The sequence below is a fragment of the Limanda limanda genome, chromosome 14, assembly GCF_963576545.1.
Source record: "Limanda limanda chromosome 14, fLimLim1.1, whole genome shotgun sequence".
Taxonomy (NCBI): domain Eukaryota; kingdom Metazoa; phylum Chordata; class Actinopteri; order Pleuronectiformes; family Pleuronectidae; genus Limanda; species Limanda limanda.
Genome location: NC_083649.1, coordinates 12,526,727 through 12,587,496, shown reverse-complemented (window position 1 = coordinate 12,587,496; position 60,770 = coordinate 12,526,727). Strand labels below are relative to the sequence as shown.

Sequence of the window (60,770 nt, the reverse complement as noted above, 5' to 3'; positions counted from 1 at the left end):
TATCCTGTTTCATGTTAAGTGACCTGCATGTTAAAGCCTTTTTTTCCAAGGTTTTCCAAGTATTGGTGAGCATGTAATAATAGCTGAGTAAGTTGTCCAGGCTATTACTATTATTACTGAGCATCACAAATGTGTTGAACCAACCAAAAACATAGATAATGAGCAGCAAGTCCTTTAACAGCAGTGCACGTTGTGAAAGCATATAGTATAAGTATTTATTTAGGAGAGCAATGAACAGGTTACAGCAGAGCAATGGGCTTCCAGTTCATTAGTTGTATCAGAGCGCCCTGAACATCCGACACCTGTCTATTTTATAACAGTAGATCTTCGTTCCTCCCTCCTCGGAAGTGCGCACGCGCAGGCCATCCTCCTGGCATTTGAATACGGAAGTAGACAGGGAGACACTCCCAATGACGTTATAGTTGCTTGGCAACCTGTTTACTTCATAAATGGCCTTGAACCAGCAGATGCAATGTGGGGCAAAACTGTTGTCCAGCGAAGCAAAGATGTTATTATGTTTCAGCTATATCAAAACAAACCTCTGTCACTCTGTCTGACCTCCTATCAAGACAGCTGTGAGACTGACCATCAATGTGACGCACACACATTTGTAGCTAGTTTCATGATTGAACATTCTGAGAATCAAAAGGTTATTGCTAATATTCTGTATGAAGACCTAATATCTAGCTAAAACTACTTCTATCTTTATTGTTAAGAGTACAAATATAATTTGAAATGCTTCTATCTTTATTTGTTAAGAGTTCAGTCAGACACAGACTATAGTTAAAAATTAGAAATCCCAACAACATCACATCCTCTCTTCATAACTTCACATAAAGGTTGAGGGAGATGAGGGAGGCTCTCAGAGCATGGAGGAAAGCACGTTCCAGGGGTCGTCCATGGTAGGTTCCGACAACAAAGTTATGTATTGTGGCATATCGTCTAAATCGTCGTCTGTGAAACAAACAGGAAACACAAGGTCAGTGTGTTGAAGGAGAATACCAGCTGAAGCTATTAGCAGCCATTAGGAGAAGTGTTCTAACGCAGAGGACCGAGGTTTGTGGGTTACGATGGGAAATGTAGGATCCAGTGTTTATGACCCTTAAAACCCTTATTCATTATGGAAAGTTCATGGCCTGGGCACGCAGGGGCTCATGAGCGGGCGTTTATGTTCCGGAGTCAACGCAATGACGTTATCCAAGACATGATCTGTGATATCTGTTCTCAGCAGAACAGTCACAGATATTGCAGTATGAGACATTCGGTGTTAGAATAAAGTCTTGAGTTAGTATAAGATCACTTACAGTATTTGTTGTTGTATTATCCGTAAGAGGGAATGCGCAAAAGCTATTGTCCGGTTGGAGTAAGTTTTCTCCAGAGTATCTTCCCTTCTTCTCTTGATCTTGTCTTTGTGTTTTCCTCTTGCAGACTATTCCTGGTGAGAAGTGAATACAAGCTGTTGATAACGGCGCCTTCTCAGTATTTATACACACCGAGAGCTGCAGCGGGTTTTCCCCTGTGCACACTGCAAAAAGTGTCCTCACCCGTCGCCTAAAAATCTAATTTCTTTCACGGATCCTAGAGGAAAATTCATATTTTTTTCACACGACAGCAGCTCAAGTTATCACTGCTACAAGTATATTCATGATAGGCTCATTCCTTTCGTAAATAAAGACTGTGTTCATGCAGTGAGGCAGAAAAGGTATAACTGGAAATCATTTTTTCTAGTGGAATGGCGCAGGCCATAACCAAGAGGTGCCGGATCCTGTTCCGCAAAACAAGTAGGGGAGGGTGAGACAGATGGAGAGAGAGAAGCTGCCGGGCCACATTAGCAGTGTTGCCACAGTTACTTTGAAAAAGTAACTTAGTTACTTTACAGACTACTTGATTTTAAAAGTAGTTTAGTTACTTTACAGACTACTTGATTTTAAAAGTAACTAAGTTAGATTACTAGTTACTTTCTTAGTTACATTCCGCAGCTGCCGACAACACCCCCGCCGGCTCAACATAAAAATGACAACCGGTTTTGCCAACACTCACTTTATTAGTGGATTTTTAACAGTAATGTACACAACAACAATGTACAATGTAACTTAAAAACTAATTCTTGAAAAAATACATGTTTTTATAAAAACAAAAGTCTTCCTTGAATTAACTTAACTTAAATACTTCTTTTTTTTTATAAAACAATAAAAAATAAAATAAAGACAGTCTTTCTTGACTTCACTTGACATAAATACTTGTTTTTCTAAAATAAAATTAAGACAGTCTTTCTTGACCTGACATATTTAACTGTTAACACTGTAATGGCAAAACTTACTATTTATACATTGGTTATAAATGTAACTATTAAATTCTTTTCAACATGTTTTATGAACATTGTACCTGTTGTTCACAGCATTAGGGAAGCAAGGAGTGGTTTTACAAAACAAAACAAGAGTATAACACCACATGTAGGCTGATATCATGTCAACATGTGTAACTTTGGACTAATCTTATGTAGTAATCGCATGTAATGAGTGAAACAGTGGAGTGGGGCGAGTGGTCCGCACCAGGTCTCAGTCAGCTGCTAGGCGCCGGCCGAGGTGCACCGCCGGGGGGGGCGAACGTAGCGGGCGACGTAGCTGAGGTGATCCGCGAGAAGGGCCCGGCACGCGGCCAGACACAACCCCTCGGTCCAAGAGAAAGGAAGCCCCCGCACCAGAGACGCCGTGAGGAGCCGCGGACGAGGACCCCCCCCCCCCAAAATACGTCGCGCCGAACACCGAGCCTCCGGCTGCGTGGAGCGGAGGGCGGCAGCTCCCCCATCCGCGGCACGAAATCAAATATATATTTTACTATTAATGACAAAATAGTAACGCACAGTGACTTGGACAAGTAACTTTAATCAGATTACTGGTTTGGAAATAGTAACGCGTTACATTACTCGTTACTGAAAAAAGTAGTCAGATTAGAGTAACGCGTTACTAAGTAGCGCGTTACCGGCATCACTGCACATTAGTCTGTAAAAGTAGTAGAGTTCAGGCCAATGCCAACATCAACAAGCGGGTAAAGAAGATGTTCATCATCTGTCATTACTGCCGCGGTTTCTGCATTGTTGGTTTAAGCCTTTTGGCATTGATGGGGATTTTCCATGTCGATGAGGTTTACACTTAATGAGGGCCCTCATTCAAAAATAAGTTTATAGACAAAGTCAAAACACAATAAGGCAGTGCATTTTAAAACGGTAGTATTTCTCAAAAATGAATTATTTTGTTATTATTGAATGTATATAATAGGACTTTATCATAATTAATAATGAAAAATAACCCCCATTATCTTGTAAAAGTAATAACAAATGTTGAATAGGTCATGTCATTTACTTGTTTACAAAATATTTGTTTTCGAAAATAAAAATAATTAATAATTATAGGGTTTATTTATTTGCTACACACTATTTCCTCAAACAGTTACTGATTAAAAATGTAATGTCTGCCCTGAACATTTTTAAAAGATAATTCAGTTGGAAACACACAAAAAAATAGCTTTCTTAGATTAAAGTTAAAAAAAAAACTTATTTTAAGTGTGTTTACCAATATAAGTAAATTTGTTGGTAAATAACTTTATTTTTTTCGGAATATATCTAAATACAAAATGTTTGTCACAATAGTTTGATCTCAGTTTGGTGAAAAGAGATCCACATTAGTTTTGCACTGAGAAGATGTATAAGACTATGGATTGGTGAAGGGACCAGTTTTAGAACGACTTGTCAATGTGAACACAGGATACACGAGAACTTGATAATTCTAACATGGCGTCCTGTCCGTTCCAGTGACAGTTGTTTGCCTCCACAATTTAAAAAAAAAAATACTTCTAGAGAACAACTGTAACATGACATCACAGCTCAGTGCTCTTCCTCAGGGACTCATGAACATGCCAACACCTGCTCAGTTACATTAGTTTCCACTCTATTGGCAGAACTGAAGTGACTGTTTGTTTTGTATTAAAAGGCTCAGTAAGAAAACCACAGTGAAAACTTCATCGCTTTTTAATTACATCCACTCTCCTGAGAACAGGGTGATGAGTCAGGACTTTAGTAGATGTGTAATTGTCCTCTTAAGCCACATAATTGCTTAAAAATAACCACGCAAAAAGTAAATTATTTCTCTCTTCATCATCTTCATTTACTGCAGATGTTTCAACAACTGCACAAAACACGAGACTTTAAAATCTGTTGCCTACACGTGATTTCAAACAATGTTTTATACAACACTTAAAACTAAATGAACTAACATTCCTCAGATACAGTGGCAGGAGTAAGTGGCATTCGTTTTTTATGATCCTTTGATATAATCTTTGATCTTCACGTTCACATATTTTTAGGGAGGAAAGACAGCTGAACCAAAAATGACACAGACACGATACTTGTTGTCTGACCACATATCAGAAAAGAACCACTAACACGAATGGCAGCTGGTATGTGCCCCTGCCTGTGTGCCACTTACAGCAGGTTCAGTAATTTAGGACAATTAGATAACACTTACCATTTAAATTCAGGCTAGCATTGCCCCCTACTGCTCAGTTCTCATATTGCATGAGATATCTGGATCTATGGGGAAACGTATCTTACTTCTCTTCTCTCTTTTCTTTGAGTTTTTCCTATCCTGTCTAACTCTTTTTTCTCTGTCTGACCAACAGGTCACGTCGGAGCTCCGCTGCCATGTAACATCATCAAACTGGTGGACGTTCCTGATAAGAACTACTTTGCCTCTAAGGGAGAGGGAGAGGTGAGCAGCATGATTTTGAAAGACAGAAATGTACATATTGCACATCAGCTGTATAATGAGGGTATATGTGTGTGTTCAGTGAGAGTTTAAGATCATGTGATCATTGGAAATTTGACAATGCCCCTTTGATTGGAAGACACAAGGCCAGACACAAGATGTGGAGCTGAAGGGAAAATCACGATAAACACAAATTAGAAAACCTAACCTCAAATAAGAAAAGATGATAACACATAAGAAAACACAACATCAAATCACTATGACAGCATTTTCGTCAGTATTAAAAAGACGAACAGTGCGTCCGTCCAATCAGCAATTTTAATGTGTTTCGTCCTTTGTTGTTTGTGATTTGACGTTAAGATTTGCACTTCAGGGCCACAATCAAGATGTGAATTTTTGGGGGAAAATATTACCAGAGCAGAAAGAATTAAAAAAGATATGATATGTAACCTTTTCTAATCTTCCATCTAGGTTTGTGTAAAGGGACCAAACGTGTTTAAGGGCTACCTCAAAGACCCAGAGAGGTCGGCCGAGACGCTAGACACAGACGGCTGGCTCCACACCGGAGACATCGGCAAATGGTTACCTGTAAGAACCCGCGGATTACATTGGACTTCAATATTTACTTATTATAGTCAAATATGTTGCACCTTGCATTTGTTGGAGGAATTTTCACCCTGTTCTCAACCTCATGTCTCGTTTAGAACGGCACGCTGAAGATCATCGACAGGAAGAAGCATATCTTCAAGTTGGCGCAAGGCGAGTACATCTCCCCGGAGAAGATCGAGAACATCTACATTAGGGGTGAACCTGTGGCGCAGCTGTATGTTCATGGAGACAGTCTGCAGGTAAGGACAAAATCAGACTCACACACACACAGACAAACACATGCACAGTATCCTAATGTTCTATTGACCTTAACATTGGCTCTTAGTTGTTTTTACACCATATCTTCATGGGTAAAATCTTTTGACCTTTTCTCCTTGTGGTCATTTGCCCTTTGCAGTCCTGTTTGGTGGGGATTGTGGTTCCTGACCCTGAAGTAATGCCTGGGTGGGCCAAGAAGAAAGGCATGCTGGGTACCTACAAAGACCTCTGTAAAAACACGGTAGGTGACACATGGTTCAGACTTTTGTGAGATACGATCAAGCTTCAGATAAAGTTGTTAATGACAGATGCTGAGAAAATGAAGTTTAAGAAAGAAAACTTTCCTTTTTTTTGGCAACAGGAGCTAAAGAAGGCAATCCTTGAAGATTTAGTGCGTTTGGGCAAAGCCAGCGGCCTCCACTCGTTTGAGCAGGTAAGCAGGGAAAAATTGTTTGTTTTCTGCATCATTTTATTCGTGACTTGAAGCTATCAGATGATTTATGAATACATCTTTGTAGGGTCAGAGTTTTCACAAATTGCTCCAGTGGAGTTACAGTGGTCTAACCAAAGCCTGTGTATAAAGATGGTTGCAGTGTAGGTCATGAACGCTGCTTCCTCTATGTTAGTAGATGGGGAAATGGACCAAATTAAAAAGTCAAAGTACTCAACAAATACATTTTTTCTCAAAGATCGTTTCTGGCAGGTCGTTCTTGTCACACTGGAGTTTGTTCAAGTGTTAATTTTCCTGGTTAGTTCAGTTTTTGAGACTGACTCATAGTTGGTGGAGCACATGTCTCGACAGGACCTCGATACCGCAGCTCTGTATCTGAGATATTAAATTCCTCAATAGTGGGAGGACTTGGAGATACGTCTTTATATAAATGTCTTGGTAAATAACAGAAAAATATTTACTCTGAAGCAAATTTGTATTTATACTGTTCAATTTATTCTTAAATCTTTATAAATATTACAGACTGTATTTTTGAAAAATGTATAAGTATAACAAATTCAGTCAGGGCAAGTTACTAACTTTATGTTTATTTCCTTGGATAATTCCATGTTTTAAGCTAATGCCTCACAATATCACCTGAAGTTACACAAACAGTCACCATCTTTTTTTATTTCCTGTATTCAGGTGAAGAACATCTACATCCACAACCAGATGTTCTCCATCGAGAACGGCCTCCTGACTCCGACGCTCAAGGCCAAGAGATCCGAGCTGAAGGAGTTCTTCAAGGGGAAGATCGACCAGCTCTACAACAGCATCTCCATGTGAAGGACTGTGGAGACCACGTTTTTTCCCTCGAGCATCTTAACACTAAGATCTGCTTTGACCGTCGACGTGCCAGCGGTCAGAGATGCTTCACCTTGGGTTTAACCTGCTTCGGGAAAGCAAGTGAAACGTGGCTCTGCTTTGTAAGATTTAACAGCAGCTAAATAAAAACAAATCAAACAAAGAAATAAAGTGAAAGGTAGTGCACAACGTTGTGTGCATGTCCTTGTTATGTATATGCATTTACTGTGTCATAATTAAATGGAACGACAGGTTTTTAAAAAAGACAGTTATTTAGCTTTTAGAATCAATAATGGAATTTATTGCTTTTCATTATGACATGAATTTTTGAAGTCAAATTTAAAAACAGAACAAAAACCCTGATGGGCTGAATGTGAGACCACAGTATGGACACATGTTGCAGTGTATCTTGTTACGACTTTTGTTCTACCAACAGAAAAGGAAATTACTGTACTTTAGAAATTTATAGTGAGCGACCTTTCGTACCATGAAGATATTCTATCTTCTGTCGATGTAGTAATTATATATACTGCAAGATTCATCCATCCTTGAGTCTCATGCCAGCAATAATTGGCTTATTGTCCCTGTGCTGACCTGTGATTGAGGATTTTGGCACAAACAGAGTAATGACAGTGCTTTGTTTGCACTGTTGTGTAATACACCTCTTAACTTAGCTTCCTGTGTATTTGTTTTTAATGCGGCCTGGAAAATTGATGTCACGTAATGAATTGTGTTATTGTCCATTAAATATAAAGTTCTCAATTTCGTTATGACACAGTGTAAACACCGAACACACATATATAAATGTGTATCGTTTTTCTTCGTTTGACTTGTTCTAATTTTTGCCACGATTGAATCTTCCATACACCGCTACCTGCGATCCACCCCAACAAACCATCAAATGCTCCGTCCCCAGCAGCACACACTCATCAGCACTTTTACGTTGAGAAGTCCAACTCCTGTTTCCGGCTAACTCTGCTCCTCCATCAGTTTCAACCCACCAGCCTGAACAGTCAACCAAAATCCACTGCTGGGCTTTGACAGCTGTGTCCAGTGTAGCCAGAGGAGAGGTGTAGATGTGAGGGAATACTGACACCCTGTGCAACCGGGGTGAACTGCATCCCCAGTGGGGAACAGTTCACCTGATCAGCTTAAGCAACATCTGAAGTTATATTGAACCCCCTCCGATTGTTGCACAATTAGACCAAAATCCACCTGTTCGAGAGCAGGATTACGATTGTAAGGAATCACTGTTGTCGACACTGTTCCACTGTGGAGCATCACAGTTTGTGTCGTGTCTCCACTCGTCTGTCATCCGCAGTTTGGCATGCATGCTCCTCGTTTATATGAAGGACTTGCCCCACTGTAACGACCATCAAAGTTCACGCTGCACACTCGACACATTCGAATCTTTCAGTTTTTGTCCCGTCCATCTTTTGCACAGAGAGTATGAATGACAGGTAAAAGGAAAACAAACAAAAAAACAGAACACGATGCAAAAAGCAGAGCTCGGGGCAATGCACGCAGTTTGCCCTGCAGTGCTGGGACCGATAGCATTTGACTTGAAAAATGGGCAACTTATTCTTTGTGGCCATTAATAGCAGGTTTGTATACAGCTGCCCCACAGCCACCGCTGCTAGTGCAAGGCTTTGTAACGTAGGCAAAGCCGATGAATTCCACTCACCGAAAGCGAACAGAACATACATTAACTTTTAAAACAAGTAAAGAAATGATTTTTCTCTGAAGGGGTTTACACATAGAAATAATGTATAGGCTTTTTAAGTTGATTACCGTCCCAAAGCATAAACAATGTGGATGTACATAAATGAGGACAGCTAGATGTAAGCATATTTATTAAATCAATGGTTTGAATGGATTTTTTTTTTCTCTTTTTGCGTGTAACGAGATGAATTGTAATTATTTATTTATCTATTCTGCTGTAAAATGGAATCAGCACCATATCCTTGTAATGATTGAGTGCAGCAATAGGGATGAGGGAGGGCGGGGACTAGGAAAAAAGGGCAATGAAATAAAAGATATTCTGGAATGATTTTAAACCGGTGTCTGATTTCTTTCTTCCTGGTTTATTCAAAGCTTTTTACACACAGCTTTTGTTTTTAACGTTTCATACAACTAGTATATATTTATCTACCTTTTATAAAAAAGTATGCAATTTAATTCATCTTAAAATGATTTAAAATTGCAGTGAAATATCAGCTAAATGAAAACATAAATAATTTTTAAATGGCTTCTATTCCTGTACTTTTACTTAAGGTGCTTAAAGTAAATTAATGTTTTTACACTTTCTGCAACTTTGAATTCAGGAGTAAGGACAAAGTTTTTTATACCATGGTATTTTATTCAGGTACAAGGTCTTGGTACATCTTACATCCCAAGTTATACCATGTATCTTAGACGTGTATTAAGGATCAAAAGCCCAGAATCATTAGAACCATATTCTGTCAGATGGTTAAGATATTTTGAAATTAATAGGTGGTTGAAGTCCTGCAAATTTTTAGGGTTCAGTATCTTGCCAAGGACACTTAGGCATGCAGATAGGGTACAGTGGGGATTGAACCCAACCTTCTTGTTGGAGAACGACCAGTCTACCCCCTAGGCCACACTGCCTGCTCATTCCCAAGAGAAACTAAGCACAACAAGAAGATGGACAAATTATTGTGTGTGTGTGTCTGTGTCATTATATGCTGCTTTTGTAACACATTTCAGAGAAAACCATTGTATTTTCTACTTTACTACATATATTTGACAGCCTTACTTAAAAGTTACTTTTATATTTTTGGATTTTAGACACTGGATGATTTAACATGCTTTTAAAACCTATTGTTAGAGAATAACCCAGTAGTTTCCAACCTTGGCTTCTGCGACTTACAAGAATCACAGTGTGGGATATATTTAATTTAATATAATTCTGAAAAATCATGCAAAAGCTTCTAGTTTATATTCGGTGATCATATAAATTACATATTGTTCCCATCAACTAGCACAAGGAGTAAGGGTCACTCATTACTCATTAATCAAACCTTCGGCCTATTGAACTTTTACTTTGAAGGTGAGCTGTCTCTCTGTCCCCCTCTGGATGTCCTCGTTCAAGTTTAGCTTCTCAGGTTGACTTCCACTTCATGCACAGACCAGGTGAGGCCTCACTTCTGCACAAAACTACAACAACAAATCCCTGGATCTTTGCTGCTTTATTTCCTAGCAGTCTGCTGCTGCTTGTTTCCATGTGATGTTCTGAGGCTGCCCCCTGCTGGCTGCTGGGTTCCTCTGCTGCTCTTGTTGGGTTTGTGCAGCATGTGATTAACTAAAGTTGTCCATAAAAGAAAATCTTAATTATCCTTCAAGGGCAATTTGATGTAAAACCAGCAATCAGTGCACGACAAAAATAATTTTCGTTTATTGTAGTTGTGACCACTAGATGACAGTGGATACCGGAATTAGCGAAGAAATACTATTTGTAAATCAGATTTAGATGAGCAGCACTTCCGGTAAGGACTATTTCCCCCCTCATCACATCGACAGGTGTGCTCGGGTGGTAGGATCCGTCTCAGAGACCGGAAACGAGAAGCTTACTTTACTTTTACCGATAATATCTGGGTCAAAGTGTTCGTGACGTCATCTCTACCGTTAGCTGGCCGTTAGTCCGGTGGCACCGCGTCACGTTTAGCTCGGTCTGCCGGTTGGTTAGTGGGGGGGAAATGGGGCCAAAGAAACGTGGAGCTGGTCACGTGGACAGAGGATTACCAGGCACACCAGCGATGAGAAGACGATACAGTGAGAAGACACACACACACACAAAACACACACACACACACACACACAAAACACACACACACACACACACACAAAACACACACACACACACACACACACACACACACACACACACACACACACACACACACACACACACACACACACACAAAACACTCACTCACACACAAAACACTCACTCACTCACTCACTCACACACACACACACACACACACACAAAAAAACACACACCACTCACTCACTCACACACACACCTACACCTACACAAAACACACACACACACAAAACTCACTCACTCCCCCCCTCTCTCGCTCTCTCTCGCTCTCTCTGTTTTTCCATCTCTCTTTCTGTTTCTCCATCTCTCTCTTTTTCTGTTTCTCCACCTCTCTCTCTCTCTCTCTCTCTCTCTCTCTCTCTCTTTCTGTTTCTCCATCTCTCTCTCTTTTTTTTTCTGTTTCTCCATCTCTCTCTCTCTCTGTTTTTCCATCTCTCTTTCTGTTTCTCCATCTCTCCCTCTCCATCTCTCTCTCTCGCTTTTTCTGTCTCTCCATCTCTCTCTCTCTCTCTCGCTCTCTTTCTGTTTCTCCATCTCTCTCTCTCCATCTCTCTCTCTTTTTTTTCTGTTTCTCCATCTCTCTCTCTCTCTCTCTCTCTCTGTTTTTCCATCTCTCTTTCTGTTTCTCCATCTCTCTCTCTCTTTTTCTGTTTCTCCATCTCTCTCTCTCTTTTTCTGTTTCTCCATCTCTCTCTCTCTCTTTTTCTGTTTCTCCATCTCTCTCTCTCTTTTTCTGTTTCTCCATCTCTCTCTCTCCATCTCTCTCTCTCTCTTTCTGTTTCTCCATCTCTCTCTCTCTCTCCACCAGTTTTTGAGCATCTGTGTTCATTTGCCTTTAAATCCACAAATAACTATAGGATACCTGACATAAACCATTGACTTTATAAAATGTATTTATACTAAATCTGCTGTACTGGAGTCAGTGCTAAAGGCTGAACATATGGATTAAAGTCATAAATACTCATTTCCTGTTGGATCTCACTACGCCCAGAGCCCAGGAGACTTCTGACCAACAGGCATCATGAGGCGTTTCCAGAGGAGGCTGAAGAGCAGGAGGTGATCGACCACCCGGTCAAACCATCCGATCCAGTGAGGGTAGGGTTGCAAAATTCCGGGAATATTCAAAGTTGGAAACTTTCCATGGGAATTAACGGGTATATGGGCCATTCTACGAATTGATTCAAAGTATGGTCCCCCAACAAGAAAAGCTATTTACAAAACAATTAAGTATTCATGACATAGATTTTTACTAAGAATGTGTTAAGGTCTATTTAAACCCAAGACATTAAATGAGATAGGGATAAGCTAAATATATACAAAATCATCATTTATAGGGTACTTTCTATTGCGAAGTAGCTGTCCCCAACCCTGACATCTAAATTTCAATTTCTGAAAATAACACCTTATCAATTTTTTAGATTTTTTTCAGTGATCTTATTTCAAAGATCTTTATGATTTAGTTCAAACAGAACTTGGAAGATTTAGATTTATTGTAGGTTTAATTTTTAAATTAAAAAACTATAGTCAAAAAATCATGTCCCCAGTTTTCATGTCACTACCGAAACACAAGAGTTTTAGTCCATTGGCTAAGCCCGGTTTTTAGCCACACCCCTGCATTTTTGAGCAGGCAGTGACACTGCATCCCTGTCCCTCCTGGCTCAATGGTATTTAGCTAAAACCCATACTTTTGATGTAAATGTGTTCCAAAGTCTGAAAATCAGCGTGTAACCTTAAGAATTGTCACTACCGTAACACATATTATCTTCAATTAAGTAAACTTTTTGGGGTTTTATGCAAAGTATTGTGTTTTTATGTGTGTACACCTCTTCAAAGATGTGTATGCTAGCCATGTGCTAACTAGCATTCTTTAGCTATGCTCAAAATTAGCTAGTATTGTCACTACCGAAACAGTCACTACCGAAACAAATGGTAACGTTTCGGTAGTGACATGATCGTTTCGGTAGTGACATAATGGAATGGTAAGTAGTTCAATCCCATCAGTCACTACCGAAACACTGGATGTTTTGTAAAAAATTAAGTATATTGAGTTATCCACTAAAATGTTATGATACTGATTGGTTTAATGTATGTTCAATTTCATCAATCATCAACTCTGGAATCAATATGAGCAGTATTATGCATTTTAAAAAGAAATATTGCATTTAGATTTTGACGAATTGTATAAATTGAGCTTTGAAATTTGGGAAAAATTCATTTTTATTGATTTAATTGTGAAAACCTTCAAGAAATATTTTTAAAAATACTCTTCAGAGAAAGGAAGGAAACACAATCTTAACAGGTTAATAATTATACTTTTTTTTCTAGTTTATTGCTATGTTTCGGTAGTGACAATTTTTGGGAGAGGAAAAACATTCCAACACAGTCTGAAAATACAACATAAAAATTGACGGTTCTTTTACTAGATATGTGTACTTTAGATATGGTACAATATATATACGGAAAAAGTTTTGGGAATAAAACATACAAAATTTCAAAATATTTCCAACCTGACTTTGCACCAATTCGGTAGAATGGCCCATATACGGGAATATACAGGAATTAACTGGAATATACGGGAATTAACAGGAATAAACTAGAAATGTTGTGGGTAATTTATACTAACTGTATTTAACTTGTCATATACAGACATAAATATAAACATTTTGTTTTGTCATAGGCTGATTTGAGCCCTGAGGAAACTTTGGGCACTTGACTATACGCTTCTGCATTGTTGTGTCATTCTTAACATAGGTCTTTGCACAGTATTTGCAAATGTACACAGCCTTTCCTTCTACATTGGATGGGGTTTCGATGTCTCATCACGAGATAGTGCACATGGCATTGTTCTGTAGAATAAGATGAGAAAAAAGTTTGTAAAAAAACACTAATGCAATGCCAGAGATATAAATAGTTAGCCAAACAATTGGAATCGTCTGTAAAAAATCAATAGATAAATGTATGGAAATAAGCCATATTTATGATCTGTGACTAAAATAAATAGCTGTTGAGTCCCTATCAAATTCCACATTCTAATTTCTGTGGACACAAGTGATACAGAGTCAACCTTGGGATGTTGTGGCCCCTGGGGGTCAGCCTTTATAAGTGCAGCCTATGGTCACTGAGTGTTAATGCAGCCAAACACTCACAAATATTATATGGGAGGATTTGCAAATTACTACATTTTTAATTTCAAAGGATTTACTAATGTTTCTTATACTTTTTGTGAGTGTTTGAGTTTGTATCTCCTTCTTCCCCCAACACTCATCCTCTACACACAGACCAGCACCAAGCCTGTCCAGTGCAAATTTGTGTTTTCCTCAAGCCGCCCTGCATATACTGGAAACATGACCCCTGACCCAGAGCCTGTTGAACGCGTTGGAAGTGGAGTTAAAGAAGAGGAGCAGAACTTGGCAGTGACCCCCGAAAGCGTCACGTCTTCCAGCTCGGGGACAGATGCAACCTTCAGCTTTGATGAGGATGATGAGGAAGACTGTTACTCCTCTTCCTCATTATCCTCCAGCAGCCTTCCCTCACCAGAGATCTTCAGGAGAGAAAACTATGGTTTGTGTGTGTGTTTGTGACTTTTTATTGATGCCATTCCCAAATTTGCAAGTTTATTCTGTACTAATGTTTTTCTTTTTTCTCGTCTTGTCTTCTTTTCTCTTCACAGTGGAAGCTTTGACTTTCCCTATGAAGGAGGAGACACTGGATCTCCATCCTGACATAAAAAACTCCACCTTGCTGGATGTGAGCCACGCCCAGAACATCAACATGCACGACCTCTCCAACATTTCTACCATCAGTGGTGAGCGAGAGAAAAACCCCCCACACGTTATTTCACATAATCTAGTTCATTTTGTGGAATATGCAAGAAGGATTGGAAATGGTTAATTTTATTTCAGGAGAAACCGAAGGTGTTTTTTCACAAGTCACTCTAATTTTGAAAATTTAGCATATTTATGTAATCACCCTTCCCTTTGGATTTGTTTATTTTTTTGTTAGCAGGATTACATAAAAACTACAGTACGGATTACCAGGAAATTATGCAGTATATGAGTCAGGGGGGAACACATAACATTTTGTTACAGATGCAGATCCTTCCATCATATTTATTTTCACTTTTTTTAATATTGCGATTCCCCCCCCAGCTTGATTTAATTTAGGGGGGCTATTGGCAGAGGTATGTGATCTTCTGAGCGCTATTCTGAGAATGTAAAGTAATCTTTTAAAATGGAAAGCTTCATGAGGCTTAGACCTATTACAGGGTTAATAACCTCTATAACAATCTTTAGGAAAAACTATAATTTTGCAAGTGGAAATTAGTTTGTCAGCTCATGACAGAAAATGTGAATATGACCAAACTTGAGTGTGTTGGTATGTCCCTAAAACAGTCTTCTATTGTCTGATGAGGATTAAACCTCTGTTTGCAGATGCCTCCACTATTCGTGTGCAGAAGAATCTTAAGATCAGGTAAGTTTGTCAGATCATTTTATTTTCTGGAAAAGTCCCTGAGTGCTGACGAGGTTGATTTACATGATCAGTACTGTTTTTTTGTAACCACAGAGGCCCTGAAGCTGCGACCCAAATACAAACAGACTCATTTAAATCAGGTAATGTGTCTCATTTCCTGCACAAGGTTTACTGTTTGTTCACCAATCACAACACTCTCATAATGAGCCACATAATCTCAATGTGAGTCATGCATCAATGTAAATTAAATCTTGTGTCTGTCAGTCCTCGATCGGGCAGAAACATTCAAGCGGAAAACTCCAGTGAAAGTAAGAAAGTCTCCTTCAGAAGTAATTTGAAATGTGATCACTTTTGCTCATATCAAAAGTAACATGGATTGTGGTAAAGGTGACACATAGTTTTGCTTCCTCAGCTCAGCAGACCTATTCTGTGCAAGAAGAAGGTGTCGTTCAAAACCCCTGTCGGACGAGAAGTGAAACGCATCCCAGTGGCCAGAACAACCTTTCCAAATACCAGTGAGTCAGCTGGAAGGCCCAGCGAGGCCGAGCAGGTGAAGCCCCACGCAGAGGTGCCCCGAGTGGGTGAGATGAACTATGAAGACGGCATGCCACAGCGGAGGGAGACGCTGGAAAGGCCCATGAAGGGGATCCCGGAGACAGCCAGGTTCTTTATCTTTGACAGTGACGCTGACAGGGATCTGTACTTTCAGAGGATGAGAGAGAGGTGTGCCAAACTCAAGAGTTTTACTTTGTATGCCCCTCTCGGCTGCTAAGAACATAGACACAAAATACTGAATGAAAACACGTCACCTGCCTGTGAGTGAAGTTTCCTCGAGAAGAACGAGTTTCAAAACAGCGTGTATGAGACTTAATGTATAAAATGTAATTAGAAAATCTGTATTATTCAAATGTGTTATTTAAAGAGCTGCTTTGTGTCTGCGCACCATACAAGCTGTGCCCCCATGTGCCTTTCTTTTTAGGACCAAGAATATGAATACATTACCAGATATTATATTTATATCTGTTTATGAAAATGCACTTCTTTTTCCCACACAACCACTTTTTCAACCCTTCCTATATGCTATGTGGTGCCATATGACCACTAGATGTCAGACCTGTATCTTGTTAAATAACCATCTTTCTCTATTGTTCTGACAGCTTTAGTTTTATACATGTGATGGGAAAATATACGTTGTTTGCAATCTTTAAATGTATCTGGATTTATTATTTTGACTGTGTGCACAAGGCTTTTTTTGAACGGTTAATTTAAGGTGAATAAAGTTTAATGTGAGTTTATTCTAGGTTATGATATTCTGGATTTGTTAGTCCTGTATCTCTTTATGCAAGTTTACTCTTGGGCGTCAGAAAAAAAGTATTTAAGATGTGTTAAATGTAAATAAACAATGGATCCTGCTGTATTTTCTTTGTTGGCTGGTTCTTTATGAATGAACTCTCTATTCTGGATTTGTTAATCGTACATCTTTTTATACAAGTTTACTCTTGGGCGTCAGAAAAAGGTATTTAAGATGTGTTAAACGTAAATAAACATTGGATCCTCCTGTATTTCCTTGTTTGGCTGCTTCTTTATGAATGAACTCTCTCCCGATGTGGGTCTTTCTTGGATCTTTGCAGCAGCACTTGTCTGATTTTCTGGAAACAAATTTCACGCCGTCACGATCCCCGACAAAACATCAACACAAGCGAATCCACGCACCACGTGGTTAAAGCGGCCAAAAATACCGACCAATCCGCTATTTTGTAGTAAGGTCACGTCAGCCAATGAGAAAAAAGGGAAGCTGGTTACCAAGCAGCCCTGTGACTAATGCCTGTCATATGACTGTGACATCCATGGAGGCAGTTTCAGGGAGCGAGCTCTGCTCTCGGGTTTGAAGAGAGAGAGAGAGAGGCTTCCTGCGCCGGGTGGTCTTGTTTTTAAAAAGACAAAATGCCCCCGACTCTCTTCCAGAAACTTTTCAACAAGAGGAACGCGTTTTCGTCGCCGCCGCCGCGATGCAGCAGAGAGGACCCCGCGTTCAGGTCAGCCACGTCCCGCTCAGCCTTCCACTGACACGTTCGCCATCATGTGTGTGTGTGTGTGTGTGTGTGTGTGTGTGTGTGTGTGTGTTGTGTGTCCTCGCTGACACGTTTAGTGTACAGGTGAAACGCTGCGGGGCTTCACGAGGCAACGTGCGGGAAGACGTGTTGTGTACTGTCGGTGGGGGGGTTAGCTAGCATGCTAATGCTAAGCACCAGACGGTAGCGGGGCAGCTGCAGCACGCCGCCGCCTCCTGGTGCGACTCGCCCGGCCGACCCTGTGTTTTTATCCACCGCTGATAATGTAGTGTTGAGAATAAAACCAGAGATAGGTTGATAATAAACGTGTTTTTCTCCCAGTGGAACCACAGCTGAGGGGGTGTTATGGTTCAGAAGTTGGAGAAGCAAGTGTTGTTGTCTTCCTCCTTTGTGCCCCCCCATCCCTCCTGTCCCCGGATCAGCTGAAGCTAACGAGATCAAGTCAGGCCCCCCCCCCTTCATCCCTTGCTAACTTGGTCCAAGTGGCGCTTCCATCCCGGCGGTGGTGTTGCCCCGCTGGGGGGACACTGTGTGCTCGGGTGTAGCCGCACATGTGATCGCTTCGGTCGGTCACTGATGACAGACGAGGTCCCCGGGGGTCCTCCTCCAGGCCCGCTACACACGCTGCAGACCGGGGCTGCACAATGCAGAGACACCGGTGGTTGTTGCGCATAAAGCGACGGATGTGGGTGTTTGTGTGTGCATGTGTAGTTTCCACCAGTGATGCACGAACCAAACGTGTGCTATGTGAGACTGCTGCATTGGTGCAGACCAGACACACAGAGCCACGCTGGCTGCAGGATTTAGGCAATATTTTAAAAGTCATATCTCTGCCTATAGATATGATAATTATGTGTTATTGTCAGTTTAAAGACAGATTTCTGCTCCAGATTGAAGGTTGTGGCTTTAAACGTTATGGGCAGATAACAACACAAAATTGAGGTGGATCAATTATGTGTTAAACCTGCTCTCTTTGGATTATATTGATATATATGAACCTTTGTTATATTGCTTTTAATGAAAGTTGTTCTGTAAAAACTATTGAAAACACACAACATATTAGGTCTCTGCACTAATGTCCAGTTCAAACTCTTTTAGTGGATGAGAGACACAAGAAGATGCGCTATTTTCTATCATGTTACAAAATACATTGTATTGTTGCATTAGGTCAATTTTTCATAATAATCTCTGTAGCACTGTTATGATGTTAAGCAGCTTTTGCAAAATATTGTGCATCCATAACAGAGGGTGCTACATGTATAACAAACAGATGATGTCAAAACTTGTCTTGAACTGCATTTGATTTGAGATAGAAAGTAAATCCATGCAGTTGAAGCATGACACAGTGTCATCAGGAGCAGTTTAAGTGCTTGTTATTGAAATACCCTAGGGTTAAATTCAACCTGACTGAGCAATGCATCACTGAGCTGGCTTGGAGGATACTCTATACTCCCAGAGATGATTTGCAGTTTCCCTGTGTATGTTCCGACACATATATAGGGGGTAAGGTTCAGGTCAGGGGAAAAGTTCTCCTATTAGTTTTAAACACCCTTGCATCGGAAAATGTCGCCAACCACAGTGAATATACGCACTAGTACTGTACTGAAACCTCAGCTCCTAATGGTGCCACTTGCACTTTGGCCCGTGTCGGTGCCAGAGCACGTTCCCTAACCTTAAAGATGCCCTGTGCCCACTGCCCAGTGATATAAATGTGTGTGTGGCTAGCTGGCTTCAAGCCTAGAGCAGACAGGCAGACAGCAGGCGTTTCGGTTAACTCAGTGGTCAGCTGCGCTCCTCATACCTCTGGCATGAGCTCCCCATTCATCAGGCATGAAGTGCTCTGGAGAGGGCAGGAGTGCGAGTGGACAAAGACAAGGGGAAGGAGAGACTGATGGAGAGGACACTTTCTCGTAGCAGGGAAAGGCTAAAACACAGATTTTGAGATGGTTTGGTATTGAGAATGAGGGAGAATAGCTGAAGAAGAGTTGCTTGTTTAAAAGACAAGGGGAAAACATTCAATATATTTTGGAAAATTAAGGATGAGAGAGGAAGAGTGGAGAAAGGAATTATGGATATTGAGAGGGAAGTAAATTAAATAATCATAGGGCAGCATTTTGATTGTCAAGAACCGAGCAGATAAACTTAGAGGATGGATAGAAAAGAGGATAAGTTGCGATTGAAGACAATTGACAGAGAGGGGGAGATGAACACATTCACAATATTCTCTAATCTTCATGTGAGAAGTAATGTGTTAAACCTGCAGCTTGACCTCCTGTTTTTGTATTTGTTTTCGCTCTGGAATGCTGATGTAAGAGAGGAGGTATTTTGAATGGATTGGCTTGGTATGTTGTTGCAGTCCTTAGAAGTAAAACTTTAAAGACACTCACTTTAACACCTTTGACAGGTTGATAAAAATAGAAAAGTAGCTGCGCAATGTTATCAGAACTCCCTTAAGCGTTTATTATAGTTTCTTTTATATATGACAAAATGTAAGAAATAAAAAATAGTTGTTTCTTAACATCCAAATATAGAGTTTTATCTCATACTGTATACAACTCTCATTTATCTGACTATCTTACTTATCAAAAGCCTTGCAGAAGACTAATTGAAATATAAAAAATAACTTTTTGTTGTTCTGCAACTCGATCACCCTGTGCCCGAAGCCCTGTCACAGTGCCCTCCAGAATACCGGGGAGGGCAGCAGGTTGGCTGACCCTAGCAGGAAAGCCCAAAAAGCCTCTCCTGTTTCCCTGGCTGTGGCACCTGACTTGGGAACAGCATACTGTACATTACACTGAGAGCTCCTGGCTCATCCTGTGGCCAGTCAGAGGACTGATCCTCAGCCAATAGCTTTGTTCTGCTCACCCACTCTCAGACTGTTGACCTCTCACTGCTGCCGGCTGAGGAAACTTCCTTCTTGACCTCGATCACGTTCAGCCCAGAGTGCTGAGGTGTACAATAATTTAATTTTTGAACCATGACTGCCGGAATCAAACTACAACCTTGTGTGAAATTTGAAATATAATATAAATTTTCCCAGAATCCTCCTATATTTTATGTTGCAAAAAAACATGTTACACCAGCAGATGTATTTATTCCCAGGGAGGCTTCTTTCCTTGGTAGTCTGCAGAAGAAGTGGCTTCTCAGGTTTACTGATTGGCGTACAGTGTACTTTCAGAACTCAGCGTGTCAGGTGAGGCTTTCATCAATCTCGCGCTGTCATGTTTGGAGATTGATCACATGACAGGGAGAGGGGTGTGTGTGTGTTTGCCTCACGCTCGTTTTAAATACATGATATATGCACAGCAATTTGGCATCAAAAATGTATATATATTTTATCGCTTTGCATTGCAAAGCTGCTTTTTTCCATGTGTGTTTGTGAGCGACAGGCCTGCCAGGGTTTCGTAAAGACAGCGGCTGTCACCAGGTTCCTATCAGGACTATTTAAAGTGGCCACGCTCAGGCTTCTCAGAACTGCAACTTAACTACGTAAAAGCCACGTACACATCTGACACACACACCAGCATTTTGGTGAGTGCTAGTATTCCTGCTTAACATCTAGTTAGGTCTCTGTGTCCTCATAACCTTGGGGGGACATCTGTAAAAAGGCTGAACTAATTACACACACTGTTTTGTTTTTTTAGGTAAATTAGATGATGGATTATTGGTTCGTAGGCCTTTCTTGATTTATAGTAAACTGATATATGACCTAACTGACCAATGACAATACTGGCAATGAAATCAAGTTAAATGTCAATTCTGTAGTTTAGTGACTTTTTGGAGCAGTTTTTATTGGTTTTGTTTGTGATAAGTTTCCTCTCTCTCAGCTAATATGCTGATACGTGATACAAGGGCGGAGGTGCCTCATAAACAATTCAAAGATCCAGAGCAACACGGACAGCAAACTGTGTTGCTACTCTACAAGTGATGTGGACATTTAATTTCTGTCATTTTCAAATAGTTTTCAGGGGAATAGATACAATATACTGTAAATTCAACTTCCAGTGGATATTTTGTTCCCCTTCCTACTGCGTTCAGTGTTTGTCTTGATAATAGTGTTTACTCTAGGTCATACTGCATTGGTGTACTGCTCTTAAAAACAAATAGATCAATACATGATGTACTTGACTTTTAATATTTTCTTTCCTTTCAACTATTTACCTGAGATTGAGACCTAGATTGTGTTTCTTTTTCATGCTGATCTATTGATATCTTTCATGATGAGTTGTTGCTTCATCAAGTGATGTTCATGGGTTACCCTGACTTCTGCAGTGACATGTATACACACCGGGGTTTTTGGAACATTTAGAAGACACATGCAAGGCAAATCTTTCTAGATGGGCATTTTTATTTTACATGACATTTTTTTTTTTTTTTTTATAGAAATTGCTTTATTGTAGAGCATTGCACCTTCCTACAATAATCTTACTAGTGAGGATAATGCCTGATTTCAGATTTAGTTTTGGCCCCAATGGAATTGAACACTCACAGATGACATTGTGATTAATACATCTGCTGTGATCCTGAAAGTAAAACCAAAAAGTTCAGACTGTCCAATCACCTTATTAGCCCATGTTCAGTCTCTAAATGAGACGGGGAGAAATGACAGGGATGGGAGTGGGGGTGTTTTAAAACGGAGGCAGTTCGTGCTGCTGACAGTTTAATCACTTTGTGTCAAAGCTGGGCAATTAATCACGGATGTCACATGACACTTCTTAGCCCTCTAATTACTAAACGGAACCAAGAAAAATGTTCTTGTTTAATACTTGTTGCTCTAATTACATTAAGGGAAATTTGCTTTTCACCCCAAAAGCTAAATTGACCATAGACCCTGACTTCCACTTGGCTTCCACCCCTCCCTCCTGTTTAACTTGATGACTCTTTCATGTGATTCTGTGCGACAGAGTCATGCACTCATTACTCTTATCACTCCCTTTGTGATCCTCCCTGTGTTGTAACACAGCACAGGAACCAGTGTGCACATAGTCACAAGGTGACATACACAAACACACACAGGCGCGAACACAGTGTAAAAATCAAAATAAAGATGCAATTATGGGTTTTGTCTGTCATCTACAACCACAAAGATTCCCTTTGACTCTAAAAATGATGATTGATTCCAGCCGAGTCGTCGGAGCCGACCAGCCGAACAGATTGTAGCTCTGGGTGCAGTCATGTCCATTGCCGGGTCCTCACCCCAGTCAGCATCATGTGACTGCTGGAATGCAGAAGTCCTTTTTAATGCAACACGACCAGCATCGAAACTAGCAGCTATGCAGGTAGTCAGGTGCTTCCAGGCCATGTGGGCCTGCTCCTCGAGAGAGTCTCTCCCTTCTAGAGTGTAGCCATAGCTGAACAATTGTTAGTTCAAGGCGCAGCACTTGTGTTAACGTCACAAGACTGCATTGAGTCTCACCTTTCAATAAGTGGCCTCTCCAGTATCAAAGGTGTGGTCAATCTGTTGGGTGTTAATTTCCAGCACATGGTATAACACAGATACCCCAATCTCTAGTAGAAGTATTAAGGTGCTCATCTCAAGATAACAATCTGCACGTACAGTCTTTGATAATGTCAAAGTCATCTAAAAGATTACGTGTAAGTACTGAGAGACTGTTTCCCTCCAGTGATACATATCTAGTCATAGTTGTCTTACTCTGATTCATGGGAAAATAGCATCACAGCACAGACTGAGCAACAGATTCCAATAACATCATTCCCCATACATGTTAAAGCTCCATCACCAGCAACCCGATCAAAGCCTTTTTGGCCCCGATCCAGTGAAGCACTACAGATGTGTCACTCCGTTGGATTTGTCGGAGCTGCAGAGACACTCACACGGCATCGACAGCCGTGTGCACACAAACTGACAACAGCCAAGTTTAATTTAGGCCTGCTATCAAGTTAATTAGTTACAGCTGATACGCGGAACTACCAAGGTGTTTGTTGGTTTTACCGAGCAGAGCAAAGCTCGGTACCAGATAGACCTGGGAACCTGCAGCTGGAACTACTTGTTGGTTACATATGGTTTTTGTTACTGATCATTAGTGTCGGAGCTTAGTTAACATGTACTGCTCCCAGTAGATCTAGATTGTTGAGTGGTAACAGATTTCATATCTGTCTGTCTCCAACACATCGATGTGTTCACAGGCCGTTAGTGAAGTCCTTACTACCCTAAGTATCTTCAAGCCTTTACAAGTTAAATGTTTGAGTGTATATAACCTATATAAACTTTGATGTACTTGTTATCAGCTAAAATCTGCTTCGTGGCAGCATTGAACATCAGGTGTTGTCTGTGGCAGAAAGGCCGCTGAAACGTTTGTTAAAAAAATAGTGTCCTAGTTGTAAGGCCAAGGTTCCCGAGCTAATGGAGACTTCTGTCACTCACAGCCGGAAGAACGTCACACAGCATGGGGATATTTATATAACTGTCTGTCAGCCTCCAACAAATACTAACATACACACACACACACACACACACATGTTGTCCAGTAGCAGTGGGGAGAGTACCAGATGTCCTTGAGGTCAGTAAGTAGGCCGATGTCAGTGTAGTCGCTGTAGTCGAGGAAATCTGACTGCTTTGTTGTGACCTTTTATAAGTATTCAATTTGAATGGCTATGACTCTCTGCTTCATTCAAGTTTGTACAGTTTGTATAACCGTCAGAAAAAATTATATATTATCATCTAATTATTAACTCTTATCCAAGATATGTAGCCCCCATTAGTATGGAGTTGGTATTCCCATTAACCAATTTGTGGGGTTTAATTCCAACTTTTTTTGAATGTCCACTTTCTAAGATAAATCAGTGAATGTAATTAAGGTGTTGTTTTGTGGTGACAATACTTTCAGTTCTCTCCACTAACCCACAGGTTACTTCTCTCCCTTCTACAGACTTCCATAACAAATCCAACCACTCTCCCTTTTTCTGTAAAGCAAGATTTAAAGAATAATAAAAGTCTGGGAAGTTTTCACTCAGAATAGTCTGACTTCTTTGAGCTATTTGTTTTCCTGCTCCTTCTTCAAAAAATGTCTTTGTTAAGTGCCATGAATTGTACATTTGCACCTACACTTTGTGTTTGAATGTATTGAGGAAAGAAGGACCGAAGGAAGGACAAGAGGGACAACAAGGGAGAGCGGGACAAAAGAGCAGGATTTAGAAAAACAAACCACAAACAAATCCCCACTGTCACTCTCTCTCATCACAGCGCTCTCTGGCAGTCCAGGCTCGCTGCTGTCGCTGCCTCTGCACTGTCCGGCACACACAGCAGTGCTCCTGCGATCACCTGACAGTCTCATGTTGTTGTGTGAATTTAGTTCACTGCTATTCTTAGACCCTGCTTTGGCTAAGGGAGGAGAGGAGGGAGAGGAATAGGAAGAGAGAAAGAGGGAGAGGAGAGAGAGAGAGAGAGAGAGAGGAACAGAGAGGGCTGGGGAAAGACTGGCAGACTCGCAATGATGCCCAGGTAGGAACTGGTCATGTACCAGGCTTACATGCATCCAAGTGAGCATAGTGCTGCTAGCTGAAAGGAGGTTTGAGAACAATGTGGGTGTTGTTGGTTCCTTTTTAATTTGGGCTAATTGTTGGCAACCTGCAGCAGTCTCCAGCTGGACGATGTGGCAGCTTGAAGTATGTGCGTTGATGACCGAGATAGATTTTTGTCATTTGTGGGAGTTATGTTATGCAATGTGGATTAATAGATTCTGTGGTGAAGCATGCCTTTTTTGTGTTTGGACAAAAAAAAAAGAAACTGTTTGGCAAATGCATGACATGTTTGGGTGGAGTTTTAGGTCAAAGAGATTTGCCGTTTGAAAAATCCTTAATCTCCGATCAGATATCGTTTGTTAAGTGATTCATTTCAGAAGACTTTAGACTGGGCTTGTTGTCGTCTCTGAATTCACACGTGTGACCGAAACAAAACATCAGCTGATGCTTTCTGATTTGAGATCAACAGGCTGTCCGAGGGAATGAATACCTGCCTTGTGTGTGTGCATGTGAGAATTTTTGAGTCACTTTTGGTTAAGACAATCGAGGTCAAAGCAGTACAAGTATGTAACAGTCATGGAGTCATGTGCTGCTTTTATGAATGACTCCCCTCTCTCCTGTGTCAACACTGTGACTGTCACAAGCTCACTGATGGGACACTTCCTCCTTCGCTCTCACTCCGCCTCGTCTATTCTCTCAGATGCTTTTCTCTCTTTGTCAGATGCTTTCTGCCTGAGTTTCTGTTTTCTGCGACCTTTACTCTAATTATCTATGCTTGGCGTGGTTTTTGTCTCCATCCTCCAAGCCGTCCTCAGCCGCCTTTTCTCATTCATCATACTTATTTTCTTGCATCGCACAAAGCTTTGGTTGTCTGTTATTTCATTCCCGCTGTTCTTGCGAGGCCCATCTGTTTTGGCTCATTAGACATATCTTTGGTGCTTATAAATGGTCCTTGTATTTTATTTCACTTCTTCCTTTCCTGTGGTTATTCCTTGCATTTCTGTTATGTTTAACATAAAGGAAGCAGTGAGCTTGGTGTCAAATTATACAGATTGCCTCTGGGCTGATCAACAACACCCATACTTTGCCAGAAAGTGAACAGGATTTTGTTCATTACATTTATATTAGAAGGGCAGACACTGTAAACACTTTAAATCTTTAAAGCTAGCAAAGGTTAACTCAATACAATACTGAAAGGCAGTTGGTCCAATTGAAAGGAGGGATGTGTAATCTTGTGCACAAGTGAATATTGAGCCATTCCCACACAATGCGATTTGAGCTCATTATGAAGGCCAGGCAGGCACTACGTCAACCATATAGCACACGGCTGGGTAAGAGGCTGGGTCTTCCCTCCAGAAAGCAGCCAGGAAGAAAGTCTCAAGATATTTTTTCCTTTTTCTAAAGCAATTGAACATGAACTTCCATTACAGCTCAGTCTAGGGGCAGGAAATCTGACGTAGAGATTATGACATATCATGACTCAGTCTAAGCTAGTAACGTGATACCAAGCTTTGTTCACTCCCCCACTCATCTGTATTTCACAAGGTCCAGCAACATAAACAGTTATCATTGACAGACGAATTACAGCCATAAATACGTGTAAGTGCGGTAACATAAATGTTCAGATTAGGATTGCAAACCCAGGTGGGATGATACATGTAAGTTGCACATTCCAGCAGCAACATGTTTTGCATCGCCAGAACCATCTCAGACAATATAGGGGTATGATGGCCCTCCTCTTACAGTAGGTACACTTAATTTAAGTAAGACTATAATTAAGATTTTGCATTGACTACACTGACGGAAATTGAGAACATAAAACAGGAGCTACAGTACACACACGCAAACACACACAGCCGTGTGGAAAAACTGTGCAGCAGCATGCATGCAGTAAAATGTGGCTCCTCCTGCTGACTGCCCACTAAACCTAATTTAAATTCAGATGGTGGTTTTGGTCCATATTGGTCGGTAGAATCTCTGGCAAGTAGAAAGAAACTGTCCTAAAGGAGTGAAAGCAGGAGATGTTTCTATGCAGAAATGTTGAGGCAACTTGTATGAGCCCCACCAAGTTCTTGTATTTCCTCCTCTTACAGCCCTGTTTGAAAAACAATCTTAGTTTGACAAGTTAACACTGTAGCTCATGCACATGATTCCCCCATCTCCTCCCCCCTCCCTCCTCTCTTGCAAGACTGCATTGTCTTGTCTACAAGAATGCTAGTCATATTTTGACACCTGTTTCTTGTAAATAGTAGCTTGGATACTTGGGACTAGACCTTCTTTCTCTATGTTGTTTTCCCTGATTTATCAAGGCCCACTGACCAACAGCTGAAACGCTTCCTTTAAATGCCCTTCTGTTTGAATGTAAAAAGGATGTAACTGTTCCTTTTCCACTCATTTCAACCAACACACTTCCTATAAATTCTTGTGCCCAGGCATCTATCGGTCGGATCAGACAGAAATCCTCGACCATCCTATCTGTGGATAGGGTTGGGTACCGAGAACCGGTTCTGGTTTTGTTAACAGTTCATATATTATTCATAGTTTTAAGTTAAAAAGTGTTTTGTATTTATTTGTATTTATTATCCACTTTAAACAGTTCATATATTTGGCAATAAAAAAAAACTTTCTTAAATGTCGTCAAGCGTCGTTTTGTGCACTTTAAAAAAAAAAAGTATCTGTTCAGGCACCTTTTAGGCACCGGTATCGTTTTAAAAGTATCGGTTAGGAACCGGTATCGGATAAAAACCAAACGATACCCATCTCTATCTGTGGGTCCAGTCCCCTGTCATCTCCTCCTACCTCAACCAGGGAGGGGACTGGGTTTCTCGTAAACCACAGGGGACTGCCAGAGTCCTGTGGTGACCTGCAAGTACACACAGGGAGTTGGATGCAGGGGAAGTTTCCAACCAGTTCATTCACAATATTACTCGAGAGGAATAAGATGAGCTGTATGAAACCACAGGTTACCTAGCAACAAGCATAATGCGGAGGCTGGCAGTGAAAATGGCTTAACTCTTCCTTAACTGTAGTCTAGTATTTTGCTGCTACAGACAATCAGAATCAGAATCAGAATTAAGAATGTATTGCCACGTACATTTGCATATATTGGAAATTGCCATGGTGTGATTGGTGCACTGTACATAAAAACAAAACAACAATATATACAATAAGACAATATATACATTTAGAAACAATACGTTATGGAGATGAATGTACCACTGTGAGAGTCTATGATGCTTTAATATCCTAAATCTCCAAGAATTGGAATAAATTTGATCTCTTATTGTTTAAGGACTTGCGTCTTACTGTCAATAAATAGGAATATCATTATCAAGTCATAATCGAGTCAAATCGATTCACTCCAGTAGTAGTGGCAGAAAGGAAAGTATGACTGGCGAGTCTGCGGTTATTTTTCCTTTTGTAGAGCTGCAGACTGGTTTTACTGGGTCACTGTCACATGTGTAACAGTGTGAATGTAAAGCACGGAGGAGTAAAACAAATTATATATTAAGCACCAAAAAACAATTCCCTTATATTGATAAAGAAAAGGTCTAAATAGCAGGATGATTGTCTGCAGTGGCTACATGTTATGTGGGTGAACTGTAAATCAGAACTTGACCTTTTCCTGGCTGCTTAGTGCCAGTTTCCTTCTCGTACGGCTTTCGGACCTATACTATCGAATGAAATGTCCTAAATCACAAGCAGTTTTAATTTACAGTTATTAATTGTGATGGAGTATTTTCCCCATAACAAATCCTATGCAGGGTTTATTGAATAACTATAGTTTCATATATTGACTCTAATAAATTGTTTTTCTCTCCCACCTTCCACCCTCTCTCCCTCCTTGTATCCCTCTGTCTGCTATCTATTCTTCCTCCAATCTAGCTGGCCACTTCCCCAGCTGGAGCCCAGTCAGATCAGGTTAATAGTGTACCAGGACTGTGAGAGGCGTGGCAGAAATGTCATCTTCGACTCCAACGCCAAAAAGAAGAGCACGGAGGAAACTCCCATCACCGTAAGTCACATGTCTGCTGAGTGTGTGTCTGTGTGTTGTTTCTCTAGAATAGATTTACTCTATACTACGTGGCTCCAGGTGTTGTTTATTATTCCAAGTGTCAGGTTATTGCTTTAGGTATACCAAGTGTCCTTAATAGTACATACAATGTCAAATGTATTGCAGAACATGGTAAGTTGATACAATTCCTTTTCCTATTTTAATTTCAAATTTTCAATGCTATTATTAAAAAAAAAGATTTCTGTCAATTCTTTCTCAGGTAGCATTTGAAAGGTGTGGAAGTCATTAATTTAATGTCCTCTGCCGAACCATTGACTTTCAGTCAGTCAGAACAGATGAGCTAAGATAAGAGCAGGGAGACCGAGGCGAGCACAAGCGGAGAGATAGTCACACAGGCATGAGGTCCAACTGCAGTCATGTGACTGTCATGTTGTTCAGAGGACACAAGTTACACCTTATCCTGCAGGACGCCACATGGCACATTTCACTGAAGTGTTTGACCTAGGAATCAAAAGTGGAGGGCAGGGAATGTCCATGCACCAATCCTGTTTGTTGGCTCGATATTTTTGTTAATGAAATAGACTTTTGTTTTGGTGTTTACTTTCCTAATTTATAAATGGAAGGTAGTATATGGCAGAAGGGTGCAGGTCTTTTCATTTAGATAAACATTTATGACATTTAGTACGTCAAACAGTCATGTGATTTTGTGAGTGTCGGGTCTCCTTGGAAGCTTTGATAAATTGCTAACACACCCAGTGACACGTGAGGATAAAAACACAGTTTACCACAGTGTTGCAGTCTAATCAGGGTGTGTACAACAATAGCCATCAAACATGAGGTGTGTGTGTGTGTGTACGTGTGTATGATGTGTACGTGTGTGTGACTGTGTGTGTCCTCCATACAGCACCTGCCGGCTGACATTTCCACCAAACGATGATACATGGTCACCACTTGTCTTCTTTTACATTTTTGAATAATAATACACCTGATAATTTCATTCCACTCATGGGTGTTCCTCTCTAGCCCTGGGCGGTTTGTTCTGGTGCTCTTATCTCCAATAATAATAGCCTCAGCTGACAGCCCATGTGTAAGCAGCATTCTTTCATCCTCACATGACGGCAGCGTCACTCGCTGACTGTCTGCCTTTTTGCCTCTCTCTCATCTGTCTTCATCCTACTCTGGCATTGTCTGAATGTTTCCTCTCATTCTCTATCTACCATTCAAAAATTTGCCCTTTTGTCTTTCTGTCTCCTAAATATGCCCATCGCTAATGTCCTGAGTACTGTCCTCTGTCTCTATACATTTATCTGACGATCTTGCTCTCTATAACATTACCTCTTATCTTCTATAAATCACTCTCGACCTTTCTGTCTCTAAACCTGCCTGACTTTCAGTCCACCTACACACACAAGCCCACCATGCTGACAAACTGAATGTGACCCTGACATTGGAAATCCGGTGGTCTGCTTGCACAACTTTCTCATCTCATACACATGGATTTACTTAAGCGTTACTTTTAGAAAGGACCGATGCCAGATATAGAACTGCAAAAGGAGAGTTATGCAGTTTGTGGGGGTGTTTGTGTGTGTGTGTGTCTGCACAGCGACATTTGTGAGCTCCCAAAATGCAGTAAGAGGGATGAGAGGAGTTAATGCTGCGTGTGTGTGTGTGTGTGTGTGTGTGTGTGTGTGTGCGCATGTGTGTGTCTGTGTTTCCTAGTCCGATGCCAATATTCTTGGTGCATTCTGCATTGTTAGGTCTTTGCCAGCTACCGTGTGACTTCTATCACATGATGGCTGTTTTTTTTTTTTGTTTAGTTTGTTTATATTTTGTCAAGTCAGAGGAATTTATTTTGGAGAGATCACCAGCAGATACAAGAGAAGCACAGAGGGTCAGAGAGAAGGCGGTATAGCGTTACAAGGTTCGTGGAGTTCGAGCTTAGAGTGAAGAAACACAGAGAAAAGAATGAAACATAGAGAAAGAGAGCTAGAAAAATTATCTGCAGAAAGAAAAACAGCTGCAGGAATTAGAGGGATGAAGTTCTACTGGTGGAGAGAGGGAGGGAGGGAGGAAGAGAGAGGGAGGGAGGGAGGGAGGGAGGGAGGGAGGGAGGGAGGGAGGGAGGGAGGGAGGGAGGGAGGGAGGGAGGGAGGGAGGGAGGGAGGAAATGATTGCAGTGCTGCTCGCTCACGAGTTCCAGAAAGAGTCATATGACTGGCAGTCACATGCTGCTGGCTCCTGTGTACACACTTCATGCTGCACTGCAGCGGACACACACACACACCCATGTACACAGTTGAGCACAAGCTCACTCTGAATCAGTGTGGCTTTATTACCATGTGGGTTTATTAAGAAATCAGTCATGATATTGATAAGAGGGAACAGAAAATGTACATATCTGCAGTTTAATAAAAAAATAATATGTTTACATACAGCAATGAAGCAGAACGATAGCCTTTCCACCTCTTTTCCTGTTTTCCCTCCCTCCCCATCTCATTCTTTGTTTTTCTTTGCCGTCCTCTCATTTTCCCCTCTCTCTCTCTATCCTTTCATTTCTCTTAACATTATCAGAAACAGTGAATTCAAGTGAGCCATTACCAGAGTCCAGCTAAACAACACGCACACGCAAACTGAGACTCACACCCTCCCCCTTCCCTTCCCACAGTCCCAAATGCATTCCTCTTCAATAGGCTGCCAAGTTAAGAAGGCACATGACACAGGCTGATTGAGCTCACAATTTAGTTTGCTGTTTACACAAGTGCCCCTGGATTATGCTTCTGTGTTTTTTTTACTTGATCAAATGATGAGTTCAATTCAGTTTATGATTTCCAAAAGTTAACTTTATAATTGGGAGATCATTTTTATTTTGGGACTGCCTACAATGTCAGAGCATCAAGGGAAATGTACATACAAATTGTATTTTAATGATGTTTACGTATGTGTATAGGACACAGTAACGTGCATCTATCCTAATAATGTCATGTAAAAGAGCTGCAGCTTACTTGTACATTTTTAAAACAATAGAAGTTAATACCAACCAAAAAGCAACTTGAAAGGTTAAGAGCTTGCTGCAGAATGAAATTGATCAAAAGAAAGAATGTTAAACTCACTAACAAAGTGTGGCCTTTGTCCTCCACAGACCACTGAGGCCCAGGTCAAGATGTTCGGGAAATGCTGCCAGCTCCGACCCACAGGTGGCAGCAGCAGTTCCTTGGACAGCTCCTCCTCGTGCACCTCTGAAACAAAAGACACCAAAGAGCACGGTCTCCGCTTCCAGGTAACACACAGGCCCTGTTACCTTAACGTGCGCCTCGGGTGAACTGAAAAGTTCAGATCTCATGGACAAAGCCAGTTTATACAATTTGCGAATTGGAACATCAGTTGAGTAGGCGGCACCTCATTTTTGCCAAGGACACATCTTTATACACACTGCTAAAAGAAAGTGCCTAAACTTGGGACACATTCAACCTCTGAATGTTGCCCTTAGTTAGTCTCATGTGAATTCAGTGCTTAGAGATTCACACTTAAGGTGTTATACACTCATAAAGTTTATGCATGCAAATTCCTATGTGTACATAGGAATATCCAGGTCCTGCAGGATTCACTTTGTCAGTCTGTTCACTCTGGAGTTCATTGATCTTTAAGATGAACAATATACTGTACATTGAAAGGTGACACCCTATAGCTCACCTGGTTGTTTGGCTGGTTGCTACATGTCTTCCATTCTCCCTCTCTCCATCTCTCACACTTAATACCCCAACGTATCTAAAATGTCTACTTCTTTCTCTCCTCCAGGGTTCGAGGTGTTCGTCCGATGTGGTGATGTTGGGGGAAATGATGTTCGGCTCTGTTGCCATGAGTTACAAAGGCTCCACACTAAAAATCCACCAGATCAGGTAAGAAGAACAGGGAAGCTGGCTTTTCATCTTGTAGCTGATAAGGAACTACAATGGAAACACATCCTCGGTTTATTTTGCCATTTAGTATGAAGGTCTGTTGTGGAGTATCAAAGTATCAATTTCTTAATTCACATTACTGTACAAAAGAAGTAAGGACAAAACTATTCAAGAGTAAAATGAAAGAGACTAATTTTGATATATAAGGCACACAAATGTGTACAAGCAGAAGTAGTAAGCTCACATATGCAGATGACCGTTGTCCCTGTGCTATCATCATATCAGATCACCACCTCAGCTGATGCTGAGTAAGGTCTTCACCGCCAGGACTGGAGGCAGTGTGTACGGCAGCCTCAACACGTAAGCACAGACACACACACACACACACACACACACACACACACACACACACACACACACACACACACACACACACACACACACACACACACACACACACACACACACACACACACACACACACACACACACACACACACACACACACACACACACACACACACACACACACACACACACACCAGGTCCCCTGTGTTTAAATCAGACATCAATACTGTCTGTGTTTCTTACCGTCTTTGACTGTCTGTAATCTGTCCTTCTGTATGTAGTTTACCTCTTTGCTCTACTGTTGCATAACTTTTTTTTACGTTATAATTGAAGTCACCTTTTTTTGTCGAATGTTGTAATTGTATATGTGCAGTACAAAAGTGTTGTTGGTACATACTAACTTTTATCCCCTGTTTCCTGGTTAAATCTTGTGCAGGTTACAGGACAGCCTGGAATTCATTGGACAGGATGGCAACACCTTAAGGCCTGATCAAAACACGGGGCCCAACAGTCTATTAGGAAACATAGGTAACAGTCACCCAGTGCTGCACCGAAGTCCTCCTCTTTCCTTTCAAGTTAACGGATGAAATGAAAGTAGAGAGGAGGTGAAATGTTTTTCTTTAAAAGACAGCCTCAACTCTCAGTTGAGTTAAAGTCTGATACACATCTGATTGAAGCAAAGATCATTTTATTTTGAATAATTGAATGTTAAGCTGATTCAGTTTCATTCATCACATCACTTTGAGAATGAAAAAAACTACTTCAAGAATAATTTACTGTAAGAGCAACTTGAATTTCACATGCGTTTTGCAGTTGGAGTGTCGTTCTACAACTGTGAGGAGGCAGAAGATTTAGTTATTCTTTCCTACCCTTTAACATTCTTATTTGAATACAAACCAGACTGGAAAAACTGCCAACAAGTCTCTGGTACTGCTTCCCTTCATTAAGCTCTTCAGAGGCTCCAAAAACCCTCAAACTGGCCGTGCAAGAAGTTTCTCGGAAAAGCGATCCTTGACTGGTTCACAGTATGAAATGTATAAATAACAGCTTGAACTGCAAAATCTATGCTTTTGTTATGCCTTTTTCTCTGTCATCCTCACAGAAAAGACAAAAATGTATAGTCCTTAATTTACTGTTTGGTTACCTGTGTTTTCTGTGAGTGATAGCAGCCTTCCTGTTTGTCTGTTGAACCCGCTGACTGACCTGATGGGTATTATTTCATTCCAGACTAAAGATCCCCCATAACTACGTACCGTAAAGATAACAGGAGGTTGCTAGTCTTCCTCCTCACTTATTCACTAACCATGGTTCATGTTTTTTTTTTTTGTCTTTCCCCCCCCTCTTCCTTCTCTTCTTTTCCATGTTTTTGTTTGTGCTGCACAGGACTTTCGCAGCTCTGCAGCCCTCGCCGGGCCTTCTCTGAACAGGGCCCTCTGCGCCTCATCAAGAGCGCGTCTTTCTTTTCAGGTTGGCGCTTAAAAACCGGCCACGACTTATGTGTGCTGGTTACGTGTATGTGTGTAGGCTGTAGCTGCAGAAGTAGTGGCTGTGCAGGCCTAGATTCTCAGCGGCTGCATGGCTGTGTGGTGATTTTTGCACTAGTAGCAATAGTCGAAGCATGCGGCGCAACTGCACACTTGCAAATACCTTGGGTCAGATAATAGCTGCAGCAATTATGTTTGGTTTTTCATTTGGGCATTCGATAATAAATTCAGGTGATGGCAGATAATTATAAAAATTCACTTTTTGTATTGTTTTGAACAGCCTCATTTTCTATGTTTTGCTAGTGGCTGCGTCATTACACATCCTTATCAGCAATAAAGAGTTCGCAAATAAATCATTAATATCTCTGCCACTGTTATCTGACCCAGGCCTGTAGGTGTTACACACGCAGAAATGATGTGCATGGGTGCTCACTGGTGTCAGTAGCTGTAGTTTTCACAGTTCCTTTCTTCATGTGTTCTTCACTCACATACTTAAACTATCCTTTTGTCTCTGATAGTGACTGTGATACGTGGGCAACTGTTCTCGGCTTTACGATATTCAACTGTAGTGGATTTAAAGTCAAAAGTAAATTAAATAGCTCAATCGCAGACTTCTGGAGATGCATGCATTTTTACGCATCCACTGAAGTTAAACAGCTCTGTAACACAGTTATACAGTTTGCCACAAAGAGGTTGTTGGACACTGAGGAGCTCCACCGGACCAGCTGATGGTGAAATGACCTGCCCAAGGGCGCCTCTGCAGTAGTTACCTAATACTTACTATTCTGTTTTCTATAAACCAATTATATTCCAGTTATATTCAGTAAGATTTATAAAATTTGTATGGTAAGGTGTAGCCTGCATCTGTCTCTGCCAGTGACTGTGAAACAACTTTTGAAATAGAGGTACTTGTTTTTTTACAGAACACAATTTGCGTTTGTTTTCAAACTAATAATTGAACACTTACTGCATTGCTTTTGCAAACAATATTATTTCAAACCTTGCCCACGCATCATTGCTGTAAAGAAATCGACTGAATTTTTTCCCAGTGATTTAAAAACGAATTGGTTTGGTGTTTTCGAGCAACAGGAAGTAGCAATGATTCAAATAAATTACAAATAGTCAGTGTTTATTCCTCTCTCCCTGTCACTGGGGTAAACCCTCTGCCCTCACTCTAGTGAAAGGTGCTTTTATAAAAAGATCCTCTTCCCCACACCACCTACGTACTATTCATTTTAGCACAACCATAGTGTGGCATGTTCTTCTCTTAGTTATGTAATCTTTGTATAGCACAGTGTGCAATCAGTCCCCTTCGAATGCTGCATTTTTGTTTTTCACATCTCTGCTGAGACAATGGTTGCCATTTTTCCTATTTTAGTCCAAAAAGTTTACGAGAAGGACATTTGAGAATATGGAAACAGACTCAGTGACTCCATATTGTAGTGCTTGTTGTAGAAAGTTGCATTACAGCAGTTGCTGTAGAAACTGAGCAACAGCAGATTACAACAGTAGTGGGTTTTGCATTATCTTTCTATTTGTGACACTTCCTGTGTTTTGGTCTGACTAAACAAAGGGTGCACCAAAAGCATGAGAACTGCCGGCAACAGTCATTTCCCTGTAGAATCTCGTCCAACATCTTTATGTGTGGAGCCTTCGTTGTGTGGACCTCACATAGTAGTTGTGTGATTCATAGTCAAATAGTGTTACAACTATTTAGAATAGGCTGTAAGGCCGTGGGAATTTTATTTTTCGTGCTACAATGTGTCCTCAATAAGCAGTCAGACATGATGAAGTTGTCAGCGGCCACTTCTCTGTTTATTTCTGCTGTCAATGCTACTCTGGACTTTTTCGATATCCTAAAAATTTGAATTTTTCCAATCCCTGCTGGCTGTGTTTTAGTTTGAGAATTCCTGTGCCGCGGTTTAGTATTGACGGGCACTCGCTTCCTGATTGGAACTGGTTCTCATCAGTCATGATTGACTACCAGTGATGTGTGGTAAACACTGCTTCACTTCATCATCAGTCCAAAAAAAAGAAATCCCTGCTCTTACTTTTCACCAAGCCTGTTTCTCGTTCAGTGTATTTTCTTCAAGTAAGGAACCAACTCCAGCGTAGACGGTCTGATTCCTTTTTACACCGGCAGGATACACGATAGCTAAGATGCATGTGACATAGATTGTTTTTAGTTTAAAACGCTGTTTTAAAACAAACAACGTGTTAGTATGGCTGTAGACTTAGCCTCTGTATCTGTTAGTGCTTGTGGTGATAAGAGTATCCTCAGCATGTCGCGTGCTCCATTGTGCTGATCACATTGGTCTGTTTCTCACAGTTTTTTTTATTTGTCTCCTTTTTTCATCCCTCTCATTTCCTCCTTGTTCAATTCTCCTACCTTCCCTTCACCGAACCTATTTCCCTTTCTCTCTCTCTCTCTCTTTCTGTCTCTTCCTCCTCCCTTTCTCTAGGCCACAGTCACCCCATGGACATGCCTGGCCGAGGGCTGTACGACGAGAGGGACAGCGGCATCGCCCGGTCAGGTAGGTTAATTAGACTAGGAGCCAAAGCCTGGATTGACCTACACACAGCTGTCTGTCGTCCTGTCGATCATTGAATGGGGTTTACATTTATTCCTGTAGAGAAGATCAAGTGTGCGCCAGGAAACTATTGAACTCTTGCACTTGAGAAAGTATGTGCTTAAACGTCACCGCCGAAGGTCACGAGTGTGGAGAGTTGCACAACACTGGTTACTTTAACCGGTAGTGACTTCCCTAATGTGGTATGCAAGAGTCAGATGCACATGCACTCAGTTTTCCATTCATTAAAAAAGACTCACAGGTGGACACTCAGACATGACTCAGAGGGAGAAAGGGGAGGAATGAGAGAAGACGGAGAAACACAACTGTCAATCCTACAATTCTAAAGTATTTAAACCAAAAACCCTGAGAGAAAGAAGAGGATGCAGGGGTGAGAGACAGTGTGGGTGTGTTTACATTGCCTGTATGGTCCAGAATACCTTGTGCAATGGAAACTGAACCCTTAACCTCTGCTCTGCTCACTTTCCCCCGCTCCACAAACACCACCACTGTCACGAGCGGAATGATGTTTCTCTATCCCAGGTCACATGCAGAGAGTTAATTATAGTGGCTTTAGAAAACCTGTTACTCTTAAACAAGCTTCTAATTCAAGCCTCGTCCTCGCATCTCCTCCTCCTCCCTCCTCTCTGCGGTTGGGCTGGAGAGCTCTTTATTTATCTCTGATACACACACACGTACGCACATGTCCCCCGTAAAACACGCCTCTCTTCCCGCCTCTCTCCTTCTCCTCTTACAACAGTCCTCTCGCTACGTCTTCAACTTGTTAGCACAGTTTTTGTTTTTTTCACACACGTACGCATCCACTCGCCCTCAGGACGTTATCTCTTCACACATGTACACACACAACACCACATTCTGTCTTAATGGTTCATGTGACCATTGGCCAGAGCCTATGGGCTGTAAATAACTCTGATCTGTCTGTTTGGGTGTGTGTGTGTGTGTCTGTGTGTGTCTGTGTGTGTGTGTGTGTGTGTGTGTGTGTGTGTGTGTGTGTGTGTGTGTGTGTGTGTGTGTGTGTGTGTGTGTGTGTGTGTCTGTGTGGGTGTGTTTGTGTGTGTGGGTTGTCACTACCTTGCCAGGTTGGTGTAAAGCCAGCTTGTCCAATAACTGCAGCATGTGACTCTGTGACACACCAGCTGATATATGATCTCATATTAAAGATTCCGTATTTAGGTGCTACATCTGGGTTTGTGTGTGCGTGCGTGTGTCGTTCAGAATGAATAACCCTAAACACTTAACTTGTTTTCGCAGTCACTCTCTTGTTTTTTTATTTACTTCTTTCTCTTCTCCTTCTCTTTAGCTTCTCTCAGCAGCCTGTTGATCACCCCCTTCCCGTCTCCTGGCTCCTCTCTGACCAGCAGCTGTGCTTCCAGCTACCAGCGCCGATGGCTCCGCAGCCAAACCACCAGTCTGGAGAACGGTGTTTTTCCCCGATGGTGAGACAAATACAAGCATACGTGCACAACACAACGGTGCAAAAACAGTTTTACCTAGATTAACCTACACACAAATACAAAGAAACATTGTTTATTACAGTGGAATCACTCTTTCTGGCTTTCTTTCTTCAAAAAATCCAAACAACTAGAACAGTTATTTTTGGTATTTATTTCTATAAAAGGGTTTGGTGATGAAATAGTTAGCTGTAACATTTCCTGTACTGTACTTATTGATCATTAGATTCAACTCTAATTCACACACTCACATTATGATCTTCTTAGCACCTTTTCAAACACTCTCAGAGACTCGAGACAAACATTAATCAGCTTCATCAGGTATTTGTAGTTTGTTATCTTAGGACATCCTCAGAATCTAACAGGCAGCTGGGAAAGTGACATACACTGCTGTTATGTGCTAATACCGGGTCACACACACACACACACACGCACACACAACTTTGCACAGGATATTGTGTTGGCCTGTCATTATAAATGCTTTAGAGTGCTTTAATCTTTCAGGCTCAACAGTTCAGCAGCACTAACGGATCTTGTTTACCAGCTGAAGCAGTAAAAAAGTCAAGGATTAAGAGTCTCCTAATGTGTTTTCACTTCTTTACACAACACAAAGTATTTTTCTTTTCAACGATTAAATCTGTTAAAATTATGGTTAGAATTTCGGCTTTTAACTGGTTTTGATTAATAGTATTTACCTGCAGCAAAAATTCACACTTAGAAAAGGAGATCCTAAACAGTATTCTTACTATTTGTTATGTGAGGCAATCTGGGAGAATAGATTACTTGGTAAGAAATAGACTTGTTCTAGAAAAACTACAAGGAATCCGGTTTCTATGTTAAGTCAATGCATGGAAGTTACCCTCCAGAAACTTCTTGTCAGAATCCTATTGGTCTCTGCTCTGAAATGATCCCCCTGTCCTGGACAGGTCGGTGGAGGAGAGCTTCAACATGTCTGATGAAAGCGGGGGGCCGAGCCTCGGCGTAGCCAGGAAGAAGAAGATCGCCATCGGAGTCATCTTTACGCTGTCCCCCAATACCGAGGAGAACAACCGCTTCCAGGATTTCTTTTTCTCCCACTTCCCTCTGTTTGAAAGCCACATGAACAAACTGAAGAGCGCAATTGAACAGGTGAGTTAAAGTCTAGAACTGCGATTTTTAGAGCAGAATTTCTTCCTTATTTCCCCTTTGTGTGTCTTTTCCTGATGTCGTTATTCATTTTTTAAATTTACTCTAAAATCATTGATTCCATGTGTCAAATGTTTGTGTAAATAAACCTGTCAAAGAAACCTACTTAGCAGGGAGATATGAATAGAAGCCAAATGCCAACTTTACACCCTGTCCTTCCCTTTGTAATGAGCTGAGATGCTGTCACATCGACTCGTCAATGGTCATACCACATATATCTGTGGTTCTGAACACTCGTGCCTGTTGTTGGCACTGTCAGAGCTTTTTTGTGCCCCCCCTCCTTGTCATCCCCCTTTGACAAATTCCTTGCGCGACCTTTCATGCAACTTTGTTTGTGAGCTTCAGTGCCAAATAGCTCAAAGCGTGTGTGTGCTATGTCACTCTCAAGGCTATGAAGATGAGTCGCCGGTCAGCTGATGCCAGTCAGAGGGCCCTGGCTTACAGCCGAATGATGGAGGGACTCAACGAGTTCAGGTTTGGCAACAACTCTTTTTGACTCATTGTGACTCAGACAATAACTTTAATGAAGCTATCTTTTCAGCATACATCACAGTAAACTTTGTAGCAGTTTTATTTGTAAATGTAGAAACGAGATTTTGTTAACCCACTCACAGTTTGTTGAAGTCAGGAGCTTCACTGCAAGTTTACCAATAAAATCTCACTGGCAGTTCACCAGAGCAATCATCTAAGTTCCATTCGGTTTCTGTTGACTGGAACCAAACACTCTAACTACATGCATAGCAATGTCTCCACATCATTGAGCGACTCTGGAAAAAACGTGACATTTAACATCTATTCCCAGGAAACAGACGCTACACTTAGAAGAAGTGTTCGGTATATCTCTGCTCCATGTAACCTGACACAAGAGCATGCTGTGCAACGTGCATCATTCATTGTGTCCATCAGTCGTCACTGCACATAGTGCGACACGGGTAAACTGCGTGGTGGACAGGATTTTGTTTCTTGAGAGCGAGGGAGAGATAAGATGCTGGAAAGGCTGGTGTGATAAAACAAACAGGCAGGTCCATCAGCAGCAACATTTTAGGTTGACGTATCCCCAAAAAACACATATATTGTTTTATTCAAAAATCTGAATCAAATGGTTCTTGTCAGCTTTTTGTTGCTGATATCATCAAAGGAGATGACAAAGAACTTTTAGAACAGACGTCATGACTGTCAACAGCAGTTAGTGTATCAAGGTGAATCTATGAGACCTGAAGGAAACAGGCGAGAAGATTATACTGATGCAGTGGGCTGAGGTGTGGCAGTCATGAATAATTACTGATTATGTTTTCATTTTCATGTATGGTTTTTATTTAAGGTACAAAAGTCATTAAGTTTGAAAAATGATTAATAAGATGCACATTGAGCGAAGTAAGAGAAGTAGAAATATAGAGAGAAGAGGAAGATTCTGTTCCCCACCTGTCTTGAGCAAACCACTTGTGTTGCATTGTAACTGCAGTGCATGCTGGGAGGTCTTGCTTCAGGGCCTTGGTTGTCTTAAGGGAAGCTTATTGATCAGTGTTTTAGAAACGACCTAAACTCAACTCTGCAAAATGATACTTTTAGAGGATGCTTTATTTAGGCTGTTTAGAAACACAAGTTCTCAGAATGATATGCGATGACATGGAAAAATTATATCATAAATTTGTACTGATGAGGTTGCAGAATAGCATGCATGCATATGTGTGTATGTGTGTGAGCCATGCTTGTCAGTACAAACGTATTTAATGTGTGTGTGCATACATGCCTGTCTCCACCACTACTTTCCCTTGTCAATCACCCGCTGGTAGGCAGTTCCCCGTCTGAGGTCCCCTCATTGCTGCAGTCATATGCCTGTTGGCCGTCGGCCACAGAAACCCAAGCCTCCTGCGTGGCAACCCTATCTACCTCAGGCAGCGGCCACGAGCACCAGAATAGTAAATAATATATGAGTGCCAGCAGAAAGAACACTATTGCACGGGACAAACAAAATACAAATCTCACCTTCAGATGGCAGCTAAATATAAGCATAGCCACCTTTGCCATTAAGAGGCATTGCCATCATGGAACATTACTGAAGGAAACTGGAGGAAATGTCTTTCGCTCAATGCTTTGACGTAGTTGGAAGCCAAGGAAACACGCACGCATGCATGCTGCCAAAGATGAGTTGCACAGTTAGCAGAGGCATGTATACATAAAAGTCACACCAACCTGTAGGGTTATGTTAGGGTACAGGCAGTTGTCCTGAGCCAAGTGGAACACTCAACACACCAGGGTTCTGTAGATCCCATTTACCATAAATACATAAAAAGGTGCAATCTGGATGAAAAGAATGCACCAAATGGCAGCCATTAGAAACAGTGCCGCTCTGAGTTTTGATTGCAGTTTTCCTACCCAACATTGTATTCAAGGTTATCCCTTAAAATGAACTTAAGCAAAAAAGACTCAAAAGCATCTTAAAATTAAGTGTATTGGATATTTAAAGTTTTATACTATACATTACAATTGTGACAAAGAGGTTGTAAACACATGTATTGACTAATTGACTTGCTAGAATGTGTTAAACAACTCAACTGCAAACAAATTGAGACTGGGACAGGATCTTTCAGTGACCATACCGGTGCCATGTGTACATTAGCCACTGAAAACACGGCCCACTGCCAAGCCAAAAGTGCGCTCTTAAAAGTTCAGCTGATGCAAAGAAGCCGAGAGCAGATCTCTCTCTCATGTCGTGCTGGCTCACACATCTATCCACTAGGGGCTTTTTCAATAGATGAATCCACAGCAGACACAGTGCGGTCAAGTGGGGCTTAAAAAAGCCACGGATAAGTCGACCTGTTTGTAACACAGGAATGAATAAAGCATTATTAGCGGGTTTGTCTGCTGACAATGATATTTAAAGAGGTTAGGAGGCGTGTTCTATGTGTGTTGAGTTCCAAATAACATTAACTCCATTCTGTTGAGCTATGCTGTTGTGTTTTATGTGTTTGCAGAAGATCGCAGTTGTTTATGTTGTGTTTGCAAGGAATAAGGGTAAACAGATCAAACGCCACATCCACGTTTGGCATTTTTGAAGACAGAGTCCAGCAGCTGCCGTCCATATTACAGCTCTGAGTAAGAAACGCCTGATTCTTGACATTCCTCAGGCTGCAGAGATTCCCCTCTGCCCCTGTGTCGAAGCCTGGCCCCTGGCCGAGACATGCTCACCAACACCCCCCACGTTCAATGGAAACTCCACTCCTTCTCAATGAACAAATGCCCAAGCCGAGCCACATACAGATAGTTACACTCAAACACACACTTGCAGCACAGAGCCAGAGCAGAGGTTGTGTGTGAGCGTGCACAAGTTTGACGGACTCTCACACACACGCACACACACCCAGGGTCTCCCATGGCCTCAGTGCAGACAGCAACGCTCTGTGAACTGAGATCTCTTTTGTTTACCCCCGAGAGACAATAACGTGTCTGTTCCATCTCTGTCTGTTTTCTCTCTCTTCCCCTCCTTCCCTTTCGTTCGCTCTCCACACGCCCTCTCCGTCTTTCATCCCTCCCTCCCTCGCCGTACCTCGTCTCCAGGATGACCATCTGCGACCTTTACACCATGCCTCGGGTGGCTGAGCCTGTCTGGTTGACCATGATGTCTGGGGCTTCGGAGAAGAACCAGCTCTGCAGTCAGTTCATGAGGGAGCTCTCCCTGCTGATGGAGCAGGCCTCCAAGAACCAGTTGAGTGTCCACTTGTTCTCACACCGGTTCTGACCTTCTCAATGTCACAAAACTTTAAGAGGTTTTGTTTCAGACTAGGACGGAAATTAGATGAAAATGCAAGTTATGAAATGTCTGTCATGTTGCATACTAGTTGTCAGCAGTTGCATTGACACAAAAAACCCAGTACTCTAGGAAATAAGCTATTTTGATCTTCTGAAAGCCAAAATCCAGAAAGAAATCAGGCAGGAACCATGCAAGCGCACAGATATAAAGAGGGAAAGACATGCACATTAGGATTCAGACAAAGAAATTTTACACATGCAGAGTCTTTCCACTTCTTTTGTTGGCTTGTACTTCCTGAACAAGCTCATGAACAGAGAGACACATGCAGACTCTCACACACAACTCATTTTCTCTCTCACATACACCAGTTAAAAACACACTCTATCTCTCTCACACACACACACACACACACACACAGTGAATGCTTCCCCCTCTTTGCATTTATTTGTCTCTCTCAGAGGGAGCTGTGAATAAGAAGATCCCTGCCAGTCTCTACACTCTTATTGTTGCTGTTACAAAACCATTTCAAACCACTGCTGTAAATATATGAATTGGTAGAAAGGCATTTATTGAACATGGCAGCAATATCGAGTGCAGTTGATTTAAGTAGCATTCATTACACTGAACTGAATGGTTGTTACCAACGCAGTGATTACCAACATTTTAATGTTGTGGTCCCTTAAGCTTTCACACATTAAACAAATACTATACCAAGGTTGACAAGTCTGTATTAACAATTACTCTGACATTTATTTCCATGACAGGTTCCCAGAACCAAAAGTTATGTCTTCAACTTTTTAAGAACACTTAGCACTTAACACTTCATTTTTCATTCATTCAGTCCTCATTCATGCAACATGGTCCAGAACAGTTCCTTTTCTTTTCTATACAAAACAATTGAATCAAAGGCAAAAACAGAATGATGGCAAATCAAAGATATGGGTAAAATGGAAAGGGAAAAAAAGGTTACTTAAATAGCAATGAATAAAATATAAATTAACCCATGAGATTTAAACCTTAGATTTACAATTTCAAGTCAGTTTGGTGTCTGTCATAGGTTTCAAGTGATCAACCTGCAAAGTTTATCAACAAGGAAAAATACACATGAGCTAGAAATGTTCATATTCAAGTCATTGCACCCAGAGAACGTTTGGTTATTTTGCTTGATAAATGCCTCAAATCAATGACCATGGCAGTGGTGTTTTGTGTTTCTGGAACTAGCAACAAATGGTTGTTTTAGATACTGCAAAAATTGTATTTAACATACGTGATCGCAGGAGGCTTGGCTTGAGAGTCTGGAAAGGGAAATATGACCAATACAACATTTGTACTACAAAGACCAAGAAGAAATCATAATCTGAACTACACTTTTTGGAAAAGAAAATAAATAACATTGTTATCATTATTCAAAACATCTCATTTTAAACATATCTGCTGAATGTGAATCTCTACAGACCTACTCTCATTCTCGTTGTGTTGACCCATAATAAAAACTGTGTCTCCCAGGCAACAAGTGGTGTTTGTCTATCAGCATCACTTCTTAGGCTGAAGTCATACTTTCTTCCACCATTGGTCATGATGACTAACACGTAACTAAGCTGCCGGCTCTCAGGGAGCTGCTGATGTCTTTTCTGAGGCATCCCATCTGTATTCCCATGACCAATGGTTTTGATTTCTGCAGCAGCCACAACTATGTCCTTGAACTTTTTGAACTTGAGTGCCACGATGGTGTTGAGTCATGAGACAGGAAGGGAAGTAGACACTTGTGGTCAGCATAGAGAAGTGAGCACACGTCTTTGTACTTGTGTGTTGCTATGTGGTGTCCAATTTAGCGAGAAAAAGACTGACCCATGTTTTCCCCCGTATTAAGAGAACATCTGATCTAATGAAACAAAGTCATGGGGTGAAACTGAGAAGCCAGGTCATCTGATTGATTGCATCCACCCAGAAACTACATTTCAGGACTGTTGGAGTTTTGCTGACCAGCTTGTGTTTGACGTTCCAGATTCCTCCCCGCCTTATTGACGTCCATCCTGACTAATCATCTGGCCTGGGTCCCCACCGTCATGCCCAATGGGCAGCCTCCAATCAAGATCTTCCTCGAGAAACACTCCTCCCAGAGCGTGGACATGCTCGGAAAGACACACCCCTACAACCCACTCTGGGCACAGCTAGGTGAGAGTCAAACACGCACAGTAACACGCACACAATAACACACACACACGCAGAGTGAGATGAATGAGCCTTTGTTTTCTGTCAAAGCACCAGGCTGGAGGGGAAGTAGAATATCACACCTGTGTTGGATCGTCTTGGCTCAAGATTGAACAGATTCTAACCTGCCATCATAAATTCGGTTAATCATTTCAGCATGAAGACGAGTTAGGACTGGACTATCATCTCCTCATGCAACTGTATTAAGTTTTCATTGTTGTTGTTTCAGTCGTGATGGGTGTAATTCAGTTCCTGCAGTCTGCAGTTTAAATCCATTATGTAGGAGTTTTTCCTTTCACATGAAAGTTAGGATTTCAGGTGCAATAGCCTGCAGCGTCTAATCAGCATGGCACAACAGTGTCAAAATGGGATTTCAATTTAATATTTTTTTCCCTGTCTCTGATTATAAAATTACTTTGTTAATAAGAAGTGGAAACATGTAGTTTTGCACTGAAGCAGGTTCCATTTGTGACAATCTATGGTTATATTTTCAGCAAATGCTCTGATGATGTGTAAACAACTGCAGTTGATTTTTCAGGTTAGGTTTATTCCATAAATTCATATGTGTCACAGAGTTTGTTGAAGAGTCCACGCTTTCACCTCAAATGACATGGCAAAGCATTAGGAAAGTGGTATGATGCTGACACCTAGTGTTTGAAGCGAAGAATTGCAGAACTTGATTGGTCATATCATTAAACAAACGGAGGTTAAGAAGAGGCAGAAAAATGTCCTGGCAAGAACATTTTAAAAAGGCAATTTGTGTATTTTATACCAGTCATTGTTTAGAGATAGCTTTATCAGTCCAAGAAGGAATACATTTATAATTTGCATACTTTTCCCCCTTTTCATATCTTCATATGCAGCGTAGATCATCATCATTATCATGCAATGGAGATACCAAAACACACAACTTAAGACACTAACATATTATATCTTAGATGTATGCCCTGATTAAGTAGATAATAACCAAACTTTTGCACTTTATGCTTTATGGTAAAAGCATTTGAAGACCTGGTCAGTTATGCTCATGATTCCTTTTTCTTCCCGTCACTGTGTGTGTAGGGGACCTGTACGGGGCCATTGGGTCACCAGTGCGCCTGTCAAGGACGGTGGTGGTTGGCCGACGACAGGATCTGGTCCAGAGACTCCTCTATGTCCTCACATACTTCATCCGCTGCTCTGAGCTGATGGAGACGCACATGCTGGACAGTGCTGAGGATGAGGCCATCGTCATGCCCGGTTCCCTGATCACCACCTCCCTTAGGAAAGGAGAGGTGGAGGAGTCGGACTATGTTCTTGTTACTGTCCATAAACCCAGCGGGGACTACTTGTCCCAAGGGGCCCATGGCAATCAGAGTGAGACCGAGGACAGTAGCTACCCCTCAGACAACAGCCTCCAGAGCAGCACATACACAGACACTGATGTGGGGCAAGGTACAGAGGATGCACCCAAGGAGGATGACGAGGATGAGGAAGAGGAGGAGGACAGCAGTGAGAGTCAAGGCTCCAGGAGCAGTGTGCTTCAGACGGGACACAGTCAGGACACGATCCCTGTTATCAGGACTACAGAGGCAGCTGAGCCTGGGGAGCTGCACAGGGAGTCTAGCAGCCCGCTGGGCACGGAGGCCCGACTGGAGACGGTGCTGTGCGTTGGCGCCGCCTCACCCAGGGAGCAGGTCTGTGTGCTGGAAACAGAGACCAATGGCGAACTGAAACTTACTGTCCCCTCCATACCCTCAACCCGTGCATCATGTCCGTCTCCAACTACCTTCACAGAGTGTAAGAACTCTGGGACAGGGGCTGGGATGGATGCAGTCACAGGGGACCCTGTCACCAAAGTGCTGACTCCTCGGCCTTTGGGAATCCCATTAGAAAAGAAGCCCCCGGATAAGAACGTCTCTCCCACGGTGCCAGTACCAGTGATACCCGGAAAAACCAAGACAAGGCCAATGGCTCTGACTCTAACAGAAGAGGAGCCAGTGACGAAAGTCACTTTCCTCATCGGTGACTCCATGTCCCCTGAGTCGGACACAGAGAGCCGCAGAAGGAAGGTGGAGGACGAGTTTAAAAAGCACAAGAAACACCTCAAGGACAAACAGCTGCAGCAGCTGATGCATCAACAACTACAGCATCATCATCATCTTCATCAAGCGCAACATTATCAACAGCTGCAGCTGCAGAGAGTTACAGATTCAAAGACCAGCAGCACCAGTGCATCAGAGGACCAAACCAAACAGACCAAGGCAGCTCCTGCTCTGCAGCGGGTGTCTAGTAAGATGCCCCAGTGGAGCTCAGCATGTATGGAGGATTCTGATGAGTATTCGGACAACCCTGTGGAGACGAGGACAACAGACGATGTGTCTAAACGACAGCAGGCCAGCACCACGGACAGCATGCACAAAGACCTGCTGGACCCCTCGGGAGTCCGTCCGCCTGGTGACTTAGGAGTTCAGACTTTTCAGGGTGGAGCAGGAACTCAGGATTTGGGTCTCTGTTTAGTTTCGGACGGGGAAGAGGTGGGGTCCAGCAGGAAAGGAGACACTTTGTTGGGTGTCCAGAGGAGGTGCAGATGTGGTTCCACAGAATCCACCGACAACTGCTGCTGTAGGGGCTGTTCTGCTGAGCAGGACAGGGGTCTCGTGTTGTCAGTCCCTCTCCCGCAGGATAGAAACAGCAACAGCAAAGAGGACCAAAAACACAAGGTGGTCCCTGTCAACGACTGGGAGATACCACGCAACGAGAGCTCAGACAGCGCGCTGGGGGACAGTGAGAGTGAGGAGACGGAGGACTGGCAGGAGGAAGTGCTGGTGCCCTTCCCAGGGTAAGTACAGGAGCTGCACTGGTGTGAACCTTGTGTATGCCTGGACTGTTAATGGTCAATGTGTCAAATGGAGGATGTAGCCAGGAAATGGATTCATGATCTCATCATATCTTATTTGCATTCTGTCTCGTGCCAGCCGGTTACATCCATTTATCTGTTTGCACATCAGCTCAGTCAGACATGACACAGACTTTGTGCTGTGTAGCTGTCAACGTAAACTCTATTTAATGTCCAGCTGATGCGTTCTCACAGACGGCTCCTCTGGGTGATGACTTGAGAAGGTGTAGTACATGTGTGAAGGCAGCTTGTGTCTCTCACGTCGTGCACAGCCTCAGTCTGGGTAACAAACTGCTGCTCAGTATATCTGCCACTCACTGAACAGAGTAGATGCAAAGAGATTTGTCACTAAAGGGCTCCAGGAATAGAAACTATTAGTGTAATTTCAGTAAAAAATAGAAACATCTCCTGCATATGTTTGATTTCCAGGTCAAAGTTGGTGGAGAACTTCTCAAAGCCAAGCATCGCCAATTTTGGCAGGTCTCTGTTCGGGGGCTACTGCCCCACCTACGTGCCGGACTTTGTACTGCATGGGCTGCCCAGTGACGAGAAGCTGCGGCAGTGCCTCACGGCTGAGTTAACCCATGCTGTTCAGGTAAGGGATTTTATTGTTGGAGATTATTTTCCCCTGTAAGAGCCATGAAGACTTTGAGTTTGATCGCTCTACAAGCTACTGTTATTAAAGTTGGTACTGTTCCATCACAAGTGAATTAGGTAACAGAGTTTTGTAAAACAATAGGACATTTGACCATTGGTATTCAATTATTCTTCATGTTTGATGTGTATGCACATTTGCTCTTTATTATTAGGTTCTGTATTATACGTATAATGAAGTTAACTACTGCTGTCGTGTTTTGTAGCATCCAGTATTGGATGAGCCCATAGCGGAGGCTGTCTGCATTATAGCAGACACAGACAAGTGGACGGTGCAGGTGGCGAGCAGCCAGAGACGAGCACCAGACGTCAACAAGCTGGGGAAGGAGGTCCTGGTGTCCAGTCTGGTTTCCAGCTTATTGCAGTCCACTCACCAGCTCTACAAACTCAACGTCTCACCCAACTTTGTATGTTAAATCTCTCTTTGTACTGGCATGTGATACATGACAAACAAAATCTCAGTTCAAACCACTTGTTATTTGTCTGTTTATGCTGATTACTGTCCATGTCCTCTGTCCCTCAGTGTATAATGCACCTGGAGGACCGCCTGCAGGAAATCTACTTCAAGAGTAAGATGCTTGCTGAGTATTTGAAGGGCCAGACAAGAGTCCATGTGAAAGAACTGGGCATGGTCTTAGGGTAAGCAACCTTTATTCTCAACTCATAGATGTTCAATGGCTCTACAGCAAAGTTATGATTATGTCCCTGCCAAGGCCCATCAGTCCCCTTAAATCCAATCAAGCTGCACCAAATTGCAGATAGATGTGAATAAAAGGCCCCATCGCGCAATGTTAAAGTGATACAAAATATTCCTGGATCCGCCCCTTTGTCCAGATCCATGCCAAAGTCGAATGGGTTCTTTTTCGGCCCATGTCCGATCCTTCCACCGAGCTTTTGTGGAAATCAATCCTGAATTTTCTGCACAATCCTGCTGACAAACAAACAAACTAACCAACACATATACAGGGATGAAAACACAACCTCCCTCAGCTGAGGTACGGTAATAATGAAAAACCACTAAACAGAAATATGGAGCGAGAAACGGGAACAACAGATGAATAGTATATTCATTCTTATCAACCATTCAGCTCCAGATCAAGTAGAAGCCGAGTTATCTAGGGTCTGAGTTGTTTTTCGAAATAAAAAGAATTGCAGAAAAGTGTCCAGTTGAAACTTAAATACATTAGTCCTGGAAAATCTGCAAACGTGTCAGAAGTCACATCCTAGACAATGAATAAATCATCCAGTGTCACAAATGTAGTATGTTGGGTTGTAAACAAGGCCACCGTGTTTCGTGTTTTATAGCCAGAATGAGTGGCGACCAAATTATTTTGTTCATTTTAATTTGACCTAAATCTCACCCTGTCCGGATCTGTGCTCTTGCATCTTCACAGAATCGAGTCCAGCGACCTCCCCCTGTTGGCTGCAGTGGCCAGCACTCACTCCCCCTATGTGGCTCAGATCCTTCTGTGAGACCGTGAAGACCCTGATGTCCCTGAGCCGCCCGAGGGAACCGGTCAGACCCGGGCGCTTCCACTCTGGACCCGAAACACAGCTGTCCATGCTCCGCTGCTGACCTCAGCCCCCCCGACATGGCTTCCTGTCTGGTGTGCCTGGACCCGGTTGGTCTTTGCCCTGCAGGTCTGAGCGGAGCCCACCACAGCCAGCGCCTCCCCCCACCACCCCTGCTGCTGAATTTGGTGCAGTGCTGATCTTGTGCCACAGTGGGGGGCTAGAGAGCAGAGTGTGGCCCTGCGGACCCCTGAGGAATCCCTGAAACGACCTTCTCCTGTTGTTTGAATGTTTTAAAACGGGACTCACTTTACTCTTTTGGACGCAAAAGCCAAAGACTTGATTCATTTTCCCAGTTGAAAATGAAACTTTTAAGATATCTACAGAACATTAACCATGTATTTTTGTTTCTTGGAACCGTTCTTTTTCTCTTTCTGTACAATCTTAAACCCGCTCGCACAACGTGACGGACTCCAAGTTTAAAGGTAACAGACGGACATTTTCACACTTTGCTTTGAGGTAAATATCATTGAGAACATTATCAATCTCACGCCAATTATGTTATGTTTGTTGTTTATCTTCATGTGTTTGTTTACAAGCCAAATTTCCCTGAGATATCTCGAAAAGAATCTGACAAATAGGATTTTTTATTTTTTTGTCAAATTACAATACACACCTGACTCTAACCCCTATGGTTTTTCGGAGAGGTGAACACCGCGTTTTTTTGTTTTGTTTTTAAAACTAATTCTGAAATGGCTAAAAGTGGCTTTGACATTCTTATCACAGGTACAGCACTACCTCAGATTTTCGTATGGGCTGTGGACGACCCACTCACATTTACAGCTGCCCCATAGAAAACCATGAGGTGTCTTTTTAAGATATTTTAATCAGAGGAATGTCGGGTGTCAACTGTGTGCGGACTCTATGCTGTGTTCTTTGAAAAAGGGAAGGCTGTTTAATTCTGTAGGATGATCGTTACAAAACGTAAAGAGGAAAGAACTTATTTTATGCATCAGAATGTGATGAAGACGTTTTCCTTTATACTGTGGAAAAGCTTAAAAACAATTGCACCATCTACTTATATTTTAAAACTAAATGCTGAGATATTTTCACACTTTTATAGCTTTGCCACATTTATACGATGTTTACGGCTTTGATGTTTTGCTGCGGCGAGAGGAGACGGAACACAGAAGGCCTTAGAGTGGATGTGTATGTATCGGTTAACACTACTGTATTTTCAGTTTCGCTGACAGTTGGACTCACAGAAGACGAAAGTTATACTACTACACTTTTTTTCTTTTTGTTTTCCTTTTGATTCTCCACATACCCAGGGTGGGATTTGCTGAGCTTGAATCACTTTACTAGTTTCCCTTTTTCCGATTCTCACCTCGGCACAAAGTTTATCCATCAGCGGGGCTAATGGAGCAGAACTTCAGTATTCTCAGTGTTTGTTGTCGGTTTATCATTGAAAATCAAACAATATTTTCTTTGTTTGATTGCCGACAAAATAGCAAGAGTAAAAAAATTATTTAACACGAAAAAGAGATGAACTGCTGCATTTCAGACGATACCACAGACTGTATGTAAAGATGGCCGACATGACTGCTCCCCAAACTGAAGCCAAAGCACCCCCCTGGTGAATGGACTCACTACAGGTCATACACCCGGCCTCCTCCATGTTAGTGGATGGATAAATAGATTTTCCCCAAAGATTGTTCTTGTCCTTTTAGGTCGTTTTTTATCACACTGATGTTTGTCCATGTGAAATGTCATGATTGACAGCTGAGACCGACACATGATTGGTCGAGCGCATGTATCTGTGGCTTCATCCCCCAATTGCTACTGTGCAGACTCTGGGCCCCGATACCCAAGATGACTTTATAACTTGACTGTGGGAGGAAGTAGAGACGTGTCGTCCATCTTTATTTACAGTCCATGGTCCATACTGCGCTTTACCGCTGGGCTGAAAATGTACCTTCATGGCAAAGGTAATGCAGGCTGAGGGTAAAGTGGTGCAGTGCATTGGAAGCTCCTTATTTTTTTACCATTTAAAGGGACAAATCCATAACATGACAAATCGTCTGTTAGTTAAAAGCAGGAGTAACGCTGGCGGTGTGATGCTGAGATTCGGAACCTCACTAGTCTTCTTTCTGTCCAGTCAAATCTCACCCTGAATATAACCCAAGTCTTAACGGAGAAGTGGCGTGAACGCAGCGCCGGCGTCTGGAGCGCTCACTTTGCTGGTAAAAACGCACGCTTGTTTCTGTATCGGAGATGCTCAGCTCTATCAGCCTACGTTTTCTACAACCCAGCCATGATGTTTAAAAAAAAAAGAGTAAAAAACGATACGAATTTATATCTTGCTTTTCCCTCTTTGTACATGAATAAATTATTGAGTTGCTGTGGTTTGTGTAAACTGTACATACTCTGTTTATTTCCACGTCATTTGTACAGAATGTCTTTTAAGAATTGTATCCTCAAATAATTTTTTTCCCAATTTTATGGGAATGTTGTGCAATAAAGATGCCCGATGTTGAGAATTTAAGTGTGTGGGATTGTTTTGTGTCCTGGAGTCAAAGCAAATAGGGAAAGTTTAGTATCGAATTTGTAGGACTGGGTATAAGGACTTCAATCCAGATTCAAGAATTAATAACGACAGGAAAAACTCTGTGACTCGAATAACTATTAGATTAGATTAGATTAGATTTCTTTATTTATCCACACAACGGGGAAATTCACTTGTTACAGCAAAAAAGAGAAAAACAGAATTTAAATAACAGTGCCGAAGCAACAATAAAAAAGAAAGATCAAAATATATGAGCACATATTGTTGTTCAGGAGATATTCCATTAAAGGAACATTACACACAAGCTTTTCTCTGATTCCGTGGAGCAGCTCCAGGCTTGACTTTCCTCACATGTCAGATTAGCAGCTGTGGTTCTGTCTTTTTTTCTCACACTGAACAAACAAATCCCAACATTATGTTATTGTGTGAGTTGCTTTGAGGATCAATTGTGAAACCCTTATTTTCTTCGCCTCCCAACATCATTCACACCTTGTTAATTTTATACGCAGAATAATTTGCAGACTATAATTTTACCGTTGCTATAAAAATGATTTTAAACAGACTTGTAAGTAGCTGTAAAGGAGTGCAAGGTGAATAGAAGAATAAATGTTTGGATTGGAGGTGGTCTGACTTCTCACCATCTGGATCACACATTTCTCTCTGACCCACCTTTAAATGAATAAGGCTCCACCCGGCTCCAACTTCTGGCGGCCCACGAGGTGGAAGGAAACGAGCGCACACACACTCACGCACACCGCGGTTATGCAATGGAGGAAGGAGTGTCCTGTCCAGGCTGCATGCAAATCCCCTGACTGATGTGTGAGTGTGTGTGTGTGTGTGTACTGACAGTGTTGACACGATGACAACATGCAGATAAACACAAGGTGCGCTCAGCAGCTGTGTTTGTGTAACTCGTGCTTTTATTGTGGAGGTTTAACAGGGGAATTAAAAGGTAAACACGAAGACTGTATTTTCTACTAAAAACATGAGTAAACTTGTAAAAGCACAATAACCTGATGAATCCACATTTAGATCCGCAACAAGTCTGAGAAAGTGTCAGAGGGAGGACCTGTGCCGCGTTCAAGTACTCCTGGTAAAGCTCGTACACAGGATTTGAGGCTTTCAGGCTCAGTAGTCTTCTTCTTTTATAATAACAATAGTTATACAATAATAGTTACTTTTTTCATTTTCTTATTTTGTTAAAATAAGAAGAAATATACAAATATTACTACTACTACTACTAATCATAAGAACAATGATTGTACAGAACTGTACAGAAATGGAGAAAATTTGAAGAAATAAAATAGGTAAAATCAAAATACTGAGGATGATAATATAATAGACTGAATAGTTGATGGAATATTTAAACAATCCAATAAAAATACTACTTTTACTACTACTAATTATAATCATAATGAATATGACAATTCTTATTCTATAATATTGTTAATGATAATAATAATAATAATAGAAGAACAATAACTTATTTCATGTTTATACTATTCTTATTTATTTTACCATTTTCCTTCTTGTTGTTAAATAAGAATAATGATATAAATATTACGAGCACTACTATTACTTTTAATGATAACCACAATAGACAGTTGCTAGTAATGGAGTTAATTAAATTAAATCAATCCTGCTCTATTCGCTTTTGCGCAGGAGGTGCGCAGTCAGCTTCTGCGCAGGAGGTAAATCACTTAAAAATGTTTTTAATTAAAAACAAAAAAAAAATTATAATAACAAAAAGCCAATTCATTTGCCTGAAAAAATAAAATAATAATCCATACAATTTCAATAGGACGCACTCTCTGTCAATGCCTGTCAGCGATCGGGCCCTAAAAATAGGTAAAATCCAAATAGTAAGAATGATAATATAACAGTACGAATAGTTGAATAAAAACTAATAAAAAAAAAAAAAATAGCACTCCTACCACTACAGCTAATAACAAATGTATCACAGTGGCGGAAATGAGCTTCCATATTCACCTAATTTGAGTCCAAATGTCTCAATGTATTAAACAAATAATCCTCTAAATATACATATTCAGATTTAAAATGTATCAATAACAACATGTCAACCTCAACTATCCCTGAGTCAACAACTTTCTGAGTTTCATCTGCTTGTGATATTATTTTTTTTGGAACAAAGTCATCATCAATCTTGAGCACAGCAGCCTCCACTGTGACGTCTGAAGAGCTGGTGTTTCCGGCGGTGCCTGAACGCAACGCGCAGACAGATGTCGTCGGCCGTCCGCAGCAGGAGGAGCAGGAGGAGCAGAAGGAGAAATCTCAGCCCCTGAATGTGACTGACGGCTTCTCCCGACCTGGAAGTTTCCTCCGGACCGACATGTGCTCCTCCGGACCCCGGAGCCCCCCCGGTCTCAGCCCCCTGTCACTCTGAGAAACTTTCACACCTCCCTCCGCCCCCTGGAGGAGAAGCGGTCGCGCTCGCTCCGTGTTCCGGACTAAACTCCATCCCGGCTCGGCTCGGACCGGATCCAGCGGGATGTGAGGGTTTCCTTGGTTTTTGTTCAGCGAGGAGAAGAAGAAGAAGAACCCGGAGGAGTGAGTCCAAGTCCCCCGGAGGTGCGCTCGGGCCGAAGTTATGAAAATGACCGGAGCCACGGAAACTTCTTTCAAACTGGCTTTAAAGAAACCGCCCTCGCTGCGGAGCACAGAGGTAAACAAATCCATCGCTCATTAGCATCGCGCTGCTAACAGTAGCTAAAGCTGCCTGAACCCCTCTCAGCTGTCAGAGGAGGCTCATCAGATCAGTCAGACCGATGGGTTCATTAGGAGTGTGATCACAGGAGGAGTGACTCCTGCTCCTGGCTCAGTGTCCAGCTGTGTGAGAGGAGCAGGGAGCTGTCTGAGGAGAGGAGAAGAGGAGTCACAGAGAAATCACACAGGACGAGATGTATGTGAGGCTCAAACTGTGGTGCAGGGACCGTTCTGGGTCCTGGTCAGGGGTCCAGGGGTCCACGTTAAAGGGGAAGTTCACCCAAAGACCCATAATCTGCTGTAGGCCGATGGAGGGTGGGCGAAGTGCTTGACTCCACACAACACTTTTGGAGTTTAAGGGGTAAACAGCGTTGTGGCCAAATTCAGTACAATTAAAGTAAATGGTGACCACTTCTTCAAATGTTAGAAAACAACTGAAACAAAACACAACATGTCTCCAAACTCCTTGTGTGGTGTCGTCCAAGTGTCTGCAAGCCCTGACATTCAAATCCAACTTGAAAAGGCGTCATTTACACCATGTTTTAAGCCTAAATGTCCACTAACGGAATTAGCGATGCTAGTAGCTTGCACGTGTGAATGTGAAAATTGTTCCACAGGAGAATATCAGAGAACCTTTAGGCTAAATGATTTGAATTTGAACTTTGGGGCTTCCGGACACTTGGATGACGCCACAACAGTATGGAGGCATTTTACTTTGTTGGATTTTGGCTCCAAAAGTGTTTTGTGGACTCAAACACTTCCCCTACCCTCCATCGACATAGTGGTGAGAAGATTATGATTTTTCATTTTTCAGTGAACTATCCCTTTAAGAGTGTCTTGATCAGAAAGCTACAGAATCAAAGTAGAGCCCGATCAAGATGGATATTTTGGGGCCAATAAGGAGTCAAGAAATAAATAGATAAACAGTTTTTTTCTATATCACCGTGATGACCAAGAAATGTAATCCAGGCTTGATGTTTTACAATTTAACTACTGACTTTATTATAAAGACAAACAATCATTCACACACACTTAGGAATAATTGAGTCTCTGATTGACCTAAGCTGTAGCACCCGATGAAAACTCATCTAGACACAGGCCGACATCGGGATTCAAACCAGGAAGCTTCTTTCTATAAGGCTAAAACTGTAAACTCTGCACCACCTGTCCACTCTGTGCCTGTTTGGAATGGGCTGTTTCCTTGCATATTAGTGAAAGTGTAATTGTTAAAAAGGCTCATGTCAGTGGATATTCATCAGTAAACCCACGTTTTGGTCGTGCTCTAGTATGAAGTGAGGGGTTCAAGCCAGTGAATGACATGTTTTGGTCCATGTCGTGGTTAAACTCGGGAAAACCCTGTGACTGCAATGCATTCTGGGCCTGAAAAAACAGCCTTGGTAAACAAAACATAACGTCACTGCTTCCCGTCATAGGGCTTACGGCTAAGCCCAGGAGATAGTTTGTGTAAACTTGCATTTGAACGGGGCCAGTTCATTTTAATCACTGCTGCTTTCATATCCCGCCTTCTTCCTCTTCCTCCTCCTCCTTCTCCTCCTTCTCCTCCTCCTCCTCCTCCTCCTCCTCCTCCTCCTCCTCCTCCTCCTCCTCCTCCTCCTCCTCCTCCTCCTCCTCCTCCTCCTCCTCCTCCTCCACATGAAGCTGTGGAAACACAGCTGGCTTGTCACTGCTTCAGTTACACACTCTGCTCCCAAAAATAGCTCACACATACTCCCTTCCATGCTCAGCTGCGGGTTATAGTTTTTTAGTTTTTTTTTTTTTTTTAGGTGCAAGCACTTTTCAAGGCACTTTCAGAGTACAAAAAAAAGTTAGAACCCCCCCCCAGCTGGGCTTCATCTCTACAGCATTGAATGCTGCTTTTGAATGGACCTTTATATGACTGATCCCCTGTTTGTTTGTGGGAGCATGGCAGGGAGAAAGCCTCTTTCACACCTTCATAGAGGGCAGTTGTGCACGCTTGGATAAACCATAAATACTGTGTTTAATCCAAATATATGGCACAGTCACAGCACTAAGGCAGGTCTGTGAGTCACATGATGTTTAGTGCTTTGATTAAGTTTTAAACTAGTTGTTATTCTCTGGAATTTAGTTGAAAATGACTCTTAGGATTTTGTCCACTCCCTGATTCTTCTTCAGAAGTATTAGCAGCATGAATGTAGCAGAGGTGGAGATGAACAAGGTGAAATGTTTCCACGCAGTTATTCATGATTCATGAACATTAGCCATGAAAGTCTCACTAGGCTCAAGGTTGCTGACCATCACATATACACAGACAAGATGACTGAACCTCTCCCCCCTGACTCAAACAAACCTGCAGATGAACACGTCACCTGGCAGTCGCTCAATAAAATCTAAACTGAGTAACTCTTTTATCTCGAACAGAATAAGATGGTCAATGATTTATGAAGAATTTCCAACACTGGAAACTAGACAAAAATGAGACTGATACAAGTTTTATTAAGGTTACTTTCACACCTTGTTTGGTCTGGACCCTCTGACGTTTCAGTTTAGTTGTTTATTCCGAACATAAACAAATTAAATCAAGTTCGAAAGGTGAGTCAAAACTTAGTCAGACCAAAAGAGGTGGTTTTGGAAGGGTCAACCAAACCGTGGTTCGGATCATTTGCAGTGTGAAAATACTCCTTGGGATAGTTCGGACTTTCGGACCAATAACAGGCAGGTGAGACATCACTGAACATAGAAGAAGAAAAAGAAGTGAAAGCAACTGGAATGATCGTTTGCTGTCAACAATTAAGTTCTGCCACATCAACTTCTCTTTAGTTTGTCTAGTTGTGGTCTTTAGATACTTATATGAGTGCTGACTTTCGTCAAACTGATACTTGGGGACCAGTGGAAAGGAGCCTGAATGAGTCAGGTTGGGAACAGAAGTGAAATTGAAAAAGAAATAGTTCCACATTTTGTGAAATGTAGTTGATTGATTTTTTTTTAAGTTTGGGTTGTATACTTATAAAATGAGCTGGGTATTTACATGTAGCATGAGGTGATGGTACTCTGATTTTTATTTGAGAAAACAATATTAATTCATCTGATGGTTATATTGTTATTTAGAGGAGAAATAGTCAATTGTTAATCAAATTAATTGTTTAAATAATTAAATATAGTAAATCAAGAGGACTGATTAATATTTTAAGGAAACATTGGCTGGCTCATTAACTTCTCTTTCACACACTGTATGATAGTGAATTAATGAATGTTGAGGGGATAAAGTCTCCTTGTGCCCTTGGAAATTGCTATGGACATTTTGATATATATATAAAAAATTGCAGGCCTATTGAGAATGTTATTATAAAGCCAACTGTATAACTAAAGTGCAATTTAAGGTTTTGTTAAAATCAGGTGAATTGCTTTCTCACTCGTCCTTGATTGAGAGTATATCTAAGGGGAAACAGTCTAGTTAATTTCTTGGAAGGTACATTTTCAGACGAGCTGTAGATACGTCTGTCTACCGTCCAGATGTTTGGATTTCTGGGTAATCTCACTCTCCCACCGCAGGGTTTCTGCCCAGTCAACCGTTCCCAGCTTCTCTGGTTTTCCGTGCGGCGCTGCCCTCCATGCCTCACCTTTTCTTAGTGCTGTCCAGACGCTCCGGTGGTGACAGGAATACAAATCACGCCGGGTGATTTACGGCGGTTTTGGCGGCACGGCGTGCATATCGGACATTTATGGGAATACCAGCCATTGCAAAGCCGCCTGGGAGGAAACACAGGGTTAAGTGGTGACGTGTTGCTTTGTAAGTGAGCGGCTGAACTTCTGTGAGGAGAACAGAGCATGGGATGGAGGCCAGTGTGTGGTCGAAGGGATGTTCTAGTCCTGTATGCAAAGGGCCGTCATTCAAAAGAGGCTGTGTGTTTCAGCAGAAGTAACCAAAGAGGGTGGTTTCCTTCATGCTGACGCTGTTCACCAGCTTAGAGTGAAAGTATCAGACTTTTTAAAAATTAACTTTTTGCCAGTTGCCCTGGTTACAGGTTTACTTGGTGCCGGTTGCACAGACGGCACAGAAGGTGTCAGAGTTTTCTCGTTTATGTCCCTGCACAGCCCAAGTCCACATTTTCTTCTTTTCGAAAATTCTCTCAGCAGGATTTGCACTGAAAAAAAAGATGGTAAAATTAAAAATTCATGTTGTAGTATGGGACGAACAGATTAATTTGACAACTGTGTTTCCGTTTTCAAAAAGCGAGAAGTCATCCGGTGAAATAAAACCTCTGAAGCTTGAATGTGAAATTGAAACCTTTTGGCCTCAGGTTTGATTGGCTGCGCAAGGAAGAAGATGTAGGTCACTGAGGAACTGAGGGAATATATCAGGAATAAGTTGACCTGTATGTTTGCATGTTCAACTGCTTCCACTTCAGCATTACTTACCTGTCCCCAATGTTGCCCTGGGGGGGCGTCACAGTGTTGTTGATACAGAATACTTTAAATACTCTCCGCTGCAGTTTGTGACAGTGACAGTCCACACGCTGACAGAAGGGCCAGCCCTCCTCAGGAGTAGAGCCTGAAACTAGTCTTTATAAAACAGGTATTTTCATCCCTGGGGTCTGATTGGTCACAGAAACATTCCAGCTAATACGTACTGTATGTTACGTCTGAAGCTCTAGTTGTTTATCAGTTAATCAATTAGGTGTCTCTGCCGTAGAATAGTGTTTCTTGACATGAATTTTGTAGATGGTCAT

General features: G+C 41.8%; 3 protein-coding genes across 4 annotated transcripts in view; all 3 read left to right on the top strand.

The window, feature by feature from the left end:
- The first annotated feature begins 869 nt into the window (after positions 1–869).
- On the top strand, positions 870–8,981 carry LOC133018957 (long-chain-fatty-acid--CoA ligase 6-like). The gene is made up of 8 exons (XM_061085298.1): positions 870–902; positions 1,429–1,438; positions 4,678–4,766; positions 5,235–5,351; positions 5,468–5,611; positions 5,770–5,871; positions 5,992–6,063; positions 6,766–8,981. Exons 1-8 carry the CDS (start codon positions 870–872, stop codon positions 6,904–6,906), a joined length of 708 nt encoding a protein of 235 aa, XP_060941281.1. The 3' UTR covers positions 6,907–8,981.
- Positions 8,982–17,091: 8,110 nt separating this feature from the next.
- Positions 17,092–50,910, top strand: fnip1 (folliculin interacting protein 1). 2 transcript variants are annotated; one of them, XM_061085218.1, is made up of 18 exons: positions 17,092–17,277; positions 28,681–28,810; positions 31,950–32,087; positions 32,606–32,706; positions 32,992–33,066; positions 33,491–33,582; positions 34,438–34,521; positions 37,001–37,072; positions 38,430–38,565; positions 39,507–39,708; positions 40,154–40,239; positions 43,324–43,470; positions 45,522–45,691; positions 46,790–48,548; positions 49,035–49,200; positions 49,466–49,666; positions 49,783–49,898; positions 50,654–50,910. In XM_061085218.1, exons 1-18 carry the CDS (start codon positions 17,186–17,188, stop codon positions 50,730–50,732), a joined length of 3,846 nt encoding a protein of 1,281 aa, XP_060941201.1. In that variant the 5' UTR covers positions 17,092–17,185; the 3' UTR covers positions 50,733–50,910. The 2 variants fall into 2 exon arrangements, with proteins under 2 accessions (XP_060941201.1, XP_060941202.1); XM_061085219.1 differs by lacking the exon at positions 34,438–34,521.
- A 4,695-nt stretch (positions 50,911–55,605) lies between these two features.
- Positions 55,606–60,770, top strand: part of rapgef6 (Rap guanine nucleotide exchange factor (GEF) 6) — a gene marked incomplete in the record, with an annotated part of 127,389 nt that continues 122,224 nt past the window's right edge. Inside the window, 1 exon segment of the mRNA XM_061085217.1 lies at positions 55,606–56,020. Coding sequence (XP_060941200.1) covers positions 55,946–56,020 — 75 coding nt within the window.

Bases quoted from the DNA above. Each gene is read 5' to 3' on its own strand.
- LOC133018957 (XM_061085298.1), top strand. From the start codon at position 870: ATGGAGGAAAGCACGTTCCAGGGGTCGTCCATG. The intron at 4,767-5,234 runs GTGAGCAGCATG...TCTTCCATCTAG, and splicing joins CCTCTAAGGGAGAGGGAGAG to GTTTGTGTAAAGGGACCAAA. The intron at 5,352-5,467 runs GTAAGAACCCGC...TGTCTCGTTTAG, and splicing joins ACATCGGCAAATGGTTACCT to AACGGCACGCTGAAGATCAT.
- fnip1 (XM_061085218.1), top strand. From the start codon at position 17,186: ATGCCCCCGACTCTCTTCCAGAAACTTTTCAACAAGAGGAACGCGTTT. The intron at 32,088-32,605 runs GTAACACACAGG...TCTCTCCTCCAG, and splicing joins AGCACGGTCTCCGCTTCCAG to GGTTCGAGGTGTTCGTCCGA. The intron at 49,667-49,782 runs GTATGTTAAATC...TCTGTCCCTCAG, and splicing joins TCAACGTCTCACCCAACTTT to TGTATAATGCACCTGGAGGA.